The sequence below is a fragment of the Symphalangus syndactylus genome, chromosome 6 (assembly GCF_028878055.3).
Source record: "Symphalangus syndactylus isolate Jambi chromosome 6, NHGRI_mSymSyn1-v2.1_pri, whole genome shotgun sequence".
In the NCBI taxonomy this organism is placed as follows: domain Eukaryota; kingdom Metazoa; phylum Chordata; class Mammalia; order Primates; family Hylobatidae; genus Symphalangus; species Symphalangus syndactylus.
Window position 1 is genome coordinate 149,771,804 of NC_072428.2, and position 72,089 is coordinate 149,843,892.

The window sequence follows — 72,089 nt, forward strand, 5'->3', positions numbered from 1 at the left end:
CAGAGTTAAACCATACTTTTGATTGAGCAGATCTGAACTCTCTTTCTGTAGAAAATGCAACTGGACATTTGGAGCGCTAAGAGAGTAGTAGTGGAAAAAGGAATATATTCAAATATAAACTACACAGAAGCATTCTGTGAAACTTCTTTCTGATCTGAGCATTCAGCTAACAGAGTTAAACCATACTTTTGATTGAGCAGTTTTGAAACACTCTGTCTGTAGAAAATGCAACTGGACATTCGTAGTGCTAAGTGGGTAATAGTGGAAAAAAGAATATGTTCAAATATAAACTACACAGAAGCATTGTATGAAACTTCTTTCTGTTCTGTGCATTCAACTAACAGAGTTGAACCTTACTTTTGATTGAGCCTTTCTGAAACACTCTTTCTGTAGAAACTGCAATTGGACATTCTGAGCGCTAAGAGGCCTATATTGGGAAAAATAATATCTTCAAATAAAAACTACACAGAAGCATTGTGTGAAACTTATTTCTGATATGTTCATTAAGCTAACAGAGTTAAACCATACTTTTGATTGCGCAGTTCTGAACACTCTTTCTGTAGAAAATGCAAGTGGACATTCGGAGCGCTAAGAGGGTAATAGTGGAAAAAGGAATATATTCAAATATAAACTACACAGTAGCATTCTGTGAAAATTCCTTCTGTTCTGTGCATTCAACTAACAGAGTTGAACCTTACTTTTGATTGAGCCGTTCTGAAACACTCTTTCTGTAGAAACTGCAATTGGACATGCTAAGCGCTAAGAGGCCTACATTTAAAAAAGAATATCTTCAAATAAAAACTACACAGATGCATTCTGTGAAACTTATTTCTGATCTGTAAATTCAGTTAACAGAGATAAAACATATTTTTGATTGAGCAGTTAGGAAACACTCTTTTTGTAGAAAATGCAAGTGGAGATTCGGAGTGCTAAGAGGGTAATAATGGAAAAAGGAATGTCTTCAAATATAAACTACACAGAATCATTCGGTGAAACTTCTTTCTGATCTGTGCATTCAGCTAACAGAGTTAAACCATACTTTTGATTGAGCAGATCTGAACCCTCTTTCTGTAGAAAATGCAACTGGACATTTGGAGCGCTAAGAGCGTACTAGTGGAAAAAGGAATATATTCAAATATAAACTACACAGAAGCATTCTGTGAAACTTCTTTCTGATCTGAGCATTCAGCTAACAGAGTTAAACCATACTTTTGATTGAGCAGTTTTGAAACACTCTGTCTGTAGAAAATGCAACTGGACATTCGTAGCGCTAAGTGGGTAATAGTGGAAAAAAGAATATGTTCAAATATAAACTACACAGAAGCATTGTATGAAACTTCTTTCTGTTCTGTGCATTCAACTAACAGAGTTGAACCTTACTTTTGATTGAGCCTTTCTGAAACACTCTTTCTGTAGAAACTGCAATTGGACATTCTGAGCGCTAAGAGGCCTATATTGGGAAAAATAATATCTTCAAATAAAAACTACACAGAAGCATTGTGTGAAACTTATTTCTGATATGTTCATTAAGCAAACAGAGTTAAACCATACTTTTGATTGCGCAGTTCTGAACACTCTTTCTGTAGAAAATGCAAGTGGACATTCGGAGCGCTAAGAGGGTAATAGTGGAAAAAGGAATATATTCAAATATAAACTACACAGTAGCATTCTGTGAAAATTCTTTCTGTTCTGTGCATTCAACTAACAGAGTTGAACCTTACTTTTGATTGAGCCGTTCTGAAACAGTCTTTCTGTAGAAACTGCAATTGGACATGCTAAGCGCTAAGAGGCCTACATTGAGAAAAAGAATATCTTCAAATAAAAACTACACAGATGCATTCTGTGAAACTTATTTCTGATCTGTAAATTCAGTTAACAGAGATAAAACATATTTTTGATTGAGCAGTTATGAAACACTCTTTTTGTAGAAAATGCAAGTGGAGATTCGGAGCGCTAAGAGGGTAATAGTGGAAAAAGGAATGTCTTCAAATATAAACTACACAGAATCATTCGGTGAAACTTCTTTCTGATCTGTGCATTCAGCTAACAGAGTTAAACCATACTTTTGATTGAGCAGATCTGAACACTCTTTCTGTAGAAAATGCAACTGGACATTTGGAGCGCTAAGAGCGTAGTAGTGGAAAAAGGAATATATTCAAATATAAACTACACAGAAGCATTCTGTGAAACTTCTTTCTGATCTGAGCATTCAGCTAACAGAGTTAAACCATACTTTTGACTGAGCAGTTTTGAAACACTCTGTCTGTAGAAAATGCAACTGGACGTTCGTAGCGCTAAGTGGGTAATAGTGGAAAAAAGAATATGTTCAAATATGAACTACACAGAAGCATTGTATGAAACTTCTTTGTGTTCTGTGCATTCAACTAACAGAGTTGAACCTTACTTTTGATTGAGCCGTTCTGAAACACTCTTTCTGTAGAAACTGCAATTGGACATGCTAAGCGCTAAGAGGCCTACATTTTGAAAAAGAATATCTTCAAATAAAAACTACACAGATGCATTCTGTGAAACTTATTTCTGATCTGTAAATTCAGTTAACAGAGATAAAACATATTTTTGATTGAGCAGTTATGAAACACTCTTTTTGTAGAAAATGCAAGTGGAGATTCGGAGCGCTAAGAGGGTAATAATGGAAAAAGGAATGTCTTCAAATATAAACTACACAGAATCATTCGGTGAAACTTCTTTCTGATCTGTGCATTCAGCTAACAGAGTTAAACCATACTTTTGATTGAGCAGATCTGAACCCTCTTTCTGTAGAAAATGCAACTGGACATTTGGAGCGCTAAGAGCGTACTAGTGGAAAAAGGAATATATTCAAATATAAACTACACAGAAGCATTCTGTGAAACTTCTTTCTGATCTGAGCATTCAGCTAACAGAGTTAAACCATACTTTTGATTGAGCAGTTTTGAAACACTCTGTCTGTAGAAAATGCAACTGGACATTCGTAGCGCTAAGTGGGTAATAGTGGAAAAAAGAATATGTTCAAATATAAACTACACAGAAGCATTGTATGAAACTTCTTTCTGTTCTGTGCATTCAACTAACAGAGTTGAACCTTACTTTTGATTGAGCCTTTCTGAAACACTCTTTCTGTAGAAACTGCAATTGGACATTCTGAGCGCTAAGAGGCCTATATTGGGAAAAATAATATCTTCAAATAAAAACTACACAGAAGCATTGTGTGAAACTTATTTCTGATATGTTCATTAAGCTAACAGAGTTAAACCATACTTTTGATTGCGCAGTTCTGAACACTCTTTCTGTAGAAAATTCAAGGGGACATTCGGAGCGCTAAGAGGGTAATAGTGGAAAAAGGAATATATTCAAATATAAACTACACAGTAGCATTCTGTGAAAATTCTTTCTGTTCTGTGCATTCAACTAACAGAGTTGAACCTTACTTTTGATTGAGCCGTTCTGAAACAGTCTTTCTGTAGAAACTGCAATTGGACATGCTAAGCGCTAAGAGGCCTACATTGAGAAAAAGAATATCTTCAAATAAAAACTACACAGATGCATTCTGTGAAACTTATTTCTGATCTGTAAATTCAGTTAACAGAGATAAAACATATTTTTGATTGAGCAGTTATGAAACACTCTTTTTGTAGAAAATGCAAGTGGAGATTCGGAGCGCTAAGAGGGTAATAGTGGAAAAAGGAATGTCTTCAAATATAAACTACACAGAATCATTCGGTGAAACTTCTTTCTGATCTGTGCATTCAGCTAACAGAGTTAAACCATACTTTTGATTGAGCAGATCTGAACACTCTTTCTGTAGAAAATGCAACTGGACATTTGGAGCGCTAAGAGCGTAGTAGTGGAAAAAGGAATATATTCAAATATAAACTACACAGAAGCATTCTGTGAAACTTCTTTCTGATCTGAGCATTCAGCTAACAGAGTTAAACCATACTTTTGACTGAGCAGTTTTGAAACACTCTGTCTGTAGAAAATGCAACTGGACGTTCGTAGCGCTAAGTGGGTAATAGTGGAAAAAAGAATATGTTCAAATATGAACTACACAGAAGCATTGTATGAAACTTCTTTGTGTTCTGTGCATTCAACTAACAGAGTTGAACCTTACTTTTGATTGAGCCGTTCTGAAACACTCTTTCTGTAGAAACTGCAATTGGACATGCTAAGCGCTAAGAGGCCTACATTTTGAAAAAGAATATCTTCAAATAAAAACTACACAGATGCATTCTGTGAAACTTATTTCTGATCTGTAAATTCAGTTAACAGAGATAAAACATATTTTTGATTGAGCAGTTATGAAACACTCTTTTTGTAGAAAATGCAAGTGGAGATTCGGAGCGCTAAGAGGGTAATAGTGGAAAAAGGAATGTCTTCAAATATAAACTACACAGAATCATTCGGTGAAACTTCTTTCTGATCTGTGCATTCAGCTAACAGAGTTAAACCATACTTTTGATTGAGCAGATCTGAACCCTCTTTCTGTAGAAAATGCAACTGGACATTTGGAGCGCTAAGAGCGTAGTAGTGGAAAAAGGAATATATTCAAATATAAACTACACAGAAGCATTCTGTGAAACTTCTTTCTGATCTGAGCATTTAGCTAACAGAGTTAAACCATACTTTTGATTGAGCAGTTTTGAAACACTCTGTCTGTAGAAAATGCAACTGGACATTCGTAGCGCTAAGTGGGTAATAGTGGAAAAAAGAATATGTTCAAATATAAACTACACAGAAGCATTGTATGAAACTTCTTTCTGTTCTGTGCATTCAACTAACAGAGTTGAACCTTACTTTTGATTGAGCCTTTCTGAAACACTCTTTCTGTAGAAACTGCAATTGGACATTCTGAGCGCTAAGAGGCCTATATTGGGAAAAATAATATCTTCAAATAAAAACTACACAGAAGCATTGTGTGAAACTTATTTCTGATATGTTCATTAAGCTAACAGAGTTAAACCATACTTTTGATTGCGCAGTTCTGAACACTCTTTCTGTAGAAAATGCAAGTGGACATTCGGAGCGCTAAGAGGGTAATAGTGGAAAAAGGAATATATTCAAATATAAACTACACAGTAGCATTCTGTGAAAATTCTTTCTGTTCTGTGCATTCAACTAACAGAGTTGAACCTTACTTTTGATTGAGCCGTTCTGAAACAGTCTTTCTGTAGAAACTGCAATTGGACATGCTAAGCGCTAAGAGGCCTACATTGAGAAAAAGAATATCTTCAAATAAAAACTACACAGATGCATTCTGTGAAACTTATTTCTGATCTGTAAATTCAGTTAACAGAGATAAAACATATTTTTGATTGAGCAGTTATGAAACACTCTTTTTGTAGAAAATGCAAGTGGAGATTCGGAGCGCTAAGAGGGTAATAGTGGAAAAAGGAATGTCTTCAAATATAAACTACACAGAATCATTCGGTGAAACTTCTTTCTGATCTGTGCATTCAGCTAACAGAGTTAAACCATACTTTTGATTGAGCAGATCTGAACACTCTTTCTGTAGAAAATGCAACTGGACATTTGGAGCGCTAAGAGCGTAGTAGTGGAAAAAGGAATATATTCAAATATAAACTACACAGAATCATTCGGTGAAACTTCTTTCTGATCTGAGCATTCAGCTAACAGAGTTAAACCATACTTTTGATTGAGCAGTTTTGAAACACTCTGTCTGTAGAAAATGCAACTGGACGTTCGTAGCGCTAAGTGAGTAATAGTGGAAAAAAGAATATGTTCAAATATGAACTACGCAGAAGCATTGTATGAAACTTCTTTGTGTTCTGTGCATTCAACTAACAGAGTTGAACCTTACTTTTGATTGAGCCGTTCTGAAACACTCTTTCTGTAGAAACTGCAATTGGACATGCTAAGCGCTAAGAGGCCTACATTTTGAAAAAGAATATCTTCAAATAAAAACTACACAGATGCATTCTGTGAAACTTATTTCTGATCTGTAAATTCAGTTAACAGAGATAAAACATATTTTTGATTGAGCAGTTATGAAACACTCTTTTTGTAGAAAATGCAAGTGGAGATTCGGAGCACTATGAGGGTAATAGTGGAAAAAGGAATGTCTTCAAATATAAACTACACAGAATCATTCGGTGAAACTTCTTTCTGATCTGTGCATTCAGCTAACAGAGTTAAACCATACTTTTGATTGAGCAGATCTGAACCCTCTTTCTGTAGAAAATGCAACTGGACATTTGGAGCGCTAAGAGCGTAGTAGTGGAAAAAGGAATATATTCAAATATAAACTACACAGAAGCATTCTGTGAAACTTCTTTCTGATCTGAGCATTCAGCTAACAGAGTTAAACCATACTTTTGATTGAGCAGTTTTGAAACACTCTGTCTGTAGAAAATGCAACTGGACATTCGTAGCGCTAAGTGGGTAATAGTGGAAAAAAGAATATGTTCAAATATAAACTACACAGAAGCATTGTATGAAACTTCTTTCTGTTCTGTGCATTCAACTAACAGAGTTGAACCTTACTTTTGATTGAGCCTTTCTGAAACACTCTTTCTGTAGAAACTGCAATTGGACATTCTGAGCGCTAAGAGGCCTATATTGGGAAAAATAATATCTTCAAATAAAAACTACACAGAAGCATTGTGTGAAACTTATTTCTGATATGTTCATTAAGCTAACAGAGTTAAACCATACTTTTGATTGCGCAGTTCTGAACACTCTTTCTGTAGAAAATGCAAGTGGACATTCGGAGCGCTAAGAGGGTAATAGTGGAAAAAGGAATATATTCAAATATAAACTACACAGTAGCATTCTGTGAAAATTCTTTCTGTTCTGTGCATTCAACTAACAGAGTTGAACCTTACTTTTGATTGAGCCGTTCTGAAACAGTCTTTCTGTAGAAACTGCAATTGGACATGCTAAGCGCTAAGAGGCCTACATTGAGAAAAAGAATATCTTCAAATAAAAACTACACAGATGCATTCTGTGAAACTTATTTCTGATCTGTAAATTCAGTTAACAGAGATAAAACATATTTTTGATTGAGCAGTTATGAAACAATCTTTTTGTAGAAAATGCAAGTGGAGATTCGGAGCGCTAAGAGGGTAATAGTGGAAAAAGGAATGTCTTCAAATATAAACTACACAGAATCATTCGGTGAAACTTCTTTCTGATCTGTGCATTCAGCTAACAGAGTTAAACCATACTTTTGATTGAGCAGATCTGAACACTCTTTCTGTAGAAAATGCAACTGGACATTTGGAGCGCTAAGAGCGTAGTAGTGGAAAAAGGAATATATTCAAATATAAACTACACAGAAGCATTCTGTGAAACTTCTTTCTGATCTGAGCATTCAGCTAACAGAGTTAAACCATACTTTTGATTGAGCAGTTTTGAAACACTCTGTCAGTAGAAAATGCAACTGGACATTCATAGCGCTAAGTGGGTAATAGTGGAAAAAAGAATATGTTCAAATATGAACTACACACAAGCATTGTATGAAACTTCTTTGTGTTCTGTGCATTCAACTAACAGAGTTGAACCTTACTTTTGATTGAGCCGTTCTGAAACACTCTTTCTGTAGAAACTGCAATTGGACATTCTGAGCGCTAAGAGGCCTATATTGGAAAAAGGATGTCTACAAATAAAAACTACACAGAAGAATTGTGTGAAACTTCTTTCTGTTCTGTTTGTTCAACTAAAAGAGTTGAACCTTAGTTTTGATTGAGCCGTTCTGAAACACTCTTTCTGTAGAAAATGCAGGTGGAGATTCGGAGCGCTAAGAGGTTAATAGTGGAAAAAGGAATGTCTCCAAATATAAACTACACAGAATCATTCTGTGAAACTTCTTTCTGATCTGTGCATTCAGCTAACAGAGTTAAACCATACTTTTGATTGAGCAGATCTGAACTCTCTTTCTGTAGAAAATGCAACTGGACCTTTGGAGCGCTAAGAGAGTAGTAGTGGAAAAAGGAATATATTCAAATATAAACTACACAGAAGCATTCTGTGAAACTTCTTTCTGATCTGAGCATTCAGCAAACAGAGTTAAACCATACTTTTGATTGAGCAGTTTTGAAACACTCTGTCTGTAGAAAATGCAACTGGACATTCGTAGCGCTAAGTGGGTAATAGTGGAAAAAAGAATATGTTCAAATATAAACTACACAGAAGCATTGTATGAAACTTCTTTCTGTTCTGTGCATTCAACTAACAGAGTTGAACCTTACTTTTGATTGAGCCGTTCTGAAACACTCTTTCTATAGAAACTGCAATTGGACATTCTGAGCGCTAAGAGGCCTATATTGGAAAAAGAATGTCTACAAATAAAAACTACACAGAAGAATTGTGTGAAACTTCTTTCTGTTCTGTTTGTTCAACTAAAAGAGTTGAACCTTACTTTTGATTGAGCCTTTCTGAAACACTCTTTCTGTAGAAACTGCAATTGGACATTCTGAGCGCTAAGAGGCCTATATTGGGAAAAATAATATCTTCAATAAAAACTACACAGAAGCATTGTGTGAAACTTATTTCTGATATGTTCATTAAGCTAGCAGAGTTAAACCATACTTTTGATTGCGCAGTTCTGAACACTCTTTCTGTAGAAAATGCAAGTGGACATTCGGAGCGCTAAGAGGGTAATAGTGGAAAAAGGAATATATTCAAATATAAACTACACAGTAGCATTCTGTGAAAATTCTTTCTGTTCTGTGCATTCAACTAACAGAGTTGAACCTTACTTTTGATTGAGCCGTTCTGAAACACTCTTTCTGTAGAAACTGCAATTGGACATGCTAGGCGCTAAGAGGCCTACATTTTGAAAAAGAATATCTTCAAATAAAAACTACACAGATGCATTCTGTGAAACTTATTTCCGATCTGTAAATTCAGTTAACAGAGATAAAACATATTTTTGATTGAGCAGTTATGAAACACTCTTTTTGTAGAAAATGCAAGTGGAGATTCGGAGCGCTAAGAGGGTAATAGTGGAAAAAGGAATGTCTTCAAATATAAACTACACAGAATCATTCGGTGAAACTTCTTTCTGATCTGTGCATTCAGCTAACAGAGTTAAACCATACTTTTGATTGAGCAGATCTGAACACTCTTTCTGTAGAAAATGCAACTGAACATTTGGAGCGCTAAGAGCGTAGTAGTGGATAAAGGAATATATTCAAATATAAACTACACAGAAGCATTCTGTGAAACTTCTTTCTGATCTGAGCTTTCAGCTAACAGAGTTAAACCATACTTTTGATTGAGCAGTTTTGAAACACCCTGTCTGTAGAAAATGCAACTGGACATTCGTAGCGCTAAGTGGGTAATAGTGGAAAAAAGAATATGTTCAAATATAAACTACACAGAAGCATTGTATGAAACTTCTTTCTGTTCTGTGCATTCAACTAACAGAGTTGAACCTTACTTTTGATTGAGCCGTTCTGGAACACTCTTTCTGTAGAAACTGCAATTGGACATTCTGAGCGCTAAGAGGCCTATATTGGGAAAAAGAATGTCTACAAATAAAAACTACACAGAAGAATTGTGTGAAACTTCTTTCTGTTCTGTTTGTTCAACTAAAAGAGTTGAACCTTAGTTTTGATTGAGCCGTTCTGAAACACACTTTCTGTAGAAAATGCAAGTGGAGATTCGGAGCGCTAAGAGGGTAATAGTGGAAAAAGGAATGTCTCCAAATATAAACTACACAGAATCATTCTGTGAAACTTCTTTCTGATCTGTGCATTCAGCTAACAGAGTTAAACCATACTTTTGATTGAGCAGATCTGAACACTCTTTCTATAGAAAATGCAACTGGACATTTGGAGCGCTAAGAGAGTAGTAGTGGAAAAAGGAATATATTCAAATATAAACTACACAGAAGCATTCTGTGAAACTTCTTTCTGATCTGAGCATTCAGCTAACAGAGTTAAACCATACTTTTGATTGAGCAGTTTTGAAACACTCTGTCTGTAGAAAATGCAACTGGACATTCGTAGCGCTAAGTGGGTAATAGTGGAAAAAAGAATATGTTCAAATATAAACTACACAGAAGCATAGTATGAAACTTCTTTCTGTTCTGTGCATTCAACTAACAGAGTTGAACCTTACTTTTGATTGAGCCTTTCTGAAACACTCATTCTGTAGAAACTGCAATTGGACATTCTGAGCACTAAGAGGCCTCTATTGGGAAAAATAATATCTTCAAATAAAAACTACACAGAAGCATTGTGTGAAACTTATTTCTGATATGTTCATTAAGCTAACAGAGTTAAACCATACTTTTGATTGCGCAGTTCTGAACACTCTTTCTGTAGAAAATGCAAGTGGACATTCGGAGCGCTAAGAGGGTAATAGTGGAAAAAGGAATATATTCAAATATAAACTACACAGTAGCATTCTGTGAAAATTCTTTCTGTTCTGTGCATTCAACTAACAGAGTTGAACCTTACTTTTGATTGAGCCGTTCTGAAACACTCTTTCTGTAGAAACTGCAATTGGACATGCTAAGCGCTAAGAGGCCTACATTGGGAAAAAGAATATCTTCAAATAAAAACTACACAGATGCATTCTGTGAAACTTATTTCTGATCTGTAAATTCAGTTAACAGAGATAAAACATATTTTTGATTGAGCAGTTATGAAACACTCTTTTTGTAGAAAATGCAAGTGGAGATTCGGAGCGCTAAGAGGGTAATAGTGGAAAAAGGAATGTCTTCAAATATAAACTACACAGAATCATTCGGTGAAACTTCTTTCTGATCTGTGCATTCAGCTAACAGAGTTAAACCATACTTTTGATTGAGCAGATCTGAACACTCTTTCTGTAGAAAATGCAACTGGACATTTGGAGCGCTAAGAGCGTAGTAGTGGAAAAAGGAATATATTCAAATATAAACTACACAGAAGCATTCTGTGAAACTTCTTTCTGATCTGAGCATTCAGCTAACAGAGTTAAACCATACTTTTGATTGAGCAGTTTTGAAACACTCTGTCTGTAGAAAATGCAACTGGACATTCGTAGCGCTAAGTGGGTAATAGTGGAAAAAAGAATATGTTCAAATATAAACTACACAGAAGCATTGTATGAAACTTCTTTCTGTTCTGTGCATTCAACTAACAGAGTTGAACCTTACTTTTGATTGAGCCGTTCTGAAACTCTCTTTCTGTAGAAACTGCAATTGGACATTCTGAGCGCTAAGAGGCCTATATTGGGAAAAAGAATGTCTACAAATAAAAACTACACAGAAGAATTGTGTGAAATTTCTTTCTGTTCTGTTTGTTCAACTAAAAGAGTTGAACCTTAGTTTTGATTGAGCCGTTCTGAAACACTCTTTCTGTAGAAAATGCAAGTGGAGATTCGGAGCGCTAAGAGGGTAATAGTGGAAAAAGGAATGTCTCCAAATATAAACTACACAGAATCATTCTGTGAAACTACTTTCTGATCTGTGCATTCAGATAACAGAGTTAAACTATACTTTTGAATGAGCAGATCTGAACACTCTTTCTGTAGAAAATGCAACTGGACATTTGGAGCGCTAAGAGAGTAGTAGTGGAAAAAGGAATATATTCAAATATAAACTACACAGAAGCATTCTGTGAAACTTCTTTCTGATCTGAGCATTCAGCTAACAGAGTTAAACCATACTTTTGATTGAGCAGTTTTGAAACACTCTGTCTGTAGAAAATGCAACTGGACATTCGTAGCGCTAAGTGGGTAATAGTGGAAAAAAGAATATGTACAATTATAAACTACACAGAAGCATTGTATGAAACTTCTTTCTGTTCTGTGCATTCAACTAACAGAGTTGAACCTTACTTTTGATTGAGCCTTTCTGAAACACTCTTTCTGTAGAAACTGCAATTGGACATTCTGAGCGCTAAGAGGCCTATATTGGGAAAAAGAATGTCTACAAATAAAAACTACACAGAAGAATTGTGTGAAACATCTTTCTGTTCTGTTTGTTCAACTAAAAGAGTTGAACCTTAGTTTTGATTGAGCCGTTCTGAAACACACTTTCTGTAGAAAATGCAAGTGGAGATTCGGAGCGCTAAGAGGGTAATAGTGGAAAAAGGAATGTCTCCAAATATAAACTACACAGAATCATTCTGTGAAACTTCTTTCTGATCTGTGCATTCAGCTAACAGAGTTAAACCATACTTTTGATTGAGCAGATCTGAACACTCTTTCTATAGAAAATGCAACTGGACATTTGGAGCGCTAAGAGAGTAGTAGTGGAAAAAGGAATATATTCAAATATAAACTACACAGAAGCATTCTGTGAAACTTCTTTCTGATCTGAGCATTCAGCTAACAGAGTTAAACCATAGTTTTGATTGAGCAGTTTTGAAACACTCTGTCTGTAGAAAATGCAACTGGACATTCGTAGCGCTAAGTGGGTAATAGTGGAAAAAAGAATATGTTCAAATATAAACTACACAGAAGCATTGTATGAAACTTCTTTCTGTTCTGTGCATTCAACTAACAGAGTTGAACCTTACTTTTGATTGAGCCGTTCTGAGACACTCTTTCTGTAGAAACTGCAATTGGACATTCTGAGCGCTAAGAGGCCTATATTGGGAAAAAGAATGTCTACAAATAAAAACTACACAGAAGAATTGTGTGAAACTTCTTTCTGTTCTGTTTGTTCAACTAAAAGAGTTGAACCTTAGTTTTGATTGAGCCGTTCTGAAACACACTTTCTGTAGAAAATGCAAGTGGAGATTCGGAGCGCTAAGAGGGTAATAGTGGAAAAAGGAATGTCTCCAAATATAAACTACACAGAATCATTCTGTGAAATTTCTTTCTGATCTGTGCATTCAGCTAACAGAGTTAAACCATACTTTTGATTGAGCAGATCTGAACACTCTTTCTATAGAAAATGCAACTGGACATTTGGAGCGCTAAGAGAGTAGTAGTGGAAAAAGGAATATATTCAAATATAAACTACACAGAAGCATTCTGTGAAACTTCTTTCTGATCTGAGCATTCAGCTAACAGAGTTAAACCATACTTTTGATTGAGCAGTTTTGAAACACTCTGTCTGTAGAAAATGCAACTGGACATTCGTAGCGCTAAGTGGGTAATAGTGGAAAAAAGAATATGTTCAAATATAAACTACACAGAAGCATTGTATGAAACTTCTTTCTGTTCTGTGCATTCAACTAACAGAGTTGAACCTTACTTTTGATTGAGCCTTTCTGAAACACTCATTCTATAGAAACTGCAATTGGACATTCTGAGCACTAAGAGGCCTCTATTGGGAAAAATAATATCTTCAAATAAAAACTACACAGAAGCATTGTGTGAAACTTATTTCTGATATGTTCATTAAGCTAACAGAGTTAAACCATACTTTTGATTGCACAGTTCTGAACACACTTTCTGTAGAAAATGAAAGTGGACATTCGGAGCGCTAAGAGGGTAATAGTGGAAAAAGGAATATATTCAAATATAAACTACACAGTAGCATTCTCTGAAAATTCTTTCTGTTCTGTGCATTCAACTAACAGAGTTGAACCTTACTTTTGATTGAGCCGTTCTGAAACACTCTTTCTGTAGAAACTGCAATTGGACATGCTAAGCGCTAAGAGGCCTACATTGGGAAAAAGAATATCTTCAAATAAAAACTACACAGATGCATTCTGTGAAACTTATTTCTGATCTGTAAATTCAGTTAACAGAGATAAAACATATTTTTGATTGAGTAGTTATGAAACACTCTTTTTGTAGAAAATGCAAGTGGAGATTCGGAGCGCTAAGAGGGTAATAGTGGAAAAAGGAATGTCTTCAAATATAAACTACACAGAATCATTCGGTGAAACTTCTTTCTGATCTGTGCATTCAGCTAACAGAGTTAAACCATACTTTTGATTGAGCAGATCTGAACACTCTTTCTGTAGAAAATGCAACTGGACATTTGGAGCGCTAAGAGCGTAGTAGTGGAAAAAGTAATATATTCAAATATAAACTACACAGAAGCATTCTGTGAAACTTCTTTCTGATCTGAGCATTCAGCTAACAGAGTTAAACGATACTTTTGATTGAGCAGTTTTGAAACCCTCTGTCTGTAGAAAATGCAACTGGACATTCGTAGCGCTAAGTGGGTAATAGTGGAAAAAAGAATATGTTCAAATATGAACTACACAGAAGCATTGTATGAAACTTCTTTGTGTTCTGTGCATTCAACTAACAGAGTTGAACCTTACTTTTGATTGAGCCGTTCTGAAACACTCTTTCTGTAGAAACTGCAATTGGACATTCTGAGCGCTAAGAGGCCTATATTGGGAAAAAGAATGTCTACAAATAAAAACTACACAGAAGAATTGTGTGAAACTTCTTTCTGTTCTGTTTGTTCAACTAAAAGATTTGAACCTTAGATTTGATTGAGCCGTTCTGAAACACTCTTTCTGTAGAAAATGCAAGTGGAGATTCGGAGCGCTAAGAGGGTAATAGTGGAAAAAGGAATGTCTCCAAATATAAACTACACAGAATCATTCTGTGAAACTTCTTTCTGATCTGTGCATTCAGCTAACAGTGTTAAACCATAGTTTTGATTGAGCAGATCTGAACTCTCTTTCTGTAGAAAATGCAACTGGACATTTGGAGCGCTAAGAGAGTAGTAGTGGAAAAAGGAATATATTCAAATATAAACTACACAGAAGCATTCTGTGAAACTTCTTTCTGATCTGAGCATTCAGCTAACAGAGTTAAACCATACATTTGATTGCGCAGTTTTGAAACACTCTGTCTGTAGAAAATGCAACTGGACATTCGTAGCGCTAAGTGGGTAATAGTGGAAAAAAGAATATGTTCAAATATAAACTACACAGAAGCATTGTATGAAACTTCTTTCTGTTCTGTGCATTCAACTAACAGAGTTGAACCTTACTTTTGATTGAGCCTTTCTGAAACACTCTTTCTGTAGAAACAGCAATTGGACATTCTGAGCGCTAAGAGGCCTCTATTGGGAAAAATAATATCTTCAAATAAAAACTACACAGAAGCATTGTGTGAAACTTATTTCTGATATGTTCATTAAGCTAACAGAGTTAAACCATACTTTTGATTGCGCAGTTCTGAACACTCTTTCTGTAGAAAATGCAAGTGGACATTCGGAGCGCTAAGAGGGTAATAGTGGAAAAAGGAATATATTCAAATATAAACTACACAGTAGCATTCTGTGAAAATTCTTTCTGTTCTGTGCATTCAACTAACAGAGTTGAACCTTACTTTTGATTGAGCCGTTCTGAAACACTCTTTCTGTAGAAACTGCAATTGGACATGCTAAGCGCTAAGAGGCCTACATTGGGAAAAAGAATATCTTCAAATAAAAACTACACAGATGCATTCTGTGAAACTTATTTCTGATCTGTAAATTCAGTTAACAGAGATAAAACATATTTTTGATTGAGCAGTTAAGAAACAATCTTTTTGTAGAAAATGCAAGTGGAAATTCGGAGCGCTAAGGGGGTAATAGTGGAAAAAGGAATGTCTTCAAATATAAACTACACAGAATCATTCGGTGAAACTTCTTTCTGATCTGTGCATTCAGCTAACAGAGTTAAACCATACTTTTGATTGAGCAGATCTGAACACTCTTTCTGTAGAAAATGCAACTGGACATTTGGAGCGCTAAGAGCGTAGTAGTGGAAAAAGGAATATATTCAAATATAAACTACACAGAAGCATTCTGTGAAACTACTTTCTGATCTGAGCATTCAGCTAACAGAGTTAAACCATACTTTTGATTGAGCAGTTTTGAAACACTCTGTCTGTAGAAAATGCAACTGGACATTCGTAGCGCTAAGTGGGTAATAGTGGAAAAAAGAATATGTTCAAATATAAACTACACAGAAGCATTGTATGAAACATCTTTCTGTTCTCTGCATTCAACTAACAGAGTTGAACCTTACTTTTGATTGAGCCGATCTGAAACACTCTTTCTGTAGAAACTGCAATTGGACATTCTGAGCGCTAAGAGGCCTATATTGGGAAAAAGAATGTCTACAAATAAAAACTACACAGAAGAATTGTGTGAAACTTCTTTCTGTTCTGTTTGTTCAACTAAAAGAGTTGAACCTTAGTTTTGATTGAGCCGTTCTGAAACACTCTTTCTGTAGAAAATGCAAGTGGAGATTCGGAGCGCTAAGAGGGTAATAGTGGAAAAAGGAATGTCTCCAAATATAAACTACACAGAATCATTCTGTGAAACTTCTTTCTGATCTGTGCATTCAGCTAACAGAGTTAAACCATACTTTTGATTGAGCAGATCTGAACTCTCTTTCTGTAGAAAATGCAACTGCACATTTGGAGCGCTAAGAGAGTAGTAGTGGAAAAAGGAATATATTCAAATATAAACTACACAGAAGCATTCTGTGAAACTTCTTTCTGATCTGAGCATTCAGCTAACAGAGTTAAACCATACTTTTGATTGAGCAGTTTTGAAACACTCTGTCTGTAGAAAATGCAACTGGACATTCGTAGCGCTAAGTGGGTAATAGTGGAAAAAAGAATATGTTCAAATATAAACTACACAGAATCATTGTATGAAACTTCTTTCTGTTCTGTGCATTCAACTAACAGAGTTGAACCTTACTTTTGATTGAGCCGATCTGAAACACTCTTTTGTAGAAACTGCAATTGGACATTCTGAGCGCTAAGAGGCCTATATTGGGAAAAAGAATGTCTACAAATAAAAACTACACAGAAGAATTTTGTGAAACTCCTTTCTGTTCAGTTTGGTCAACTAAAAGAGTTGAACCTTAGTTTTGATTGAGCCGTTCTGAAACACTCTTTCTGTAGAAAATGCAAGTGGAGATTCGGAGCGCTAAGAGGGTAATAGTGGAAAAAGGAATGTCTCCAAATATAAACTACACAGAATCATTCTGTGAAACTTCTTTCTGATCTGTGCATTCAGCTAACAGAGTTAAACCATACCTTTGATTGAGCAGATCTGAACACTCTTTCTGTAGAAAATGCAACTGGACATTTGGAGCGCTAAGAGAATAGTAGTGGAAAAAGGAATATATTCAAATATAAACTACACAGAAGCATTCTGTGAAACTTCTTTCTGATCTGAGCATTCAGCTAACAGAGTTAAACCATACTTTTGATTGAGCAGTTTTGAAACACTCTGTCTGTAGAAAATGCAACTGGACATTCGTAGCGCTAAGTGGGTAATAGTGGAAAAAAGAATATGTACAATTATAAACTACACAGAAGCATTGTAAGAAACTTCTTTCTGTTCTGTGCATTCAACTAACAGAGTTGAACCTTACTTTTGATTGAGCCTTTCTGAAACACTCTTTCTGTAGAAACTGCAATTGGACATTCTGAGCGCTAAGAGGCCTCTATTGGGAAAAATAATATCTTCTAATAAAAACTACACAGAAGCATTGTGTGAAACTTATTTCTGATATGTTCATTAAGCTAACAGAGTTAAACCATACTTTTGATTGCGCAGTTCTGAAAACTCTTTCTGTAGAAAATGCAAGTGGACATTCGGAGCGCTAAGAGGGTAATAGTGGAAAAAGGAATATATTCAAATATAAACTACACAGTAGAATTCTGTGAAAATTCTTTCTGTTCTGTGCATTCAGCTAACAGAGTTGAACCTGACTTTTGATTGAGCCGTTCTGAAACACTCTTTCTGTAGAAACTGCAATTGGACATGCTAAGCGCTAAGAGGCCTACATTGGGAAAAAGAATATCTTCAAATTAAAACTACACAGATGCATTCTGTGAAACTTATTTCTGATCTGTAAATTCAGTTAACAGAGATAAAACTTATTTTTGATTGAGCAGTTATGAAACACTCTTTTTGTAGAAAATGCAAGTGGAGATTCGGAGCGCTAAGAGGGTAATAGTGGAAAAAGGAAAGTCTTCAAATATAAACTACACAGAATCATTCGGTGAAACTTCTTTCTGATCTGTGCATTCAGCTAACAGAGTTAAACCATACTTTTGATTGAGCAGATCTGAACACTCTTTCTGTAGAAAATGCAACTGGACATTTGGAGCGCTAAGAGCGTAGTAGTGGAAAAAGGAATATATTCAAATATAAACTACACAGAAGCATTCTGTGAAACTTCTTTCTGATCTGAGCATTCAGCTAACAGAGTTAAACCATACTTTTGATTGAGCAGTTTTGAAACACTCTGTCTGTAGAAAATGCAACTGGACATTCGTAGCGCTAAGTGGGTAATAGTGGAAAAAAGAATATGTTCAAATATAAACTACACAGAAGCATTGTATGAAACTTCTTTCTGTACTGTGCATTCAACTAACAGAGTTGAACCTTACTTTTGATTGAGCCTTTCTGAAACACTCTTTCTGTAGAAACTGCAATTGGACATTCTGAGCGCTAAGAGGCCTCTATTGGGAAAAAAAATATCTTCAAATAAAAACTACACAGAAGCATTGTGTGAAACTTATTTCTGATATGTTCATTAAGCTAACAGAGTTAAACCATACTTTTGATTGCGCAGTTCTGAACACTCTTTCTGTAGAAAATGCAAGTGGACATTCGGAGCGCTTAGAGGGTAATAGTTGAAAAAGGAATATATTCAAATATAAACTACACAGTAGCATTCTGTGAAAATTCTTTCTGTTCTGTGCATTCAACTAACAGAGTTGAACCTTACTTTTGATTGAGCCGTTCTGAAACACTCTTTCTGTAGAAACTGCAATTGGACATGCTAAGCGCTAAGAGGCCTACATTGGGAAAAAGAATATCTTCAAATAAAAACTACACAGATGCATTCTGTGAAACTTATTTCTGATCTGTAAATTCAGTTAACAGAGATAAAACATATTTTTGATTGAGCAGTTATGAAACACTCTTTTTGTAGAAAATGCAAGTGGAGATTCGGAGCGCTAAGAGGGTAATAGTGGAAAAAGGAATGTCTTCAAATATAAACTACACAGAATCATTCGGTGAAACTTCTTTCTGATCTGTGCATTCAGCTAACAGAGTTAAACCATACTTTTGATTGAGCAGATCTGAACACTCTTTCTGTAGAAAATGCAACTGGACATTTGGAGCGCTAAGAGCGTAGTAGTGGAAAAAGGAATATATTCAAATATAAACTACACAGAAGCATTCTGTGAAACTTCTTTCTGATCTGAGCATTCAGCTAACAGAGTTAAACCATACTTTTGATTGAGCAGTTTTGAAACCCTCTGTCTGTAGAAAATGCAACTGGACATTCGTAGCGCTAAGTGGGTAATAGTGGAAAAAAGAATATGTTCAAATATGAACTACACAGAAGCATTGTATGAAACTTCTTTGTGTTCTGTGCATTCAACTAACAGAGTTGAACCTTACTTTTGATTGAGCCGTTCTGAAACACTCTTTCTGTAGAAACTGCAATTGGACATTCTGAGCGCTAAGAGGCCTATATTGGGAAAAAGAATGTCTACAAATAAAAACTACACAGAAGAATTGTGTGAAACTTCTTTCTGTTCTGTTTGTTCAACTAAAAGATTTGAACCTTAGATTTGATTGAGCCGTTCTGAAACACTCTTTCTGTAGAAAATGCAAGTGGAGATTCGGAGCGCTAAGAGGGTAATAGTGGAAAAAGGAATGTCTCCAAATATAAACTACACAGAATCATTCTGTGAAACTTCTTTCTGATCTGTGCATTCAGCTAACAGTGTTAAACCATAGTTTTGATTGAGCAGATCTGAACTCTCTTTCTGTAGAAAATGCAACTGGACATTTGGAGCGCTAAGAGAGTAGTAGTGGAAAAAGGAATATATTCAAATATAAACTACACAGAAGCATTCTGTGAAACTTCTTTCTGATCTGAGCATTCAGCTAACAGAGTTAAACCATACATTTGATTGAGCAGTTTTGAAACACTCTGTCTGTAGAAAATGCAACTGGACATTCGTAGCGCTAAGTGGGTAATAGTGGAAACAAGAATATGTTCAAATATAAACTACACAGAAGCATTGTATGAAACTTCTTTCTGTTCTGTGCATTCAACTAACAGAGTTGAACCTTACTTTTGATTGAGCCTTTCTGAAACACTCTTTCTGTAGAAACTGCAATTGGACATTCTGAGCGCTAAGAGGCCTCTATTGGGAAAAATAATATCTTCAAATAAAAACTACACAGAAGCATTGTGTGAAACTTATTTCTGATATGTTCATTAAGCTAACAGAGTTAAACCATACTTTTGATTGCGCAGTTCTGAACACTCTTTCTGTAGAAAATGCAAGTGGACATTCGGAGCGCTAAGAGGGTAATAGTGGAAAAAGGAATATATTCAAATATAAACTACACAGTAGCATTCTGTGAAAATTCTTTCTGTTCTGTGCATTCAACTAACAGAGTTGAACCTTACTTTTGATTGAGCCGTTCTGAAACACTCTTTCTGAAGAAACTGCAATTGGACATGCTAAGCGCTAAGAGGCCTACATTGGGAAAAAGAATATCTTCAAATAAAAACTACACAGATGCATTCTGTGAAACTTATTTCTGATCTGTAAATTCAGTTAACAGAGATAAAACATATTTTTGATTGAGCAGTTAAGAAACAATCTTTTTGTAGAAAATGCAAGTGGAAATTCGGAGCGCTAAGGGGGTAATAGGGGAAAAAGGAATGTCTTCAAATATAAACTACACAGAATCATTCGGTGAAACTTCTTTCTGATCTGTGCATTCAGCTAACAGAGTTAAACCATACTTTTGATTGAGCAGATCTGAACACTCTTTCTGTAGAAAATGCAACTGGACATTTGGAGCGCTAAGAGCGTAGTAGTGGAAAAAGGAATATATTCAAATATAAACTACACAGAAGCATTCTGTGAAACTACTTTCTGATCTGAGCATTCAGCTAACAGAGTTAAACCATACTTTTGATTGAGCAGTTTTGAAACACTCTGTCTGTAGAAAATGCAACTGGACATTCGTAGCGCTAAGTGGGTAATAGTGGAAAAAAGAATATGTTCAAATATAAACTACACAGAAGCATTGTATGAAACATCTTTCTGTTCTCTGCATTCAACTAACAGAGTTGAACCTTACTTTTGATTGAGCCGATCTGAAACACTCTTTCTGTAGAAACTGCAATTGGACATTCTGAGCGCTAAGAGGCCTATATTGGGAAAAAGAATGTCTACAAATAAAAACTACACAGAAGAATTGTGTGAAACTTCTTTCTGTTCTGTTTGTTCAACTAAAAGAGTTGAACCTTAGTTTTGATTGAGCCGTTCTGAAACACTCTTTCTGTAGAAAATGCAAGTGGAGATTCGGAGCGCTAAGAGGGTAATAGTGGAAAAAGGAATGTCTCCAAATATAAACTACACAGAATCATTCTGTGAAACTTCTTTCTGATCTGTGCATTCAGCTAACAGAGTTAAACCATACTTTTGATTGAGCAGATCTGAACTCTCTTTCTGTAGAAAATGCAACTGGACATTTGGAGCGCTAAGAGAGTAGTAGTGGAAAAAGGAATATATTCAAATATAAACTACACAGAAACATTCTGTGAAACTTCTTTCTGATCTGAGCATTCAGCTAACAGAGTTAAACCATACTTTTGATTGAGCAGTTTTGAAACACTCTGTCTGTAGAAAATGCAACTGGACATTCGTAGCGCTAAGTGGGTAATAGTGGAAAAAAGAATATGTTCAAATATAAACTACACAGAATCATTGTATGAAACTTCTTTCTGTTCTGTGCATTCAACTAACAGAGTTGAACCTTACTTTTGATTGAGCCTTTCTGAAACACTCTTTCTGTAGAAACTGCAATTGGACATTCTGAGCGCTAAGAGGCCTCTATTGGGAAAAATAATATCTTCAAATAAAAACTACACAGAAGCATTGTGTGAAACTTATTTCTGATATGTTCTTTAAGCTAACAGAGTTAAACCATACTTTTGATTGCGCAGTTCTGAACACTCTTTCTGTAGAAAATGCAAGTGGACATTCGGAGCGCTAAGAGGGTAATAGTGGAAAAAGGAATATATTCAAATATAAACTACACAGTAGCATTCTGTGAAAATTCTTTCTGTTCTGTGCATTCAACTAACTGAGTTGAACCTTACTTTTGATTGAGCCGTTCTGAAACACTCTTTCTGTAGAAACTGCAATTGGACATGCTAAGCGCTAAGAGGCCTACATTGGGAAAAAGAATATCTTCAAATAAAAACTACACATATGCATTCTGTGAAACTTATTTCTGATCTGTAAATTCAGTTAACAGAGATAAAACATATTTTTGATTGAGCAGTTATGAAACACTCTTTTTGTAGAAAATGCAAGTGGAGATTCGGAGCGCTAAGAGGGTAATAGTGGAAAAAGGAATGTCTTCAAATATAAACTACACAGAATCATTCGGTGAAACTTCTTTCTTGTCTGTGCATTCAGCTAACAGAGTTAAACCATACTTTTGATTGAGCAGATCTGAACACTCTTTCTGTAGAAAATGCAACTGGACATTTGGAGCGCTAAGAGCGTAGTAGTGGAAAAAGGAATATATTCAAATATAAACTACACAGAAGCATTCTGTGAAACTTCTTTCTGATCTGAGCATTCAGCTAACAGAGTTAAACCATACTTTTGATTGAGCAGTTTTGAAACACTCCGTCTGTAGAAAATGCAACTGGACATTCGTAGCGCTAAGTGGGTAATAGTGGAAAAAAGAATATGTTCAAATATAAACTACACAGAAGCATTGTATGAAACTTCTTTCTGTTCTGTGCATTCAACTAACAGAGTTGAACCTTACTTTTGATTGAGCCGATCTGAAACACTCTTTTGTAGAAACTGCAATTGGACATTCTGAGCGCTAAGAGGCCTATATTGGGAAAAAGAATGTCTACAAATAAAAACTACACAGAAGAATTTTGTGAAACTCCTTTCTGTTCAGTTTGGTCAACTAAAAGAGTTGAACCTTAGTTTTGATTGAGCCGTTCTGAAACACTCTTTCTGTAGAAAATGCAAGTGGAGATTCGGAGCGCTAAGAGGGTAATAGTGGAAAAAGGAATGTCTCCAAATATAAACTACACAGAATCATTCTGTGAAACTTTTTTCTGATCTGTGCATTCAGCTAACAGAGTTAAACCATACTTTTGATTGAGCAGATCTGAACACTCTTTCTGTAGAAAATGCAACTGGACATTTGGAGCGCTAAGAGCGTAGTAGTGGAAAAAGGAATATATTCAAATATAAACTACACAGAAGCATTCTGTGAAACTTCTTTCTGATCTGAGCATTCAGCTAACAGAGTTAAACCATACTTTTGATTGAGCAGTTTTGAAACACTCTGTCTGTAGAAAATGCAACTGGACATTCGTAGCGCTAAGTGGGTAATAGTGGAAAAAAGAATATGTTCAAATATAAACTACACAGAAGCATTGTATGAAACTTCTTTCTGTACTGTGCATTCAACTAACAGAGTTGAACCTTACTTTTGATTGAGCCTTTCTGAAACACTCTTTCTGTAGAAACTGCAATTGGACATTCTGAGCGCTAAGAGGCCTCTATTGGGAAAAAAAATATCTTCAAATAAAAACTACACAGAAGCATTGAGTGAAACTTATTTCTGATATGTTCATTAAGCTAACAGAGTTAAACCATACTTTTGATTGCGCAGTTCTGAACACTCTTTCTGTAGAAAATGCAAGTGGACATTCGGAGCGCTTAGAGGGTAATAGTGGAAAAAGGAATATATTCAAATATAAACTACACAGTAGCATTCTGTGAAAATTCTTTCTGTTCTATGCATTCAACTAACAGAGTTGAACCTTAATTTTGATTGAGCCGTTCTGAAACACTCTTTCTGTAGAAACTGCATTTGGACATGCTAAGCGCTAAGAGGCCTACATTGGGAAAAAGAGTATCTTCAAATAAAAACAACACAGATGCATTCTGTGAAACTTATTTCTGATCTGTAAATTCAGTTAACAGAGATAAAACATATTTTTGATTGAGCAGTTATGAAACACTCTTTTTGTAGAAAATGCAAGTGGAGTTTCGGAGCGCTAAGATGGTAATAGTGGAAAAAGGAATGTCTTCAAATATAAACTACACAGAATCATTCGGTGAAACTTCTTTCTGATCTGTGCATTCAGCTAACAGAGTTAAACCATACTTTTGATTGAGCAGATCTGAACACTCTTTCTGTAGAAAATGCAACTGGACATTTGGAGCGCTAAGAGCGTAGTAGTGGAAAAAGGAATATATTCAATTATAAACTACACAGAAGCATTCTGTGAAACTTCTTTCTGATCTGAGCATTCAGCTAACAGAGTTAAACCATACTTTTGATTGAGCAGTTTTGAAACACTCTGTCTGTAGAAAATGCAACTGGACATTCGTAGCGCTAAGTGGGTAATAGTGGAAAAAAGAATATGTTCAAATATAAACTACACAGAAGCATTGTATGAAACTTCTTTCTGTTCTGTGCATTCAACTAACAGAGTTGAACCTTACTTTTGATTGAGCCGTTCTGAAACACTCTTTCTGTAGAAACTGCAATTGGACATTCTGAGCGCTAAGAGGCCTATATTGGGAAAAAGAATGTCTACAAATAAAAACTACACAGAAGAATTGTGTGAAACTTCTTTCTGTTCTGTTTGTTCAACTAAAAGAGTTGAACCTTAGTTTTGATTGAGCCGTTCTGAAACACACTTTCTGTAGAAAATGCAAGTGGAGATTCGGAGCGCTAAGAGGGTAATAGTGGAAAAAGGAATGTCTCCACATATAAACTACACAGAATCATTCTGTGAAACTTCTTTCTGATCTGTGCATTCAGCTAACAGAGTTAAACCATACTTTTGATTGAGCAGATCTGAACACTCTTTCTATAGAAAATGCAACTGGACATTTGGAGCGCTAAGAGAGTAGTTGTGGAAAAAGGAATATATTCAAATATAAACTACACAGAAGCATTCTGTGAAACTTCTTTCTGATCTGAGCATTCAGCTAACAGAGTTAAACCATACTTTTGATTGAGCAGTTTTGAAACACTCTGTCTGTAGAAAATGCAACTGGACATTCGTAGCGCTAAGTGGGTAATAGTGGAAAAAAGAATATGTTCAAATATAAACTACACAGAAGCATTGTATGAAACTTCTTTCTGTTCTGTGCATTCAACTAACAGAGTTGAACCTTACTTTTGATTGAGCCTTTCTGAAACACTCATTCTGTAGAAACTGCAATTGGACATTCTGAGCACTAAGAGGCCTCTATTGGGAAAAATAATATCTTCAAATAAAAACTACACAGAAGCATTGTGTGAAACTTATTTCTGATATGTTCATTAAGCTAACAGAGTTAAACCATACTTTTGATTGCGCAGTTCTGAACACTCTTTCTGTAGAAAATGCAAGTGGACATTCGGAGCGCTAAGAGGGTAATAGTGGAAAAAGGAATATATTCAAATATAAACTACACAGTAGCATTCTGTGAAAATTCTTTCTGTTCTGTGCATTCAACTAACAGAGTTGAACCTTACTTTTGATTGAGCCGTTCTGAAACACTCTTTCTGTAGAAACTGCAATTGGACATGCTAAGCGCTAAGAGGCCTACATTGGGAAAAAGAATATCTTCAAATAAAAACTACACAGATGCATTCTGTGAAACTTATTTCTGATCTGTAAATTCAGTTAACAGAGATAAAACATATTTTTGATTGAGCAGTTATGAAACACTCTTTTTGTAGAAAATGCAAGTGGAGATTCGGAGCGCTAAGAGGGTAATAGTGGAAAAAGGAATGTCTCCAAATATAAACTACACAGAATCATTCTGTGAAACTTCTTTCTGATCTGTGCATTCAGCTAACAGAGTTAAACCATACTTTTGATTGAGCAGATCTGAACACTCTTTCTATAGAAAATGCAACTGGACATTTGGAGCGCTAAGAGAGTAGTAGTGGAAAAAGGAATATATACAAATTTAAACTACACAGAAGCATTCTGTGAAACTTCTTTCTGATCTGAGCATTCAGCTAACAGAGTTAAACCATAGTTTTGATTGAGCAGTTTTGAAACACTCTGTCTGTAGAAAATGCAACTGGACATTCGTAGCGCTAAGTGGGTAATAGTGGAAAAAAGAATATGTTCAAATATAAACTACACAGAAGCATTGTATGAAACTTCTTTCTGTTCTGTGCATTCAACTAACAGAGTTGAACCTTACTTTTGATTGAGCCGTTCTGAGACACTCTTTCTGTAGAAACTGCAATTGGACATTCTGAGCGCTAAGAGGCCTATATTAGGAAAAAGAATGTCTACAAATAAAAACTACACAGAAGAATTGTGTGAAACTTCTTTCTGTTCTGTTTGTTCAACTAAAAGAGTTGAACCTTAGTTTTGATTGAGCCGTTCTGAAACACACTTTCTGTAGAAAATGCAAGTGGAGATTCGGAGCGCTAAGAGGGTAATAGTGGAAAAAGGAATGTCTCCAAATATAAACTACACAGAATCATTCTGTGAAATTTCTTTCTGATCTGTGCATTCAGCTAACAGAGTTAAACCATACTTTTGATTGAGCAGATCTGAACACTCTTTCTATAGAAAATGCAACTGGACATTTGGAGCGCTAAGAGAGTAGTAGTGGAAAAAGGAATATATTCAAATATAAACTACACAGAAGCATTCTGTGAAACTTCTTTCTGATCTGAGCATTCAGCTAACAGAGTTAAACCATACTTTTGATTGAGCAGTTTTGAAACACTCTGTCTGTAGAAAATGCAACTGGACATTCGTAGCGCTAAGTGGGTAATAGTGGAAAAAAGAATATGTTCAAATATAAACTACACAGAAGCATTGTATGAAACTTCTTTCTGTTCTGTGCATTCAACTAACAGAGTTGAACCTTACTTTTGATTGAGCCTTTCTGAAACACTCATTCTATAGAAACTGCAATTGGACATTCTGAGCACTAAGAGGCCTCTATTGGGAAAAATAATATCTTCAAATAAAAACTACACAGAAGCATTGTGTGAAACTTATTTCTGATATGTTCATTAAGCTAACAGAGTTAAACCATACTTTTGATTGCGCAGTTCTGAACACACTTTCTGTAGAAAATGAAAGTGGACATTCGGAGCGCTAAGAGGGTAATAGTGGAAAAAGGAATATATTCAAATATAAACTACACAGTAGCATTCTGTGAAAATTCTTTCTGTTCTGTGCATTCAACTAACAGAGTTGAACCTTACTTTTGATTGAGCCGTTCTGAAACACTCTTTCTGTAGAAACTGCAATTGGACATGCTAAGCGCTAAGAGGCCTACATTGGGAAAAAGAATATCTTCAAATAAAAACTACACAGATGCATTCTGTGAAACTTATTTCTGATCTGTAAATTCAGTTAACAGAGATAAAACATATTTTTGATTGAGTAGTTATGAAACACTCTTTTTGTAGAAAATGCAAGTGGAGATTCGGAGCGCTAAGAGGGTAATAGTGGAAAAAGGAATGCCTTCAAATATAAACTACACAGAATCATTCGGTGAAACTTCTTTCTGATCTGTGCATTCAGCTAACAGAGTTAAACCATACTTTTGATTGAGCAGATCTGAACACTCTTTCTGTAGAAAATGCAACTGGACATTTGGAGCGCTAAGAGCGTAGTAGTGGAAAAAGGAATATATTCAAATATAAACTACACAGAAGCATTCTGTGAAACTTCTTTCTGATCTGAGCATTCAGCTAACAGAGTTAAACCATACTTTTGATTGAGCAGTTTTGAAACCCTCTGTCTGTAGAAAATGCAACTGGACATTCGTAGCGCTAAGTGGGTAATAGTGGAAAAAAGAATATGTTCAAATATGAACTACACAGAAGCATTGTATGAAACTTCTTTGTGTTCTGTGCATTCAACTAACAGAGTTGAACCTTACTTTTGATTGAGCCGTTCTGAAACACTCTTTCTGTAGAAACTGCAATTGGACATTCTGAGCGCTAAGAGGCCTATATTGGGAAAAAGAATGTCTACAAATAAAAACTACACAGAAGAATTGTGTGAAACTTCTTTCTGTTCTGTTTGTTCAACTAAAAGATTTGAACCTTAGATTTGATTGAGCCGTTCTGAAACACTCTTTCTGTAGAAAATGCAAGTGGAGATTCGGAGCGCTAAGAGGGTAATAGTGGAAAAAGGAATGTCTCCAAATATAAACTACACAGAATCATTCTGTGAAACTTCTTTCTGATCTGTGCATTCAGCTAACAGTGTTAAACCATAGTTTTGATTGAGCAGATCTGAACTCTCTTTCTGTAGAAAATGCAACTGGACATTTGGAGCGCTAAGAGAGTAGTAGTGGAAAAAGGAATATATTCAAATATAAACTACACAGAAGCATTCTGTGAAACTTCTTTCTGATCTGAGCATTCAGCTAACAGAGTTAAACCATACATTTGATTGAGCAGTTTTGAAACACTCTGTCTGTAGAAAATGCAACTGGACATTCGTAGCGCTAAGTGGGTTATAGTGGAAAAAAGAATATGTTCAAATATAAACTACACAGAAGCATTGTATGAAACTTCTTTCTGTTCTGTGCATTCAACTAACAGAGTTGAACCTTACTTTTGATTGAGCCTTTCTGAAACACTCTTTCTGTAGAAACTGCAATTGGACATTCTGAGCGCTAAGAGGCCTCTATTGGGAAAAATAATATCTTCAAATAAAAACTACACAGAAGCATTGTGTGAAACATATTTCTGATATGTTCATTAAGCTAACAGAGTTAAACCATACTTTTGATTGCGCAGTTCTGAACACTCTTTCTGTAGAAAATGCAAGTGGACATTCGGAGCGCTTAGAGGGTAATAGTGGAAAAAGGAATATATTCAAATATAAACTACACAGTAGCATTCTGTGAAAATTCTTTCTGTTCTGTGCATTCAACTAACAGAGTTGAACCTTACTTTTGATTGAGCCGTTCTGAAACACTCTTTCTGTAGAAACTGCATTTGGACATGCTAAGCGCTAAGAGGCCTACATTGGGAAAAAGAGTATCTTCAAATAAAAACAACACAGATGCATTCTGTGAAACTTATTTCTGATCTGTAAATTCAGTTAACAGAGATAAAACATATTTTTGATTGAGCAGTTATGAAACACTCTTTTTGTAGAAAATGCAAGTGGAGTTTCGGAGCGCTAAGATGGTAATAGTGGAAAAAGGAATGTCTTCAAATATAAACTACACAGAATCATTCGGTGAAACTTCTTTCTGATCTGTGCATTCAGCTAACAGAGTTAAACCATACTTTTGATTGAGCAGATCTGAACACTCTTTCTGTAGAAAATGCAACTGGACATTTGGAGCGCTAAGAGCGTAGTAGTGGAAAAAGGAATATATTCAAATATAAACTACACAGAAGCATTCTGTGAAACTTCTTTCTGATCTGAGCATTCAGCTAACAGAGTTAAACCATACTTTTGATTGAGCAGTTTTGAAACACTCTGTCTGTAGAAAATGCAACTGGACATTCGTAGCGCTAAGTGGGTAATAGTGGAAAAAAGAATATGTTCAAATATAAACTACACAGAAGCATTGTATGAAACTTCTTTCTGTTCTGTGCATTCAACTAACAGAGTTGAACCTTACTTTTGATTGAGCCGTTCTGAAACACTCTTTCTGTAGAAACTGCAATTGGACATTCTGAGCGCTAAGAGGCCTATATTGGGAAAAAGAATGTCTACAAATAAAAACTACACAGAAGAATTGTGTGAAACTTCTTTCTGTTCTGTTTGTTCAACTAAAAGAGTTGAACCTTAGTTTTGATTGAGCCGTTCTGAAACACACTTTCTGTAGAAAATGCAAGTGGAGATTCGGAGCGCTAAGAGGGTAATAGTGGAAAAAGGAATGTCTCCAAATATAAACTACACAGAATCATTCTGTGAAACTTCTTTCTGATCTGTGCATTCAGCTAACAGAGTTAAACCATACTTTTGATTGAGCAGATCTGAACACTCTTTCTATAGAAAATGCAACTGGACATTTGGAGCGCTAAGAGAGTAGTTGTGGAAAAAGGAATATATTCAAATATAAACTACACAGAAGCATTCTGTGAAACTTCTTTCTGATCTGAGCATTCAGCTAACAGAGTTAAACCATACTTTTGATTGAGCAGTTTTGAAACACTCTGTCTGTAGAAAATGCAACTGGACATTCGTAGCGCTAAGTGGGTAATAGTGGAAAAAAGAATATGTTCAAATATAAACTACACAGAAGCATTGTATGAAACTTCTTTCTGTTCTGTGCATTCAACTAACAGAGTTGAACCTTACTTTTGATTGAGCCTTTCTGAAACACTCATTCTGTAGAAACTGCAATTGGACATTCTGAGCACTAAGAGGCCTCTATTGGGAAAAATAATATCTTCAAATAAAAACTACACAGAAGCATTGTGTGAAACTTATTTCTGATATGTTCATTAAGCTAACAGAGTTAAACCATACTTTTGATTGCGCAGTTCTGAACACTCTTTCTGTAGAAAATGCAAGTGGACATTCGGAGCGCTAAGAGGGTAATAGTGGAAAAAGGAATATATTCAAATATAAACTACACAGTAGCATTCTGTGAAAATTCTTTCTGTTTTGTGCATTCAACTAACAGAGTTGAACCTTACTTTTGATTGAGCCGTTCTGAAACACTCTTTCTGTAGAAACTGCAATTGGACATGCTAAGCGCTAAGAGGCCTACATTGGGAAAAAGAATATCTTCAAATAAAAACTACACAGATGCATTCTGTGAAACTTATTTCTGATCTGTAAATTCAGTTAACAGAGATAAAACATATTTTTGATTGAGCAGTTATGAAACACTCTTTTTGTAGAAAATGCAAGTGGAGATTCGGAGCGCTAAGAGGGTAATAGTGGAAAAAGGAATGTCTTCAAATATAAACTACACAGAATCATTCGGTGAAACTTCTTTCTGATCTGTGCATTCAGCTAACAGAGTTAAACCATACTTTTGATTGAGCAGATCTGAACACTCTTTCTGTAGAAAATGCAACTGGACATTTGGAGCGCTAAGAGCGTAGTAGTGGAAAAAGGAATATATTCAAATATAAACTACACAGAAGCATTCTGTGAAACTTCTTTCTGATCTGAGCATTCAGCTAACAGAGTTAAACCATACTTTTGATTGAGCAGTTTTGAAACACTCTGTCTGTAGAAAATGCAACTGGACATTCGTAGTGCTAAGTGGGTAATAGTGGAAAAAAGAATATGTTCAAATATAAACTACACAGAAGCATTGTATGAAACTTCTTTCTGTTCTGTGCATTCAACTAACAGAGTTGAACCTTATTTTTGATTGAGCCGTTCTGAAACTCTCTTTCTGTAGAAACTGCAATTGGACATTCTGAGCGCTAACAGGCCTATATTGGGAAAAAGAATGTCTACAAATAAAAACTACACAGAAGAATTGTGTGAAACTTCTTTCTGTTCTGTTTGTTCAACTAAAAGAGTTGAACCTTAGTTTTGATTGAGCCGTTCTGAAACACTCTTTCTGTAGAAAATGCAAGTGGAGATTCGGAGCGCTAAGAGGGTAATAGTGGAAAAAGGAATGTCTCCAAATATAAACTACACAGAATCATTCTGTGAAACTACTTTCTGATCTGTGCATTCAGATAACAGAGTTAAACCATACTTTTGATTGAGCAGATCTGAACACTCTTTCTGTAGAAAATGCAACTGGACGTTTGGAGCGCTAAGAGAGTAGTAGTGGAAAAAGGAATATATTCAAATATAAAGTACACAGAAGCATTCTGTGAAACTTCTTTCTGATCTGAGCATTCAGCTAACAGAGTTAAACCATACTTTTGATTGAGCAGTTTTGAAACACTCTGTCTGTAGAAAATGCAACTGGACATTCGTAGCGCTAAGTGGGTAATAGTGGAAAAAAGAATATGTACAATTATAAACTACACAGAAGCATTGTATGAAACTTCTTTCTGTTCTGTGCATTCAACTAACAGAGTTGAACCTTACTTTTGATTGAGCCTTTCTGAAACACTCTTTCTGTAGAAACTGCAATTGGACATTCTGAGCGCTAAGAGGCCTATATTGGGAAAAAGAATGTCTACAAATAAAAACTACACAGAAGAATTGTGTGAAACTTCTTTCTGTTCTGTTTGTTCAACTAAAAGAGTTGAACCTTAGTTTTGATTGAGCCGTTCTGAAACACACTTTCTGTAGAAAATGCAAGTGGAGATTCGGAGCGCTAAGAGGGTAATAGTGGAAAAAGGAATGTCTCCAAATATAAACTACACAGAATCATTCGGTGAAACTTCTTTCTGATCTGTGCATTCAGCTAACAGAGTTAAACCATACTTTTGATTGAGCAGATCTGAACACTCTTTCTATAGAAAATGCAACTGGACATTTGGAGCGCAAAGAGAGTAGTAGTGGAAAAAGGAATATATTCAAATATAAACTACACAGAAGCATTCTGTGAAACTTCTTTCTGATCTGAGCATTCAGCTAACAGAGTTAAACCATACTTTTGATTGAGCAGTTTTGAAACACTCTGTCTGTAGAAAATGCAACTGGACATTCGTAGCGCTAAGTGGGTAATAGTGGAAAAAAGAATATGTTCAAATATAAACTACACAGAAGCATTGTATGAAACTTCTTTCTGTTCTGTGCATTCAACTAACAGAGTTGAACCTTACTTTTGATTGAGCCTTTCTGAAACACTCATTCTATAGAAACTGCAATTGGACATTCTGAGCACTAAGAGGCCTCCATTGGGAAAAATAATATCTTCAAATAAAAACTACACAGAAGCATTGTGTGAAACTTATTTCTGATATGTTCATTAAGCTAACAGAGTTAAACCATACTTTTGATTGCGCAGTTCTGAACACTCTTTCTGTAGAAAATGCAAGTGGACATTCGGAGCGCTAAGAGGGTAATAGTGGAAAAAGGAATATATTCAAATATAAACTGCACAGTAGCATTCTGTGAAAATTCTTTCTGTTCTGTGCATTCAACTAACAGAGTTGAACCTTACTTTTGATTGAGCCGTTCTGAAACACTCTTTCTGTAGAAACTGCAATTGGACATGCTAAGCGCTAAGAGGCCTACATTGGGAAAAAGAATATCTTCAAATAAAAACTACACAGATGCATTCTGTGAAACTTATTTCTGATCTGTAAATTCAGTTAACAGAGATAAAACATATTTTTGATTGAGCAGTTATGAAACACTCTTTTTGTAGAAAATGCAAGTGGAGATTCGGAGCGCTAAGAGGGTAATAGTGGAAAAAGGAATGTCTTCAAATATAAACTACACAGAATCATTCGGTGAAACTTCTTTCTGATCTGTGCATTCAGCTAACAGAGTTAAACCATACTTTTGATTGAGCAGATCTGAACCCTCTTTCTGTAGAAAATGCAACTGGATATTTGGAGCGCTAAGAGCGTAGTAGTGGAAAAAGGAATATATTCAAATATAAACTACACAGAAGCATTCTGTGAAACTTCTTTCTGATCTGAGCATTCAGCTAACAGAGTTAAACCATACTTTTGATTGAGCAGTTTTGAAACCCTCTGTCTGTAGAAAATGCAACTGGACATTCGTAGCGCTAAGTGGGTAATAGTGGAAAAAAGAATATGTTCAAATATGAACTACACAGAAGCATTGTATGAAACTTCTTTGTGTTCTGTGCATTCAACTAACAGAGTTGAACCTTACTTTTGATTGAGCCGTTCTGAAACACTCTTTCTGTAGAAACTGCAATTGGACATTCTGAGCGCTAAGAGGCCTATATTGGGAAAAAGAATGTCTACAAATAAAAACTACACAGAAGAATTGTGTGAAACTTCTTTCTGTTCTGTTTGTTCAACTAAAAGAGTTGAACCTTAGTTTTGATTGAGCCGTTCTGAAACACTCTTTCTGTAGAAAATGCAAGTGGAGATTCGGAGCACTAAGGGGGTAATAGTGGAAAAAGGAATGTCTCCAAATATAAACTACACAGAATCATTCTGTGAAACTACTTTCTGATCTGTGCATTCAGATAACAGAGTTAAACCATACTTTTGATTGAGCAGATCTGAACACTCTTTCTGTAGAAAATGCAACTGGACATTTGGAGCGCTAAGAGAGTAGTAGTGGAAAAAGGAATATATTCAAATATAAAGTACACAGAAACATTCTGTGAAAGTTCTTTCTGATCTGAGCATTCAGCTAACAGAGTTAAACCATACTTTTGATTGAGCAGTTTTGAAACACTCTGTCTGTAGAAAATGCAACTGGACATTCGTAGCGCTAAGTGGGTAATAGTGGAAAAAAGAATATGTACAATTATAAACTACACAGAAGCATTGTATGAAACTTCTTTCTGTTCTGTGCATTCAACTAACAGAGTTGAACCTTACTTTTGATTGAGCCTTTCTGAAACACTCTTTCTGTAGAAACTGCAATTGGACATTCTGAGCGCTAAGAGGCCTATATTGGGAAAAAGAATGTCTACAAATAAAAACTACACAGAAGAATTGTGTGAAACTTCTTTCTGTTCTGTTTGTTCAACTAAAAGAGTTGAACCTTAGTTTTGATTGAGCCGTTCTGAAACACACTTTCTGTAGAAAATGCAAGTGGAGATTCGGAGCGCTAAGAGGGTAATAGTGGAAAAAGGAATGTCTCCAAATATAAACTACACAGAATCATTCGGTGAAACTTCTTTCTGATCTGTGCATTCAGCTAACAGAGTTAAACCATACTTTTGATTGAGCAGATCTGAACACTCTTTCTATAGAAAATGCAACTGGACATTTGGAGCGCTAAGAGAGTAGTAGTGGAAAAAGGAATATATTCAAATATAAACTACACAGAAGCATTCTGTGAAACTTCTTTCTGATCTGAGCATTCAGCTAACAGAGTTAAACCATACTTTTGATTGAGCAGTTTTGAAACACTCTGTCTGTAGAAAATGCAACTGGACATTCGTAGCGCTAAGTGGGTAATAGTGGAAAAAAGAATATGTTCAAATATAAACTACACAGAAGCATTGTATGAAACTTCTTTCTGTTCTGTGCATTCAACTAACAGAGTTGAACCTTACTTTTGATTGAGCCTTTCTGAAACACTCATTCTATAGAAACTGCAATTGGACATTCTGAGCACTAAGAGGCCTCTATTGGGAAAAATAATATCTTCAAATAAAAACTACACAGAAGCATTGTGTGAAACTTATTTCTGATATGTTCATTAAGCTAACAGAGTTAAACCATACTTTTGATTGCGCAGTTCTGAACACTCTTTCTGTAGAAAATGCAAGTGGACATTCGGAGCGCTAAGAGGGTAATAGTGGAAAAAGGAATATATTCAAATATAAACTACACAGTAGCATTCTGTGAAAATTCTTTCTGTTCTGTGCATTCAACTAACAGAGTTGAACCTTACTTTTGATTGAGCCGTTCTGAAACACTCTTTCTGTAGAAACTGCAATTGGACATGCTAAGCGCTAAGAGGCCTACATTGGGAAAAAGAATATCTTCAAATAAAAACTACACAGATGCATTCTGTGAAACTTATTTCTGATCTGTAAATTCAGTTAACAGAGATAAAACATATTTTTGATTGAGCAGTTAAGAAACACTCTTTTTGTAGAAAATGCAAGTGGAAATTCGGAGCGCTAAGGGGGTAATAGTGGAAAAAGGAATGTCTTCAAATATAAACTACACAGAATCATTCGGTGAAACTTCTTTCTGATCTGTGCATTCAGCTAACAGAGTTAAACCATACTTTTGATTGAGCAGATCTGAACACTCTTTCTGTAGAATATGCAACTGGACATTTGGAGCGCTAAGAGCGTAGTAGTGGAAAAAGGAATATATTCAAATATAAACTACACAGAAGCATTCTGTGAAACTACTTTCTGATCTGAGCATTCAGCTAACAGAGTTAAACCATACTTTTGATTGAGCAGTTTTGAAACACTCTGTCTGTAGAAAATGCAACTGGACATTCGTAGCGCTAAGTGGGTAATAGTGGAAAAAAGAATATGTTCAAATATAAACTACACAGAAGCATTTTATGAAACATCTTTCTGTTCTGTGCATTCAACTAACAGAGTTGAACCTTACTTTTGATTGAGCCGATCTGAAACACTCTTTCTGTAGAAACTGCAATTGGACATTCTGAGCGCTAAGAGGCCTATATTGGGAAAAAGAATGTCTACAAATAAAAACTACACAGAAGAATTGTGTGAAACTTCTTTCTGTTCAGTTTGTTCAACTAAAAGAGTTGAACCTTAGTTTTGATTGAGCCGTTCTGAAACACTCTTTCTGTAGAAAATGCAAGTGGAGATTCGGAGCGCTAAGAGGGTAATAGTGGAAAAAGGAATGTCTCCAAATATAAACTACACAGAATCATTCTGTGAAACTTCTTTCTGATCTGTGCATTCAGCTAACAGAGTTAAACCATACTTTTGATTCAGCAGATCTGAACTCTCTTTCTGTAGAAAATGCAACTGGACATTTGGAGCGCTAAGAGAGTAGTAGTGGAAAAAGGAATATATTCAAATATAAACTACACAGAATCATTCTGTGAAACTTCTTTCTGATCTGAGCATTCAGCTAACAGAGTTAAACCATACTTTTGATTGAGCAGTTTTGAAACACTCTGTCTGTAGAAAATGCAACTGGACATTCGTAGCGCTAAGTGGGTAATAGTGGAAAAAAGAATATGTTCAAATATAAACTACACAGAATCATTGTATGAAACTTCTTTCTGTTCTGTGCATTCAACTAACAGAGTTGAACCTTACTTTTGATTGAGCCTTTCTGAAACACTCTTTCTGTAGAAACTGCAATTGGACATTCTGAGCGCTAAGAGGCCTATATTGGGAAAAAGAATGTCTACAAATAAAAACTACACAGAAGAATTGTGTGAAACTTCTTTCTGTTCTGTTTGTTCAACTAAAAGAGTTGAACCTTAGTTTTGATTGAGCCGTTCTGAAACACACTTTCTGTAGAAAATGCAAGTGGAGATTCGGAGCGCTAAGAGGGTAATAGTGGAAAAAGGAATGTCTCCAAATATAAACTACACAGAATCATTCGGTGAAACTTCTTTCTGATCTGTGCATTCAGCTAACAGAGTTAAACCATACTTTTGATTGAGCAGATCTGAACACTCTTTCTATAGAAAATGCAACTGGACATTTGGAGCGCAAAGAGAGTAGTAGTGGAAAAAGGAATATATTCAAATATAAACTACACAGAAGCATTCTGTGAAACTTCTTTCTGATCTGAGCATTCAGCTAACAGAGTTAAACCATACTTTTGATTGAGCAGTTTTGAAACACTCTGTCTGTAGAAAATGCAACTGGACATTCGTAGCGCTAAGTGGGTAATAGTGGAAAAAAGAATATGTTCAAATATAAACTACACAGAAGCATTGTATGAAACTTCTTTCTGTTCTGTGCATTCAACTAACAGAGTTGAACCTTACTTTTGATTGAGCCTTTCTGAAACACTCATTCTATAGAAACTGCAATTGGACATTCTGAGCACTAAGAGGCCTCCATTGGGAAAAATAATATCTTCAAATAAAAACTACACAGAAGCATTGTGTGAAACTTATTTCTGATATGTTCATTAAGCTAACAGAGTTAAACCATACTTTTGATTGCGCAGTTCTGAACACTCTTTCTGTAGAAAATGCAAGTGGACATTCGGAGCGCTAAGAGGGTAATAGTGGAAAAAGGAATATATTCAAATATAAACTGCACAGTAGCATTCTGTGAAAATTCTTTCTGTTCTGTGCATTCAACTAACAGAGTTGAACCTTACTTTTGATTGAGCCGTTCTGAAACACTCTTTCTGTAGAAACTGCAATTGGACATGCTAAGCGCTAAGAGGCCTACATTGGGAAAAAGAATATCTTCAAATAAAAACTACACAGATGCATTCTGTGAAACTTATTTCTGATCTGTAAATTCAGTTAACAGAGATAAAACATATTTTTGATTGAGCAGTTATGAAACACTCTTTTTGTAGAAAATGCAAGTGGAGATTCGGAGCGCTAAGAGGGTAATAGTGGAAAAAGGAATGTCTTCAAATATAAACTACACAGAATCATTCGGTGAAACTTCTTTCTGATCTGTGCATTCAGCTAACAGAGTTAAACCATACTTTTGATTGAGCAGATCTGAACCCTCTTTCTGTAGAAAATGCAACTGGACATTTGGAGCGCTAAGAGCGTAGAAGTGGAAAAAGGAATATATTCAAATATAAACTACACAGAAGCATTCTGTGAAACTTCTTTCTGATCTGAGCATTCAGCTAACAGAGTTAAACCATACTTTTGATTGAGCAGTTTTGAAACCCTCTGTCTGTAGAAAATGCAACTGGACATTCGTAGCGCTAAGTGGGTAATAGTGGAAAAAAGAATATGTTCAAATATGAACTACACAGAAGCATTGTATGAAACTTCTTTGTGTTCTGTGCATTCAACTAACAGAGTTGAACCTTACTTTTGATTGAGCCGTTCTGAAACACTCTTTCTGTAGAAACTGCAATTGGACATTCTGAGCGCTAAGAGGCCTATATTGGGAAAAAGAATGTCTACAAATAAAAACTACACAGAAGAATTGTGTGAAACTTCTTTCTGTTCTGTTTGTTCAACTAAAAGAGTTGAACCTTAGTTTTGATTGAGCCGTTCTGAAACACTCTTTCTGTAGAAAATGCAAGTGGAGATTCGGAGCACTAAGGGGGTAATAGTGGAAAAAGGAATGTCTCCAAATATAAACTACACAGAATCATTCTGTGAAACTACTTTCTGATCTGTGCATTCAGATAACAGAGTTAAACCATACTTTTGATTGAGCAGATCTGAACACTCTTTCTGTAGAAAATGCAACTGGACATTTGGAGCGCTAAGAGAGTAGTAGTGGAAAAAGGAATATATTCAAATATAAAGTACACAGAAACATTCTGTGAAAGTTCTTTCTGATCTGAGCATTCAGCTAACAGAGTTAAACCATACTTTTGATTGAGCAGTTTTGAAACACTCTGTCTGTAGAAAATGCAACTGGACATTCGTAGCGCTAAGTGGGTAATAGTGGAAAAAAGAATATGTACAATTATAAACTACACAGAAGCATTGTATGAAACTTCTTTCTGTTCTGTGCATTCAACTAACAGAGTTGAACCTTACTTTTGATTGAGCCTTTCTGAAACACTCTTTCTGTAGAAACTGCAATTGGACATTCTGAGCGCTAAGAGGCCTATATTGGGAAAAAGAATGTCTACAAATAAAAACTACACAGAAGAATTGTGTGAAACTTCTTTCTGTTCTGTTTGTTCAACTAAAAGAGTTGAACCTTAGTTTTGATTGAGCCGTTCTGAAACACACTTTCTGTAGAAAATGCAAGTGGAGATTCGGAGCGCTAAGAGGGTAATAGTGGAAAAAGGAATGTCTCCAAATATAAACTACACAGAATCATTCGGTGAAACTTCTTTCTGATCTGTGCATTCAGCTAACAGAGTTAAACCATACTTTTGATTGAGCAGATCTGAACACTCTTTCTATAGAAAATGCAACTGGACATTTGGAGCGCTAAGAGAGTAGTAGTGGAAAAAGGAATATATTCAAATATAAACTACACAGAAGCATTCTGTGAAACTTCTTTCTGATCTGAGCATTCAGCTAACAGAGTTAAACCATACTTTTGATTGAGCAGTTTTGAAACACTCTGTCTGTAGAAAATGCAACTGGACATTCGTAGCGCTAAGTGGGTAATAGTGGAAAAAAGAATATGTTCAAATATAAACTACACAGAAGCATTGTATGAAACTTCTTTCTGTTCTGTGCATTCAACTAACAGAGTTGAACCTTACTTTTGATTGAGCCTTTCTGAAACACTCATTCTATAGAAACTGCAATTGGACATTCTGAGCACTAAGAGGCCTCTATTGGGAAAAATAATATCTTCAAATAAAAACTACACAGAAGCATTGTGTGAAACTTATTTCTGATATGTTCATTAAGCTAACAGAGTTAAACCATACTTTTGATTGCGCAGTTCTGAACACTCTTTCTGTAGAAAATGCAAGTGGACATTCGGAGCGCTAAGAGGGTAATAGTGGAAAAAGGAATATATTCAAATATAAACTACACAGTAGCATTCTGTGAAAATTCTTTCTGTTCTGTGCATTCAACTAACAGAGTTGAACCTTACTTTTGATTGAGCCGTTCTGAAACACTCTTTCTGTAGAAACTGCAATTGGACATGCTAAGCGCTAAGAGGCCTACATTGGGAAAAAGAATATCTTCAAATAAAAACTACACAGATGCATTCTGTGAAACTTATTTCTGATCTGTAAATTCAGTTAACAGAGATAAAACATATTTTTGATTGAGCAGTTAAGAAACACTCTTTTTGTAGAAAATGCAAGTGGAAATTCGGAGCGCTAAGGGGGTAATAGTGGAAAAAGGAATGTCTTCAAATATAAACTACACAGAATCATTCGGTGAAACTTCTTTCTGATCTGTGCATTCAGCTAACAGAGTTAAACCATACTTTTGATTGAGCAGATCTGAACACTCTTTCTGTAGAATATGCAACTGGACATTTGGAGCGCTAAGAGCGTAGTAGTGGAAAAAGGAATATATTCAAATATAAACTACACAGAAGCATTCTGTGAAACTACTTTCTGATCTGAGCATTCAGCTAACAGAGTTAAACCATACTTTTGATTGAGCAGTTTTGAAACACTCTGTCTGTAGAAAATGCAACTGGACATTCGTAGCGCTAAGTGGGTAATAGTGGAAAAAAGAATATGTTCAAATATAAACTACACAGAAGCATTTTATGAAACATCTTTCTGTTCTGTGCATTCAACTAACAGAGTTGAACCTTACTTTTGATTGAGCCGATCTGAAACACTCTTTCTGTAGAAACTGCAATTGGACATTCTGAGCGCTAAGAGGCCTATATTGGGAAAAAGAATGTCTACAAATAAAAACTACACAGAAGAATTGTGTGAAACTTCTTTCTGTTCAGTTTGTTCAACTAAAAGAGTTGAACCTTAGTTTTGATTGAGCCGTTCTGAAACACTCTTTCTGTAGAAAATGCAAGTGGAGATTCGGAGCGCTAAGAGGGTAATAGTGGAAAAAGGAATGTCTCCAAATATAAACTACACAGAATCATTCTGTGAAACTTCTTTCTGATCTGTGCATTCAGCTAACAGAGTTAAACCATACTTTTGATTCAGCAGATCTGAACTCTCTTTCTGTAGAAAATGCAACTGGACATTTGGAGCGCTAAGAGAGTAGTAGTGGAAAAAGGAATATATTCAAATATAAACTACACAGAATCATTCTGTGAAACATCTTTCTGATCTGAGCATTCAGCTAACAGAGTTAAACCATACTTTTGATTGAGCAGTTTTGAAACACTCTGTCTGTAGAAAATGCAACTGGACATTCGTAGCGCTAAGTGGGTAATAGTGGAAAAAAGAATATGTTCAAATATAAACTACACAGAATCATTGTATGAAACTTCTTTCTGTTCTGTGCATTCAACTAACAGAGTTGAACCTTACTTTTGATTGAGCCTTTCTGAAACACTCTTTCTGTAGAAACTGCAATTGGACATTCTGAGCGCTAAGAGGCCTATATTGGGAAAAAGAATGTCTACAAATAAAAACTACACAGAAGAATTGTGTGAAACTTCTTTCTGTTCTGTTTGTTCAACTAAAAGAGTTGAACCTTAGTTTTGATTGAGCCGTTCTGAAACACACTTTCTGTAGAAAATGCAAGTGGAGATTCGGAGCGCTAAGAGGGTAATAGTGGAAAAAGGAATGTCTCCAAATATAAACTACACAGAATCATTCGGTGAAACTTCTTTCTGATCTGTGCATTCAGCTAACAGAGTTAAACCATACTTTTGATTGAGCAGATCTGAACACTCTTTCTATAGAAAATTCAACTGGACATTTGGAGCGCTAAGAGAGTAGTAGTGGAAAAAGGAATATATTCAAATATAAACTACACAGAAGCATTCTGTGAAACTTCTTTCTGATCTGAGCATTCAGCTAACAGAGTTAAACCATACTTTTGATTGAGCAGTTTTGAAACACTCTGTCTGTAGAAAATGCAACTGGACATTCGTAGCGCTAAGTGGGTAATAGTGGAAAAAAGAATATGTTCAAATATAAACTACACAGAAGCATTGTATGAAACTTCTTTCTGTTCTGTGCATTCAACTAACAGAGTTGAACCTTACTTTTGATTGAGCCTTTCTGAAACACTCATTCTATAGAAACTGCAATTGGACATTCTGAGCACTAAGAGGCCTCTATTGGGAAAAATAATATCTTCAAATAAAAACTACACAGAAGCATTGTGTGAAACTTATTTCTGATATGTTCATTAAGCTAACAGAGTTAAACCATACTTTTGATTGCGCAGTTCTGAACACTCTTTCTGTAGAAAATGCAAGTGGACATTCGGAGCGCTAAGAGGGTAATAGTGGAAAAAGGAATATATTCAAATATAAACTACACAGTAGCATTCTGTGAAAATTCTTTCTGTTCTGTGCATTCAACTAACAGAGTTGAACCTTACTTTTGATTGAGCCGTTCTGAAACACTCTTTCTGTAGAAACTGCAATTGGACATGCTAAGCGCTAAGAGGCCTACATTGGGAAAAAGAATATCTTCAAATAAAAACTACACAGATGCATTCTGTGAAACTTATTTCTGATCTGTAAATTCAGTTAACAGAGATAAAACATATTTTTGATTGAGCAGTTATGAAACACTCTTTTTGTAGAAAATGCAAGTGGAGATTCGGAGCGCTAAGAGGGTAATAGTGGAAAAAGGAATGTCTTCAAATATAAACTACACAGAATCATTCGGTGAAACTTCTTTCTGATCTGTGCATTCAGCTAACAGAGTTAAACCATACTTTTGATTGAGCAGATCTGAACCCTCTTTCTGTAGAAAATGCAACTGGACATTTGGAGCGCTAAGAGCGTAGTAGTGGAAAAAGGAATATATTCAAATATAAACTACACAGAAGCATTCTGTGAAACTTCTTTCTGATCTGAGCATTCAGCTAACAGAGTTAAACCATACTTTTGATTGAGCAGTTTTGAAACCCTCTGTCTGTAGAAAATGCAACTGGACATTCGTAGCGCTAAGTGGGTAATAGTGGAAAAAAGAATATGTTCAAATATGAACTACACAGAAGCATTGTATGAAACTTCTTTGTGTTCTGTGCATTCAACTAACAGAGTTGAACCTTACTTTTGATTGAGCCGTTCTGAAACACTCTTTCTGTAGAAACTGCAATTGGACATTCTGAGCGCTAAGAGGCCTATATTGGGAAAAAGAATGTCTACAAATAAAAACTACACAGAAGAATTGTGTGAAACTTCTTTCTGTTCTGTTTGTTCAACTAAAAGAGTTGAACCTTAGTTTTGATTGAGCCGTTCTGAAACACTCTTTCTGTAGAAAATGCAAGTGGAGATTCGGAGCGCTAAGAGGGTAATAGTGGAAAAAGGAATGTCTCCAAATATAAACTACACAGAATCATTCTGTGAAACTTCTTTCTGATCTGTGCATTCAGCTAACAGAGTTAAACCATACTTTTGATTGAGCAGATCTGAACTCTCTTTCTGTAGAAAATGCAACTGGACATTTGGAGCGCTAAGAGAGTAGTAGTGGAAAAAGGAATATATTCAAATATAAACTTCACAGAAGCATTCTGTGAAACTCCTTTCTGATCTGAGCATTCAGCTAACAGAGTTAAACCATACATTTGATTGAGCAGTTTTGAAACACTCTGTCTGTAGAAAATGCAACTGGACATTCGTAGCGCTAAGTGGGTAATAGTGGAAAAAAGAATATATTCAAATATAAACTACACAGAAGCATTGTATGAAACTTCTTTCTGTTCTGTGCATTCAACTAACAGAGTTGAACCTTACTTTTGATTGAGCCTTTCTGAAACACTCTTTCTGTAGAAACTGCAATTGGACATTCTGAGCGCTAAGAGGCCTCTATTGGGAAAAATAATATCTTCAAATAAAAACCACACAGAAGCATTGTGTGAAACTTATTTCTGATATGTTCATTAAGCTAACAGAGTTAAACCATACTTTTGATTGCGCAGTTCTGAACACTCTTTCTGTAGAAAATGCAAGTGGACATTCGGAGCGCTAAGAGGGTAATAGTGGAAAAAGGAATATATTCAAATATAAACTACACAGTAGCATTCTGTGAAAATTCTTTCTGTTCTGTGCATTCAACTAACAGAGTTGAACCTTACTTTTGATTGAGCCGTTCTGAAACACTCTTTCTGTAGAAACTGCAATTGGACATGCTAAGCGCTAAGAGGCCTACATTGGGAAAAAGAATATCTTCAAATAAAAACTACACAGATGCATTCTGTGAAACTTATTTCTGATCTGTAAATTCAGTTAACAGAGATAAAACATATTTTTGATTGAGCAGTTAAGAAACACTCTTTTTGTAGAAAATGCAAGTGGAAATTCGGAGCGCTAAGGGGGTAATAGTGGAAAAAGGAATGTCTTCAAATATAAACTACACAGAATCATTCGGTGAAACTTCTTTCTGATCTGTGCATTCAGCTAACAGAGTTAAACCATACTTTTGATTGAGCAGATCTGAACACTCTTTCTGTAGAATATGCAACTGGACATTTGGAGCGCTAAGAGCGTAGTAGTGGAAAAAGGAATATATTCAAATATAAACTACACAGAAGCATTCTGTGAAACTACTTTCTGATCTGAGCATTCAGCTAACAGAGTTAAACCATACTTTTGATTGAGCAGTTTTGAAACACTCTGTCTGTAGAAAATGCAACTGGACATTCGTAGCGCTAAGTGGGTAATAGTGGAAAAAAGAATATGTTCAAATATAAACTACACAGAAGCATTTTATGAAACATCTTTCTGTTCTGTGCATTCAACTAACAGAGTTGAACCTTACTTTTGATTGAGCCGATCTGAAACACTCTTTCTGTAGAAACTGCAATTGGACATTCTGAGCGCTAAGAGGCCTATATTGGGAAAAAGAATGTCTACAAATAAAAACTACACAGAAGAATTGTGTGAAACTTCTTTCTGTTCTGTTTGTTCAACTAAAAGAGTTGAACCTTAGTTTTGATTGAGCCGTTCTGAAACACTCTTTCTGTAGAAAATGCAAGTGGAGATTCGGAGCGCTAAGAGGGTAATAGTGGAAAAAGGAATGTCTCCAAATATAAACTACACAGAATCATTCTGTGAAACTTCTTTCTGATCTGTGCATTCAGCTAACAGAGTTAAACCATACTTTTGATTCAGCAGATCTGAACTCTCTTTCTGTAGAAAATGCAACTGGACATTTGGAGCGCTAAGAGAGTAGTAGTGGAAAAAGGAATATATTCAAATATAAACTACACAGAATCATTCTGTGAAACTTCTTTCTGATCTGAGCATTCAGCTAACAGAGTTAAACCATACTTTTGATTGAGCAGTTTTGAAACACTCTGTCTGTAGAAAATGCAACTGGACATTCGTAGCGCTAAGTGGGTAATAGTGGAAAAAAGAATATGTTCAAATATAAACTACACAGAATCATTGTATGAAACTTCTTTCTGTTCTGTGCATTCAACTAACAGAGTTGAACCTTACTTTTGATTGAGCCTTTCTGAAACACTCTTTCTGTAGAAACTGCAATTGGACATTCTGAGCGCTAAGAGGCCTCTATTGGGAAAAATAATATCTTCAAATAAAAACTACACAGAAGCATTGTGTGAAACTTATTTCTGATATGTTCTTTAAGCTAACAGAGTTAAACCATACTTTTGATTGCGCAGTTCTGAACACTCTTTCTGTAGAAAATGCAAGTGGACATTCGGAGCACTAAGAGGGTAATAGTGGAAAAAGGAATATATTCAAATATAAACTACACAGTAGCATTCTGTGAAAATTCTTTCTGTTCTGTGCATTCAGCTAACTGAGTTGAACCTTACTTTTGATTGAGCCGTTCTGAAACACTCTTTCTGTAGAAACTGCAATTGGACATGCTAAGCGCTAAGAGGCCTACATTGGGAAAAAGAATATCTTCAAATATAAACTACACAGATGCATTCTGTGAAACTTATTTCTGATCTGTAAATTCAGTTAACAGAGATAAAACATATTTTTGATTGAGCAGTTATGAAACACTCTTTTTGTAGAAAATGCAAGTGGAGATTCGGAGCGCTAAGAGGGTAATAGTGGAAAAAGGAATGTCTTCAAATATAAACTACACAGAATCATTCGGTGAAACTTCTTTCTGATCTGTGCATTCAGCTAACAGAGTTAAACCATACTTTTGATTGAGCAGATCTGAACACTATTTCTGTAGAAAATGCAACTGGACATTTGGAGCGCTAAGAGCGTAGTAGTGGAAAAAGGAATATATTCAAATATAAACTACACAGAAGCATTCTGTGAAACTTCTTTCTGATCTGAGCATTCAGCTAACAGAGTTAAACCATACTTTTGATTGAGCAGTTTTGAAACACTCTGTCTGTAGAAAATGCAACTGGACATTCGTAGCGCTAAGTGGGTAATAGTGGAAAAAAGAATATGTTCAAATATAAACTACACAGAAGCATTTTATGAAACATCTTTCTGTTCTGTGCATTCAACTAACAGAGTTGAACCTTACTTTTGATTGAGCCGATCTGAAACACTCTTTTGTAGAAACTGCAATTGGACATTCTGAGCGCTAAGAGGCCTATATTGGGAAAAAGAATGTCTACAAATAAAAACTACACAGAAGAATTGTGTGAAACTTCTTTCTGTTCTGTTTGTTCAACTAAAAGAGTTGAACCTTAGTTTTGATTGAGCCGTTCTGAAACACTCTTTCTGTAGAAAATGCAAGTGGAGATTCGGAGTGCTAAGAGGGTAATAGTGGAAAAAGGAATGTCTCCAAATATAAACTACACAGAATCATTCTGTGAAACTTCTTTCTGATCTGTGCATTCAGCTAACAGTGTTAAACCATACTTTTGATTCAGCAGATCTGAACTCTCTTTCTGTAGAAAATGCAACTGGACATTTGGAGCGCTAAGAGAGTAGTAGTGGAAAAAGGAATATATTCAAATATAAACTACACAGAATCATTCTGTGAAACTTCTTTCTGATCTGAGCATTCAGCTAACAGAGTTAAACCATACTTTTGATTGAGCAGTTTTGAAACACTCTGTCTGTAGAAAATGCAACTGGACATTCGTAGCGCTAAGTGGGTAATAGTGGAAAAAAGAATATGTTCAAATATAAACTACACAGAATCATTGTATGAAACTTCTTTCTGTTCTGTGCATTCAACTAACAGAGTTGAACCTTACTTTGATTGAGCCTTTCTGAAACACTCTTTCTGTAGAAACTGCAATTGGACATTCTGAGCGCTAAGAGGCCTCTATTGGGAAAAATAATATCTTCAAATAAAAACTACACGGAAGCATTGTGTGAAACTTATTTCTGATATGTTCTTTAAGCTAACAGAGTTAAACCATACTTTTGATTGCGCAGTTCTGAACACTCTTTCTGTAGAAAATGCAAGTGGACATTCGGAGCGCTAAGAGGGTAATAGTGGAAAAAGGAATATATTCAAATATAAACTACACAGTAGCATTCTGTGAAAATTCTTTCTGTTCTGTGCATTCAGCTAACTGAGTTGAACCTTACTTTTGATTGATCCGTTCTGAAACACTCTTTCTGTAGAAACTGCAATTGGACATGCTAAGCGCTAAGAGGCCTACATTGGGAAAAAGAATATCTTCAAATAAAAACTACACAGATGCATTCTGTGAAACTTATTTCTGATCTGTAAATTCAGTTAACAGAGATAAAACATATTTTTGATTGAGCAGTTATGAAACACTCTTTTTGTAGAAAATGCAAGTGGAGATTCGGAGCGCTAAGAGGGTAATAGTGGAAAAAGGAATGTCTTCAAATATAAACTACACAGAATCATTCGGTGAAACTTCTTTCTGATCTGTGCATTCAGCTAACAGAGTTAAACCATACTTTTGATTGAGCAGATCTCAACACTCTTTCTGTAGAAAATGCAACTGGACATTTGGAGCGCTAAGAGCGTAGTAGTGGAAAAAGGAATATATTCAAATATAAACTACACAGAAGCATTCTGTGAAACTTCTTTCTGATCTGAGCATTCAGCTAACAGAGTTAAACCATACTTTTGATTGAGCAGTTTTGAAACACTCTGTCTGTAGAAAATGCAACTGGACATTCGTAGCGCTAAGTGGGTAATAGTGGAAAAAAGAATATGTTCAAATATAAACTACACAGAAGCATTGTATGAAACTTCTTTCTGTTCTGTGCATTCAACTAACAGAGTTGAACCTTACTTTTGATTGAGCCGATCTGAAACACTCTTTTGTAGAAACTGCAATTGGACATTCTGAGCGCTAAGAGGCCTATATTGGGAAAAAGAATGTCTACAAATAAAAACTACACAGAAGAATTGTGTGAAACTTCTTTCTGTTCTGTTTGTTCAACTAAAAGAGTTGAACCTTAGTTTTGATTGAGCCGTTCTGAAACACTCTTTCTGTAGAAAATGCAAGTGGAGATTCGGAGCGCTAAGAGGGTAATACTGGAAAAAGGAATGTCTCCAAATATAAACTACACAGAATCATTCTGTGAAACTTCTTTCTGATCTGTGCATTCAGCTAACAGAGTTAAACCATACCTTTGATTGAGCAGATCTGAACACTCTTTCTGTAGAAAATGCAACTGGACATTTGGAGCGCTAAGAGAATAGTAGTGGAAAAAGGAATATATTCAAATATAAACTACACAGAAGCATTCTGTGAAACTTCTTTCTGATCTGAGCATTCAGCTAACAGAGTTAAACCATACTTTTTATTGAGCAGTTTTGAAACACTCTGTCTGTAGAAAATGCAACTGGACATTCGTAGCGCTAAGTGGGTAATAGTGGAAAAAAGAATATGTTCCAATATAAACTACACAGAAGCATTGTATGAAACTTCTTTCTGTTCTGTGCATTCAACTAACAGAGTTGAACCTTACTTTTGATTGAGCCTTTCTGAAACACTCTTTCTGTAGAAACTGCAATTGGACATTCTGAGCGCTAAGAGGCCTCTATTGGGAAAAATAATATCTTCTAATAAAAACTACACAGAAGCATTGTGTGAAACTTATTTCTGATATGTTCATTAAGCTAACAGAGTTAAACCATACTTTTGATTGCGCAGTTCTGAAAACTCTTTCTGTAGAAAATGCAAGTGGACATTCGGAGCGCTAAGAGGGTAATAGTGGAAAAAGGAATATATTCAAATATAAACTACACAGTAGCATTCTGTGAAAATTCTTTCTGTTCTGTGCATTCAGCTAACAGAGTTGAACCTTACTTTTGATTGAGCCGTTCTGAAACACTCTTTCTGTAGAAACTGCAATTGGACATGCTAAGCGCTAAGAGGCCTACATTGGGAAAAAGAATATCTTCAAATTAAAACTACACAGATGCATTCTGTGAAACTTATTTCTGATCTCTAAATTCAGTTAACAGAGATAAAACTTATTTTTGATTGAGCAGTTATGAAACACTCTTTTTGTAGAAAATGCAAGTGGAGATTCGGAGCGCTAAGAGGGTAATAGTGGAAAAAGGAATGTCTTCAAATATAAACTACACAGAATCATTCGGTGAAACTTCTTTCTGATCTGTGCATTCAGCTAACAGAGTTAAACCATACTTTTGATTGAGCAGATCTGAACACTCTTTCTGTAGAAAATGCAACTGGACATTTGGAGCGCTAAGAGCGTAGTAGTGGAAAAAGGAATATATTCAAATATAAACTACACAGAAGCATTCTGTGAAACTTCTTTCTGATCTGAGCATTCAGCTAACAGAGTTAAACCATACTTTTGATTGAGCAGTTTTGAAACACTCTGTCTGTAGAAAATGCAACTGGACATTCGTAGCGCTAAGTGGGTAATAGTGGAAAAAATAATATGTTCAAATATAAACTACACAGAAGCATTGTATGAAACTTCTTTCTGTTCTGTGCATTCAACTAACAGAGTTGAACCTTACTTTTGATTGAGCCGTTCTGAAACACTCTTTCTGTAGAAACTGCAATTGGACATTCTGAGCGCTAAGAGGCCTATATTGGGAAAAAGAATGTCTACAAATAAAAACTACACAGAAGAATTGTGTGAAACTTCTTTCTGTTCTGTTTGTTCAACTAAAAGAATTGAACCTTAGTTTTGATTGAGCCGTTCTGAAACACACTTTCTGTAGAAAATGCAAGTGGAGATTCGGAGTGCTAAGAGGGTAATAGTGGAAAAAGGAATGTCTCCAAATATAAACTACACAAAAGTGTCAATCTACTAATTTATCTTCTAATAACTTTCCACCCTGGAGCATTCGTCCCTCTCATTAGACAGTTGTTCTATGCTTCTTTTTTTCACATTCTAATTGCCTCACCTGAACCAAAAAAAGAATGTGGATCTAGGATCAATACCTTTTGAAAAGTCATTTATTTCATTATATTATTTTTTCATATATCTGCATTATTGCATAGAATACCTGATTGTTCTTATGCTAAGTTTTTCATGTAACATTACCTCTGCAAGATGTTAATAAGTATCCTTCCAAAAATGTTTGACAAATCTTGGGTAAAACATATTACGTAAGTTCCTGTTTTATAGTTTTCCAAGAGTTTTACTATCCTTGGCCAATGACAAAATTCAAAGCAGAGATACAGTACACAACTTTTGTAAAACTTACCTATTTTTCTTATAAGACTGTGGCTTTGTTTTGTTTTGTTTTGAACTTCTTTTCTGTGATGTGACATGAGACTGTGTGTTGAGTTAGGGGTGGGGACATACATTAACAGAGGTTTAGGAACTGCTTTGCTAAAGCAAGTTTGAGGAGAAAATGGGGAGACTAATACAAGATTTCTCTTTAAGCAGTGGGAGTTGAAGGGGTAGGTGGTTTTTGGAGAAAGAAGAGACCCATTCATGGCACAGGCTTCTTTATGTTTCTGCTCTGTGTGATACTTAATGAGGATACAGACATTCACTTCCTCTATTTCCCACCCCTGGCCGGGGGTAACCCAAAGGTACCTGATAAAGACACAGCCTTATAGCTGTATCAAGTATCCCTGAGTGTGTTAGGACTGGAGAGGCCTAAGGAATAAAAAACATACATGCATTAAATGGAACAAATACAGAGAAGAAGAAAACTCAGACATGGTACATTAATTGTGTACCTTTCCTTACAACCCAGCACATCACAGGGTACATGACCTGCTTCCTTTTGACCTGCTTCCTTTATGTTCACTGCATGAACAGGGAAGGGGGTTGGGGTACACGTGGGAGATAATTGTGTTTACTATGTACCTGGTATTAATACATCTATAGAGACAATTGGAATGACTATACTGGAGAAACAGCAAGAGAAGAACTGAAAAGGCTAAAACAAATACTTGGTTCTCTAAAAAATACTCCAAAGGATTTCTCATGTCTGACAAATTACATTTTAGTCTAATAGTAATAAGTGACCAAAACTAAGGTGATTTGATAAATATCATAAGGTATTTTATTGTGAAATTGATATCTATACGTATTGCTTATAAAGCTCAGTAATCTGTTCTTGAATTGAGAAATTACTGAGACAACATCAAAAGCTGTCATTTTTGTTTCTATGTTGTCGTTGTTATTGTTTGTGAGGTCAGAGCTTCTAAACTTTATGACTGTTTGAAAGGGGCCTATATAGACCTTGCCTGAATATTAAGTCATGTGAAATGATAAAAAGCTTTCTGATTTATTGGGTTAGACAAAGAAAAAATTGAGAAATTGAGCATCATTAAAATTAAAGACTTTTGTTATTAAAACTGTGCTTAGAATGAAAACAAAAGCCACAGGTTGGGAGAAAATTTTTTCAAAACATATTCAAAACATTTTCAAAACATATCAGATAAATTACTGGTATTTAAAGTATACAGAGAACTCGAAAATAAGAAAGAAAACAACTCATTTAAAAAATAGTCCAAAGGTCTAAATACAGCTGTCAAATGGGGATTTTGAAGTTACTAGTCATGTATCATTAGGGAACTGCAAGTCACAGCAACCGTGAGATATTATTACATGACTATTAAAATGACCAATATCCAAAAGTCTGATGATACCAAAAGCTGGCAAATGTGAGGAGAAACAGGAACTTTTATTCATTGCTTGTGAGAATGCAGAATAGTACAGCTACTTTGGCAGTCAGTTTGGCAGTTTCTTATAAAACTAAACATACTCCTACCACACAACCCAGCAATTACATTCCCGGTATTTACTTAAAGGATTTGAAAACTTACATGCACACAAAAGCCTTCTTCCCATGAATGTTACAGGAGCCTTATTCATGATCACTAAAATCGAAATGTCCTTCAGGAAGTGAATGGAAAAATAAACTGTGGTATATCCAGGCAATGGAATAGTATTCTGTCAAGCTACAGAAGACACACAGGAACCTTTAAATGCATATTGCCAAGTGAAAGAAGCCAGTCTGAAAAGTCTACATACCGTATGATTCAACTACATGACCTTCTGGAGAAAGCAAAACTATGGAGACAGTAAAGAGATCAGTGACTATTAGGGATTTGGAGGAGATTTGTGCAGTCTAAACATGTCATGTGCCAACAATGACGTAAAGATATGTGAGATAAAGTATGACGAATTCTATTGACAAACACACGCAATGGCTTCCATTTAACTGAGAAGAAACCATATACCTAGCACAAGTCTTTTTCTGTGCATTAACTTTTTGTAATACAACTATATGAAGTTATAGCCTATTTTATATATGAATAAAAGCATTTCCAAAGGTTAAGAAAGGGCACAGTGAGAGTGAGAAGCACAGTCTGGGTAGGCAGGTCAATCTAGTTTTCTATCTGTGCTTTAAACTGCTATAACCATCAACTCAATCTACTAATTTATCTTCTACATAAATTAGTAGAGGAAACGATGAACGGATGGAGCAAGGAAGAATTTTAGGAGAGTGAATCCATTATTCTGTATGACACTGTAATGAGGATTATTTGTCATTACACATTTGACAAAACCTACAGAATTCATAAGACAAGGAGTAAACTCTAATACAAACTACATACTTTAGTCAATAGTAATGTACCAATATTGACTCATCAACTATAACAAATGTACCACACTATTGCAAGATGTTAAAAATCGGGGAAATTGGGGTAGAGGCTGAGGATGACGTGTGAATGCTTATTCACTTCTTTCTACAAACCTAAAATTGCTTTTAAAGAGTCAATAAAAATTAAAACAAGGCAGGGTTTTCATGCAATGGAAAAAAACACACAACTTTAGTAAGTGACTCATAATTATGCTTATGCCACTTTGCTAGATTACACTTCATTAATAAATATAGTTTCATCCTTTATGTTATAAAGCAGAATAAAGTCAGATATCTAGAGAAATTGATTTTAATGATTAGAGTAAAAGCATTTTCACCTCCAACGTCAGAATGAGTTCTTCAGAATCAGTCCATTTTATAGTTAAATCAATCATTGATTTTAAAAAAATATTGAGAAAAACTTTAACTTCACTTTTTCCATCAAACTCAATGTCATGACAGCATTGTCATTTCAATCTAGGATTAAAACCTATTTCTGGACCCAGTGGACTTACTGTGATAGATTCTGAAAATGTCAGACGTTAAAGTCCAGTCTTTGATCTGCTGTCCTCTGCAGTTATCAAAAGGTCAGTTTATCCTGCTTCTTTTCTCTCTTTTTCATATATCTTGCACTTCAGCTTAATATTAGTATTAAGCTAAATTTCTTATTTTATTTTGATTGATAAAGGAAAACAGATTGTTTCAATACAGTTACTGAGAATAAGCAGCAAAACGTACTTATAAAGTACACAAGAGAGCTATAAGATAAAAAATTTGTTCAAAAAAAGATTTGGAAATTTTTATTGCATGAATGTTCAAATGGAAAGGAAAACTTTCTGGATTCTTTTTCCACCACACAGGAGTAGCAGCACTAAAGTAGTGAATAATGTCCGTTCAATTGGTAGTTTTCATGTATTTCTGATATCAGAAATGGACTGTTAGTAACTAGTTTTAAAAGCAGAGCATTTTTGTGCATGGCATTCCCCTGAATTCCAAAGCCCAAACTTAACTTAGGCTAATTTCTCTCTGCTGGGAGCCCCATTAATTTCTCATAGATAACATTTCATATATATGCGGCATTCTGATGATGTAAAGGAATTCACACCTTATGGGCCTACAAGCCAAATTTAATCAATGGCTTGCTTCATATGGCTGAGAGCTAAAAATTGTTTTGGCATTTTGGAAGTGTTTAAAGAAGGAGAAGGAAGGGGAGAAGAAGAATGAGTAGATGAAGGAGAGACAGAGACTACATATGGCCAGCAAAGCCTATAATATTTACTGTCTAGTTCTTTACACAAAGAACTTTTCCAATCTTGAACAAAACACACACATTTTCGTTATGCCAAAAAAGGACTACAATAAGTCTTCACTTAACATCATTGACAGGTGCTTGAAAACTGGTCATAGGTATATATATTTATGGTCACGTGATGTTTTGATACACGCATACGGAGGGATAAATTGGGGATGGTTAATTGGTACAAAAATACAGTCAGCGAAACCCATTTTACCATAGGTTGACATCAAAAGAGTTAAGCTTCTATGGCTTTTGGTAACTAAAACGTCAACAAACTTGTAAATAAAGATCAAAACACTTCTAATATTAAATGCTGAAATAAATTTCAGCTATTCATACGTTTAAGATTAATAAAAGCTAGTAAAATCATTATTTACCTACTTATTTCAGTTTAGGGTTGCAGTTGACCGCAGCCTATCCTGTCAGCTCAGGACGCAATGTGGGAACCAGCCCTGGACAGGGTGCCGTCGCATTGCAGGTGCACTCACACATACCCACAGTTACTCAGACTGGGACCACATAGACACGTCAATCAACCTCACATGCACAGCCTTGGGAAGTGAGAGGAAACTGGAGCATCCAGAGAATATCAATGCAGACATGGGGAGAATACATAAGCTCTACACAGACAGTGAACCCCAATTGGAATCAATTTGTTTTTTCTCATCAACATCATAATGAAATGACATTGAATGAAACGTCGTTATTCAAAGACCTGTTGTACTCAGTTCTAAACATTTCAGAATTAAGAGATCTACACACATCCTCTTCTATATAATGGAGTGGGTCTCTTAAAATTTCCTGGCAACATACTCTTAGCCTGCCTAGGAAACACTTTAGAATACAACTGCATTATAATAAATTTTCATATTCTATTCATATCTTCATATTTCTCCCTCTACTTATTAAGGTATAGTCTTGTATATGTAATCCTTCAGTTCCTGAACAAGGTGAACATATGATCTCATGATGTGTGTTTTAATTTCTTAACTTTGTTGAGATTTGGGAATGTGAGGATGATGGAAAGGAAAGAAAGGAATTCAGCAGCTATAAAAGAAATCTGACCTTTAATTTTTTTATTGAATTTGTTTCTTGTTTTATTTTTCCTTCCTTTGCACAAATGAGAACTTCTAGTTTTACAAAGGGTACCATCAACTTTAGGACAAAAATTTGTATTTGTGGCATAACACAAGTTGGAGACACAATGATTTAGAGATTGCATATCAATTTTATCAAATAAATGTGATAAAGTAGGTGATATGCACACACACACACATTTGTAGTGACAAAACCATTGACACAGATACCCAGATGGCACTTAATGTACTTTCAGCCTTAAATTCTTTCTCAAGGACAAGCCATTTGTTTGCAAATGATTTAGCATTCAAAAATGATTAAACACGGGAAAAAATGCATTGCACATAAAGTTCAGATTACAAGTGAATTAAAGTCACACTAATATAACTATAATTTATAATGAATTCAAATGGCTTTCAGAAGGGTCATCTGTGGAAGGTGAAGAGCAATCTGAATTTATTTTTCTGGTAACTGGTCACAGCAATGTTTTCTAGACTAGTGAGTGAGTGCTCATACAGCACCATGTGTGTTCAACAACACATAAAGTTGGATGACAAAATCTACTTTAGTGAGAAGGTAGCTATTTCCAGGGGCACCAATAGTAATGTCAGTTTTGAGTCTTGGGTTTGCTTTTGTTTGTTTACAAGGCGATGAAATGTTTAAGGAAAAAATAAATTCTACCAATCCATGTTGAGTGAACATTTCAATCCTTGTAAAGACCAAAGTCAGCTGCCACCATGCCATGCAAACCTTATAGTACATGACATGTTAAATCGGTAACCTCGAAAGGGACTTCTGAGAAGCTATGAGTAAAAGGCACATACAAAATGCCTCTGAGATGAATTCACAAATGAAATGGAAAAGGATAACTGTGTACATCCAAGAAGAATAGTAATTAACAGAAAACAAGAACACTTCTAAATTGAAAGAATCCCTAAAGTAAAAGAAGACCAAAGAAAAAGAAATAAAGATGAGAAGTGAAATGAGGCAGAAATGGTGAGCGACAAGGAGATACACTGAGAAAAAAAGTAGCTAAAGTTAGTGTGTTATTATTTCAGCAAAATTAAGTATATCAATACTGAGAAATATGACTTGAAATAGATTCAGTACCTCAAGCAGAAACATAAACAAATAACATTTGGGTTTTTCTTTTGATAACCAGTATTTTAAATACAAAAATCTAAAAATTTTGTCTTTGTGTAAGAGTTACACATTTATCATACCAATCAATAACAAAAAGGCGCTATAAATACTGTATGGAAATAAATGTCCTAACAGATGTTAACCAGACATCAGTCTTCACCGGTAAGGATTAGATTTGAAGGTGTTTGCAGATAATTAAAACTTGTTTTTATAACATAACTTAGCAGCTAAGTAGTATAATGAAATTGGGATATTCAAATTATAAGATATAAAATATTAAAGATAGAAGAACATGTTTATTTTTTCAATATAAATATTGTTACAGCTCAGAGAAACAGTATGAAATCTCAGGGCTCATGAAAGGCCACATTCTAGAGATAGTGATTGACAGGTATGGTAATTCCCCTACAGCGTGGTGCCTGTTGTCATGGAGTAGCATGTCTCCTACAGGGTACTACCAGCAGGTTCATGTAGGAAGAGCCAATAGTCCATGTGAGAAACCCCGGAAGGCTAAAGATAGAAGGAAATATTTGTGCCACGTTGAAGAGCAAGTTCACCAGGTGAATTGGCATGTGGCTAGGGTACAACTTCCCATACATATATAAATAATGAAACACACAAAAAATTATCAGAAAAGTATTTTATTATTATTAGAGTCACGATTAGCACTCTCCTCATCAGGAGAGTTTTAGGTTTTTTTCTTGCCCTACTCTATACTTTTTAAACACAGTCTCCAAGTTTCAAAATAAAAGTTTCTTATTTTTAATTCAAATCTCAATTAAAATAAAACAAAAACCGAAAATGTAGAAGTTCCTTATTTTGACCATCTATATATCATACACAACAAAAAGACTGATAAAATTCCACTAAACACAACAGCTAGATCCGTATTCCCGTTACTGCTTAAGCCCATTCCAATAAGGATTTTATACCAAATCTGCCCTTGCCAAGGCTACCTGGGGCCTTCATTTTATTATTTGCAATGGACAATTTTAACTTCACATCCATGTTGGCTTCCTTACATCCTAGATGCACATACAGCCAGATATTTTCCATCAGATGTGATTTGATCCTCCAAATTCGGAATGCCTTGATGACCTCCTCTTTATCTAAAGATCACTTTAAAAAGCCTGAAGTATTTGGCTCTTCCCTAAATCTTTGGCCAGATGTAATGTCATCCTCCCATTGGCTTTCTTTGTCCAAACTACATTAGCCTTATCTCAGATCTTCAAACAAGTTATATTTCCTGCCTAAGATCTTTCTATGAGTGAGTGAAAGGTGTGACGAAGATAGTTCCTCTTTGCCCCCAAAGGTTTCATTGATCACGCTGATAATGAATTTACTGTTATTTTAATCTCTTACTGTTATACTCAGGCTTAAATTCTCTACCCTACACACTTCAGTTGACATAATTTTAATTTCCACTGTGATGCTTCTCTCTCTTCTGTCAACACTCTCTCCTCACAGGGTTTCATCCAGATCAGGAGTCAGTAACATTTTTGACAAAGAGCCAGATAGTAAATATTGCAGGCTTTGTGTTGCCAAGAGGCAAATTTATGGAACTTTCCCTGCTGAAAAATTTCCCTGTATTTTACATTTTAGACTTATAAATGCCACACGTACTTATAACTCATGAGCCATACAAAAATAGGTGGCAGACCAGATCTGGCTCATGGGCTATAATAGTTTTCCAACCCCGCACCTAGATTCATGACTTTAGGCATGCTCTATAGGCTACGATGATCTAACTCACATCTCTAGCCAAGTCAACTTGTCAGTGCCTACTTGATGTCTCCACTTGGATTCTAACTAGCGTCTTAATTTAAGATTAAAAAATGTAAAATCAATCACACATACGCACCTACCCACACCTCTGTCACTTGCAAACTGCCTCATGTCATCAAGACTTTGCCATATCACTAAAAGTGACCATAATCCCCCATGTCCCTACATCCAAATACCTTGATATAATTCTTGCTCAGTAAATTCAATCATCTTCAAATCAACTTCCAATCTCAACTGATTTTCTCCAACTTTATTGCTACACTCATAATCCCAACTACCATCATCCTTCAACTGGACAGGTGCAATAGTCAGCTAAATGAACCCCCTTCCTTCACTAGTGTACCCTTCCACAATAGTACACCCTCCTAAGAGCTAACCTCATCGTATCACACATCCATCATACACTTTTCAATGTAGTTAATTTATATTCACATTTTGATATAAGATCTAGATTTGGTCCCTGAGAACACTCATGTAATCTCTCTCCATGCTCTTCCTTCATGGACATTCCAGCCAAACCGGCCTTCTTTTCTTTGTAAGAAACTATCAAGCTCTCTTTTTAAATTACAGAATCTTTATATCTGCCCTTCTTTCTGCTCAGAGCACCCCAGATCTTCAAAGTACCTTCCTCTTTGTCTTCACTCAACTCTCAAATGAAATATTACCTCCTCAGAGAGAAAAATGCTCTGAAATACCTACAGCCAGATCAGTGCCTTCCTCCTTGACAGTTTTACTCAGCCATGTTATCACATGTAATCTTCTTCGTAGTAGTGTACTTTATAGCCCTTCACACCATTGCTTTTTTTAGGTATTTGTATGTCTTCCTCCTCTTTCCCTCCTCACTACAGTATAGCCAATTGTGTCTTTGCCTTCTTCACTGCTATATCCCCTAGTGCCTGGTAGGCTTTCTATAAACAGCCATTTATTGACTTATTGACTACATGTATATGCTAATCCTTTTTACTAATTGTTGTTACACTATAAATTTCTCTTCTCCCTCTCTTCGCTTCCCTCTTCTCATGTCCCTTGATGCTTCCTACTCAATATTAACATGGACATCATTTTGTGTCTTCAGCATTTCTCTTTTCATTATATTATGATAGGTTAATTTTCCTAAGAAAACACTATTTTGACAAAAGCAAAGCATTAAAGTAAAGCAGCATAGGATCAATTTTTTCCTATTGAAAAGGAAACACCATCTTTCCGAGAAGACAATTCCACCAGGAAACAAAAAAAACACACACATTTCCGGTAAGTCCTAGTTCCCAAGACTTGAAGCCAGTATGTTTTTCCACTTTCAAGTATCCTTGACTGTAGAGATAAAAGGTATCCACTTAGAGATATTAACTCATTACCACTGCCTAAATTTGGTTTCCAGAAACACAACTTAATATGACATCAATGGATGTGATAATCATTTGAAAGTAGCTTTATCAAAATCATCCAACAGAACAAGTTACTTTCCTAATTAGCATCCTCGGTTAAATACCTAAATCTGATGAATAATAAGTTATGCATTATGCTAAATTGCATTGGCTCACTATCTTAGAATGCTTTCAAACTAATTAAAAATGAGATATTCAGTGATGAGAAACATAAAAAGATAAAAACCTATTTCAATCAGTTTAAATTAGAATTTAACATTTCTTCAATACGCTCTTTTGTAGTCAATTGCAAGAGTAATAAAGCAAAATTATTGAGTCTATAATAGTGACCGTTCAAAATTCATAGTGAATTATTAAAAAGAAAACTAAGGTCCCTGCCAACTTTCCACCTCACTTCAAAGCATAGCCAAGGTCATTACAACAGCAAGTAAAAGACTCCACACAATTCCCACTTCTTCGCCTCTATACTGTTACTTCTGGAATCTTCTACTGCTCCAAATTGTGTGTTTGCTCCAGACTCAGCAGTTCTCACCACCTTGTTCTTCCAATTGCCATCTTCTCTGTGCGGCCTTTCTTGACTACCCAGTTAAAAATTATCCTATCAAAATTATCTGATCCCCATCCAGGATTACTTTTCACCATCTAACTTACGATACTTTGCATATTTATGTGGCTCATTGTCTGTTATCTGTCTCCCTAAGTTAGAATGCGAGCTTCATGATGGCAGAGTTTTGGTCAATTTCCTTCACTCAATAATTCCTGACCCAAAGTAAACACTTCATAAGTATTTTTTGAATATACTAATATATAGTCCGAATTATCAAGGAACTTATAAATAAATAAAGACACAACCCAGCATATAGTGCAGCTTGAGAAATGTTGATAGTGTGGTACAGGAGGAGGTATGTAAACTATGAGAAGCAACAGTTAAATAAGAAGCAATCCAGAAAGACACACAGTGTGGGTGACATCTGAGTTAAAGGACAGAAGGTAAGAAGATAACCAGATGGAGAAAAGAGAGGAAGATCTTACAAACAAGCATCAGAAGTTACCATAAGAAAAGCAAGTACAAAATCATCAGAAGAAAAACAATTGCATCCCAGTTATTACCACAAACATAATTAACTATGAAAACCCAGAACAGTTCATGCTTTGATAATGCTAAAGTTGATACGTAGATTAAGATGTGATATAACAATCTGCAAATCTTAGTTTTCAGAAAACCTTTTTAGGCAAGATATGATGATTTAAGGAAGAAAAGTTGCTGATGGATGAGGCATGTTGTCCCTTAAAGACAAACACTATGAAGACTGCGTACAGCCTTTATAATGGAAAGGTGCCACGTTTTTTCTTTTTTAAGTCCTTGGAATCTCAGTTGGCAACTTTGAAATTCATGTGTAATTCATGAGTTTTTTAAAAGAAATGTAATAAGTAACACAAGTGATTCTAGAGCTTGTCTTTAGGCTGAGGTAGATATTGGCATTATAAATTGAAGTGCTAGAAAGGAACAATAAGAATTAAGAATAAGCAGTAATTTCTGCCAAGATCTGTGGCACCCAGTCTCACACATAAGGCTTTTTGGAATCTCTTGGTTTCCAAGGTTCAGGCTCTCATACTTTAGTTTGTACATAAAGGACTTAAGTTATTCTTAAAGCACAGTTTTAGCACTTCACACCAGGAGATGGTTATGAGACTGATCACAGGATAAAGTGAAATAGGATGTGTGCCTACTTGTAGAAGGAACCTCGTTCCTTTTGCCATTCTATTCCTACTTTTCTGGCAGGAAAGTCCTAGAAAAAATTTCATATACAGATTAATTTTAAACAATTTACATTATATTTTACTATTAATAGCTTCTAGAATATCTTAGCTTAGGCTGGCCCTGGTGGCTCACACTTGAAATCCCAGAATTTTGGGAGGCTGAAGTGGGCGGATCAACTGAAGTCAGGAGTTTGAGACTAGCCTAGCCAACATGGTCAAACCTAGTCTCTACTAAAAATCCAAAAATTAGCCGGGTGTGGTGATGCGTACCTGTAATCCCAGCTACGCAGGAGGCTGAGGCAGGAGAACCATTGAGCCTGGGAGGTGGAGGCCGCAGTGAGCCAAGATTGTGTCACTGCACTCCAGCCTGGGCAACAGAGCAAGACTCTGTCTCACAAAAACAAAAAACAAACAAACAAAAAAAGAGTATCTTAGCTTATATATTTCTCACATCTGATCCTACCACTTTACTTCTTTTTTCCTGTTTATACCAATTATTTCTATTCCTCTTTACATATAGGCAGAAAGATAAGACTAAAATGTGTCATAGACAATGACATCTAGTAAATTGACGTATTCTTCATGTTTAATTCCACAACAGATTTCAAATACAACCAAAATCTCCAAATAAAATCTTAATTCTAAATTGAGTGCTTGTACAGTCTTCAAATATGTTCAAATAGAACATCAAAGCTCAATAAAAATAGTTATATCACTTGGGATGGTGTTTAAAATATTTTTTCCTAAATAAATTCAGCTTCAGAGGATGAGAAAACCTTCGTTAGGAGATGTTTTAAAGAACAAATTAAGTTAAATGTGAAGGAAATCATACTTTATTTTGTTGAATAGTAAGATTTTTTTGTTGCTATTGTGAATTAATGCCATCCAAATATTGAGTGATGTAATTCAATTTAGTAAAAGAAAAAAGTCTAAATTATCAACTTCTTTCCTTATAAAAATGAAATATGCTATAACTTGCATTTTTTCCATGGCAATGACCCTGATGATCAGAGAGGTTAAAACCTAAAAACATTTAAAATCATCTAATCTAAATTATAAAAAAGAAATCCCTTTCTTCAGAAAAAATAATTTTTTAAGGAAGCACTCATAAACAAATCTCTACTAGTAGATATACAGCATACACATCTCTTACTATCTCCCATGCAGACTGCATAAAAAGGCGTGCGGGCTACTTTTAAGAAAACAACATTCAGATGTCTGGAAAGTATCTGAAATGCATGATTAATCTACACAGATAATTTTCTCAAGAAACCAAATTTTGAAGACAAGTAATTCAAAAGTCTATTGTCTATAAAGTAAATCCGCTGGTATACTTAAACTGCTGTAATCCTTTCTCTGTTTACCTTATAGTGTGCACCTCTCAAGCTATGGGAATGCATGTCTTCTCTAAGAAGAGCTGACTTCTTTTGTAGGAAAAAGCTGTTGGAAATGACTGTTAGGATTTCAAATGTTTGGGAGTGTGTATTCATGTGGGTTTTACGTGTTGAATATTTGCATTTGTAATTTTAAGATGCTTAAATCAAAAACTAAAATGACCTATGCAACATAATTCTGCCATAGGATAAATTAAATTCAATTAAATGTTCCCATACAAATTATTATCTACCACAATGTAAAAATATTTATATATCACAAAGATGTAAGAAACACTGACTTCTATTATACAGCAGAGTTCAATTTCACTACTACTTAGCTTGATGATATTTTAAGGTCATGTCTCTTGGAATACACATTCAATATTCATTGCCAAACGTCTGAGCTCACCTCTCTTGAAGCAATATTCAATTATCAAAGGAAAATAATTTACCAAGCAACCTCACAAAACACAAACTCTAGGTAGCATCAAGGTTTTTCAAAGTGATTATTCCTTACTGGTCGAGATCCTAAGATATTAAAACTCATAGATCACATGATCTGAGATTTTCTAATTGAAAAGCTGTAGCTGTAAACCTTTCATTCAAAGTCGGATACTACTTTCAGCTGTCAAAAGAATTATGCAATCACTTAAACTTCTGGAATGAAAGAGAAAATGAAGGGAACAATAAAAGTAACTGAAATGCACTGAGAAATGAACATAAGGAACCAAATGGAGGCAAAGACAGAGAGAGAGAGAGAGAGGGCTGTTTATCTAACCTTCCCTTCTTGAGTGGGTTTTCTCTGATATCTCTAGAGAACAATTGGATGTGTAACAATGAAATACAAAACACAAGATACTGTCTTCGTATAATTACTTGTAATGATTCCAAGATGGCATAATTTGAGAACTTGCTAAATAGGACAACAAAGTGATCTGCTTTTCCAAAATTTTGCCCCTTACCTTATATATTATTTCATGGTGAAGATCAATAAAACTGAAAATTGGAATTGCCAGATATTATCAGATTTTATTTTTTGAATGCTTAACAGCTGACCCAAAATCTGGTCATAAAAATGGAAGTTAAATTAAATTGTCCTCAAAATTTAAGTTTGCTACATTTGTAAGAACCACTTGCTTCTTCAAAATCTCAAACTTTCTCATATCTAGCAGCAAATTGAAATTAGGAATTTAAGCATGTAAATTCATCATGGAAACCAAATTGATTAAAATTTTCTGTGTATTCATGATAATGTTTAAAATTTTTGCTACATTTAAACCCTAAGTTAGTTACAAAAACCCTAAAATTATGCTTGTTTAAAAACTTGGGCTAACTTGCTTTTGAAAACATACTGACATATTCGTTCCATTCTTCTTATAATTATTTTTTTGTCACTCCCAAGCAGCACACCATTGTATATATCCCCAAAACGGCACTTCTTTGTTAAAGCCATTAGGACAGAAATATTTTTGAGCCAGATGCAATGGCTCATGCCTGTAATGTCAGTACTTTGGGAGGCCTAGGTTAGAGGACTGCTTGAGGATAGGAGTTTGTGACCTGCCTGGGCAACATAGCAAGACCCAGTCTTTACAAATGAAATGAAAATAAAATATAAAATAAACTGGCTGGACAAAGTAGTGCACACCTGTGGTCATAGCTACCAGGAGGCTGAGATGAGAGGACCATATGAACCCAGGAGTTTGGGGCTGAGAATGAGCTATGACTGCACCACTGCACTTCAGCCAGAACTATGGGTTGGTGAGTTAGAAATAAGTTCTCAGTTCTGAATATAATAACTGCTCCTGGCACTCCCCAGAATGAGCTGGGTTTTCTTTTGCCTCTCTATAGTCCCTCTTCCTCAGGAAATACCCCCATGATTCTGCCCGCTGTGCTATTAATTACACCAATGCTTATTATATGTCAGTTCAGTTTTATCTAGATTCTCCCAAAGTCAGTGCTGAACTTAGTTGTTTGAAAATGTATATATTGTAATAGTTACCAAAAAGACCAAATACAGCTAGATATTTATGCTATTTGTTTTATTTCCATCGTAGGTATATTTCCTTTTAAAATTCATATATATCTTTCTCTAAGGATTGTCTCCGTTTTCAGATGTTAAGCACTTTCTCATGCACACACCACCTAAGCAGCAAAGACAGAGTCCACGTCAGGGAATGTCACATTCAGGATAAGTACCTATTATTCTGTAACTCAGAAGTAGGAAAATGGATGTCCTCAAGCAGATGCTTTTCTTGACAGATACAAAAATTTGACAAGGATCACTGACTGACTTCCAACCCACCATTCATCACTTTTATCTTATTTTGACCCTAAGGGTCCCAGAGGGATAATGGCACTACATTCCTATTTAGAATTCAGATTTCAGATTGCATTTCTTATATCATTGTTTATAAGTAGTGGTTGCACACAGTCGCGATAATACTATGACATTAATCTACATTCCTCGTTAAATCGATTTTTGTCTTCCGTTTTTGAGCTTAGCTACAATTTCTCACACGGTTTCTCTAGGAAGATTCCTCAATGACTGAAACATTTAGAACATGGTCGATTCATAAATACGACACTGGGATTCCCCAGTGACTGAAACATTTTGAACATGGTCCATTCATAAATACGACACTGGGATTCCCCAATGACTGAAACATTTAGAACATGGTCCACTCATAAATACGACACTGGGATTCCCCAATGACTGAAACATTTAGAACATGGTCCATTCATAAATACGACACTGGGATTCCCCAATGACTGAAACTTTTAGAACATGGTCCATTCATAAATATGACATTGGGATTCCCCAATGACTGAAACATTTAGAACATGGTCCATTCATAAATATGACATTGGGATTCCCCAATGATTGAAAAATTTAGAACATGGTCTATTCATAAATATGAAGAGCTTGTGTAGAAAGTATAATTTACTTATCCTATTATGCTTAAGAAATTATGTGAAATAATGTGAAAATAATCTTAAAACATTTGCATGCATATTTGCTGCAAGAGTCATCTTTCATTGATACTTAATCATAATCATGGACATGGTGGGTCCCAATAACCAATATTTAATGCAAGACTGTAAATTTAATAGAGAGAAAACCTTATTTATAAATTTTCATGTGTTCTTTTCTTGACAATAAGGAGCTGTGAGATTTGTATTTTAAAAGATACTTAGTAATAAAAACTTTAATTTTTAAAACTTTTATTTTTAAATTCTGCTTAATTGCATAAAAGTTAAAAGGTAATATTTAATATTTAATGAGGCTTATTGAGCTAAATGATGATATGCAGCTTGGGTTATACTTGCAATTATAAGATTTGCTCATTATACCTAAGCAATCTCCTTCACTCAATCTAGCTACCACTAAGGAAGCAAAATTCCCTGAATCATAGTATCAAAGCATTCCATTATGTTTTCTATTAAGTTGTTTTGTTCTTTGAATCATTGTCTATTTTAATTTATCCTTTTAGAAAGAAAACAAATTACTTAATTTGCATTTCCCACTAGAAGCTTCACTACAGCTAGACTTGGAATTGATTTCAGGCCATTTTTTAATAAATGATGGTCCCTAGTGAAAGATAGAATACTTGAGCCATCAATATTGAGTAAATAAAAGGGTTTGGGTAAATAAGAGAGAAGATACCTATTTTTCTCAAATATTTTAAATATCTAATAACCTATTCCTCATCTAAAACAAGCCACAATTACTGGAAATGATGGTCAGAGGAAGGTATTAGCAACCCTGTGTAATACTACATGTCATGTTGGATCACTATTACAGAGAAACAGTTGTCATGCTGCATTTTAGTAATTCTACACATCACCAGAGAAATAGACAACTCTTATAGCCAAAGAAATCCAACGTAGCTACTGTCTACATATTCTTGTTTTAGACCTTTGGTGAAAAAAACTACTATGTGTATTGAATATATTTTACATTAGTTTTATGACAAAAAAGAAAAATGAGAATTCTATTAGATGCAAATACAAATTCTGAATGACAGGAAAGAAAAATTAAAATCAAAGCTGATCTTAATTAACAAAATGTATTATCTGCTTACATGTATATACAACTGTTCATATAAAGGCACAGATGCATTTGTGGTTTTGAAAAATATCTATTTCATTTCAAAACTTCATTGAACAATATTACATATGGCAAGAAAACTGCTTTTTTTGAAGGATCTTTTAAAAAGTGTTAAACTTTATTAGATACTTCAAACTAGCAAAGCTCAACTTCATCACAATTATATAATAACACTGCACACTTTCAATTTTATCTGGAGAAATATACCTATCCCTTGAAATAACTCTGTAAACTTCCTGCTCACAGATTTCATTTCAAGCCTTGAAAATGCAGGAAATCAATGCCGAATATACTTGCCCGGAAAGGAAAAGAAAATTTCAGCGATGTCAGGATGTTTTATCACATAAAATACAGAATTGCAATTTGTATCTGAGCAGGCAATACACCTCCAAAAATAATACAATACTTATCACAAAATACATTCACAGATACTAGATTTGGCACAAACCACTCCATACAGCTATTGATGAAATCAGTATTGAAAGCCTTATTACAAAATCTATGGCCTTTTTCTACGCTCCAACAGACATTTCAGGATGCCACAACCTTGCAGCTCCACTCTCTCATTAATTTCCCCTAAATACACTTGGCAGAAGAATGAGAAACGTCACATTTTTCATTTAATTTCTAAAGAACATCGCATCCTTTAAGAATAGGTTCTTGAAATTTTAAAATGTAAAACATAAAAACCCTAAAGAGACAAACATCCAAAAACATAAAAACCCTAAACAGACAAACGTCCAAAAACTTTTCTTCAAAATCACGACAACTTTATATGCTACGTGTTCTTGTAAAATACCACACACACAAACTCACAGGCACACCCACCCACCCAAAACCCACACACACGCATATTTATGGCCTCGTAACACCTCACATATATATACATACCACCAACTACAACAGAGACACACGCATATATATTGCTTCATAAAACCTCACATATATATACATATCATCAATTACAACAGAGAAAAGCCAATTTCAGAAAGATGGCTTCAATTTTGATGCATTTACTCACACCTAATTCTATTTCAATTTAACTGGTGCAGAGATATTACAATACCCTGTAACAAAAACCTGACGGAAGATTGTAAAAAATTGCTTAAACATCAAACCAAAGACTCAACATAATTTCATCACAAAGTGAAATTCGCATCCAACTCGCAAAGAATTAGAAAATCCTTGCACTTACCTTGGCCTTGTCCATTCCCCAGATGACCCCAAAAGACCACCGTCATCATCAACAGCCCCGGAGCCCACGTCCACATCCTTCTAGTGACACGCTCATGTCTTCTGGCCATTGCATTTTAAACTCTGCATATTCAGTGGGGTGGATGTGAAAGTACAATAAATTACATTCTTAGAGAAATACACTATGACTCAAATCCCATATCTAATATGCACTGTGCATTTCTGAATTATCCTGCCTACAAGGAGGTATATTTGAAAATCATGCTTCCCTTTAGGGTTGTCATATTGATGATTAATACGAAAGCTCATTCATTTTTAATCTTTAAGCATTCATCTGAATTACATTTTTAATATCATTTTCCAAAACAGGCCACTTAACCTATGAATGTTAAAAAGTACTCCGGATATACATATTGGAGTTCAGTCAAGCAAAAGCATGGTGTATGGACACTACTTAAGTATAACTTGATATTTAGGCAAATTGATGAATTTAACATACCATGTAATCTCTACATATATACAAAAGGACTTTTCAACACATTTATGTAAGTTTTGCATAAATACCCTTGAAAATATTCTCAAGTTTTAAGTGGTATTCTAATTATGTCAGTAATTTTAACTGAATAAAGAGATGCATCATGTGCAAAAACTAATCTTGTTTACTTAAAATTGAGAGTAAAATTAATTATAGAAGGTACAAAACACTTGTAATTTTGATTTCAGATATATGACCCACAGGAACCTTCATATATACAAATATTATACACATATATGCAATGTATATTTGAATGTTCATTTTGAAACTGTTTTTCATACTGATACATGAAAATACTTAAATGTCCACCAAAGCAAGGTTATTTATTCATAAATTTGAATGATATACAGTAGCTCAAAAGAATAAACTTGAGTTGCATGTACTAATATGGATAAGTGTCCAAAATGAATAGTGAAGCAAAATTAGCAAATTTAATAATGATAAGTTCAAAACTACACCTTTCATATGTAAACATGTGCAATAGTTAAAACTATACATTTTATGTTGCATAAATATATAATACAGTATGATAACGCATAAGAATGATAAACACCTTCAAGACCAAAGTTAGGAAATTACAAGACTACAATTTAGATGGTTACTAGGTGGAATTTTAAATCAGAGGTTACTCCTAAATCCCAATTTTTCCACAGTTGACAAAATACGGAGTTAAGAAAAATAAACTTAATGATTTCCAGAATGAACGCTTTATTCAAAATGCTACGTAATTACAATTCTAATAAACTTGCAAGGGAATCCAGTCACCCAGAAATTTTTTATGCCTTTCTCCTACATCACGAAAGGGGAAGATTTAATTACCAACTTTGCATTACTTAACGTCAGACACATAGTATCAGAGCTAAAGAGAAATTTAAGAAACACCTAACTCAACCTCTCTATTTTAAATGACCAAATGAGTTGAGAAGGTTACAATGGCATTTCTAAGTTCATATGTAAAAACAGAATTTTGATGACAATGGCAGTTTAAGTACTAATAAACACTCCTTGAAAAGTTACTGTAATCCAGGTTATTTTACTGTGCTAAATGCCTTACATTCTTTACCCAATTCAGTTTCCACAGAAATCCTATGAACAAAGCACTTCCAAAATTTACCACTTCACAGCTAAGAAAACAAGGCTTAGAGAAATGCTACACGATCCCCTAGTCATGAGGTTAGTAGGTACCACTGTGGAGACTGAGGCAAAACAGGACGATTTCAAAGCCTATGCTCTGAACAAGTAAACACTAAGCAGGAATTTAGTTCTAGATCTCCCAGTTGTAGTCCAATAATCAGCCAAAAAATGGTGCTGAGAAGAGGGGAAAGAAAGATGTCTTGTATATGGAGCCTCATATATTTGATCCCAAATAAATCTTCAAATTGAAAATCATTAGAGCACAAGGCAATAGAATTATTAGTTTCTAAAATCATCAACCTTTCCCAAGTTGAACATACAAGTATATTTTATCATACATATACTATATGTGTGTATAACGTGTGTTTATCTAAGTATTCCTGTGGTTTATATATCTGGATTTGGAATTACAAGTGTTTTGTGGTTTATTATTTATTATTATACTTTGAGTTTTGGGGTACATGTGCACAACGTGCAGGATTCTTACATATGTATCCATGTGCCATGTTGGTGTGATGCACCCATTAACTCGTCATTTAGCATTAGGTGTATCTCCTAATGCTGTCCCTGCCCCCTCCCCCCACCCCACAACAGTCCCCAGAGTGTGATGTTCCCCTTCCTGTGTCCACGTGTTCTCATTGTCTCCCTCTGTTGCTCTGGCTGGAGTCAGTGGTGTGATCATAGCTCACTGCAGACTCCAAGTCCTAGGCTCAAGCGATACTTTTGCCTCAGCCTCTCAAGTAGCTCGGACTACAGGCACGCACCACCATCCCCGGCTAATTGTTTTACAGAGATGGGGTCCCACCATGTTGCTTGACTGGTCTCAGCCTCCTTAAGTCAAGGGATCCTCCCACCTAGACTTCCGAAAGCACTGAGATTACAGGTGTCAGCCACCTTGCGTTTTTTGATTTCTTCAATTAATTTTACTTATACACTTGATTACACAAGATTAATTTTGTGTACATAATGAATCTCTTTTGAGGTTTAAGTTACTGATTAATTAGAGTACCACTTAACAAGCGTGTCATCCCAGCACTTTGGGAGGCTGAGGTGGGCGGCTCACCTGAGGTCAGGCATGAGCCACCGTGCCCGGCTTACACACATTCTTTTCACTCCTGCTTTCAGATCTCTATTCCCTTCTAATTCCAGTGGAACCACTTTCACTTAGTATCAAAATATCCAGATCCACTCATCAAAGTGTAAATAATCCTTCAGCAAATTACCTTTGCAAATCTACTTTTATGTAATATTTCCTTAACTTCTTCTTACCTACATCCAGTAGTCATTTTACAAGGCAGAATATTTTCTATTTTATATAGAACTGAGGCAGTATTTGAAAAAAATCTCAAAACACTCTTCAGGAAGGACTGGCATCTAAAACACCAGTTCCAATATATATTTTAGTAACATTTTAAAGGACAGATGCTTTTCAAAATGTTATTATAATTTAAAAAAATGTAACCTTCCTCTCTGAGTTCATGTTTATGGAAAACTAATATTTCATAAATGCCAAGTTACTATGATGTATTGTCTAAATGCTGCCCCTGACATTCTATAAATGTAAAAATCATAACCTTCTAACTAACTTTGGTATTAGTCAACAACTGTGCTGATGAAAAGCAAAATCAATTCATTTAAAAAAAATTTTCCATGAAAAAAAAAACAAGTAACTTGTAAGTAGTAGCGTAGATGAACCAAAAAATAAAGTAACATTAACCAGAAAGACATGCCATGGATTTCTCTAATCTTTTTTTGGAACACACTTTTCATGCATATGAAAATAAAAATTAAATATAAAATGCCTACTTTATGTATGTACTTTTACTTGTGTCTATTGTTCTTTAAAGGTTAAAATAACTCCTAAAGCCTGCATAGCTGAGCCCATTGTGCTCTTCTGCCCATAAAATAGATTGGATGTGCAGTGAAAGAGGTATAACTTAGGCTTTCAGATTAGTTATGACGATGGAAACACAATTCTATTCAATAGTGTTCATGTTGGTCTTTGAAATGTTTAAGGTCACAAGGCAAAAGAGAACAGACTTTAAGAATGTTCGTGTATTACTTCTCGTCTTACCCAATAGCTAGATTAGTTCAATAAGGCCAGTGTTTTGGAGTAAACAGCATTGTGAAATGTGTCGCGGAGTCCGGAGGCTCCACCACCTACCTCCAGGTAGT